Source organism: Homo sapiens, chromosome 4, assembly GCF_000001405.40.
Source record: "Homo sapiens chromosome 4, GRCh38.p14 Primary Assembly".
NCBI classification, from domain to species: domain Eukaryota; kingdom Metazoa; phylum Chordata; class Mammalia; order Primates; family Hominidae; genus Homo; species Homo sapiens.
Genome location: NC_000004.12, coordinates 27,353,708 through 27,425,796, shown reverse-complemented (window position 1 = coordinate 27,425,796; position 72,089 = coordinate 27,353,708). Strand labels below are relative to the sequence as shown.

Below are 72,089 nucleotides of genomic sequence, written 5' to 3'. Positions count from 1 at the left end.
CATTGCCTTTGTAAATTATTTCACTGAATACCAGAGAAGAATCATATTCTCCTGGTAGCCAGGTTGAAGCAGAGTATTAATGTATATTTGTAGTTGATGGTAAATGATATGACACACAGACATAACTTTCCTTTTACACAAATACAAAGCCCCTGACTATATTCCAGAGTATTCAAGGATCTGAGGGCATAATATGGACTCCCAACTAAATCAACAGCATCAGCAGCTTAACTAAACCCCCAAAGCATCATCATACATGTTAGAATAATCATTATTGGCCCACTGTGAGATTTCAATGTGCCCAGTTCTGGTTGAGATCAGTTTCAACTAGAAAAGCCTCTCCTCGGGCAGATACAGATTATCATTCTGAGATATGATTTTTAAAAAGCACTACTGAGTAAAGCAAGAGCCCTTGATAAGTTTCTTATTTAGAACTCTAATGAAAGCTTGGATCTTTATGGAGTCAAGCAACAGCTTTGTGGAATTGTACATCTCAATCCAAAAAGTAAGGGAAACAATGGAGTTTTACTCAATCTTGAGCATAAGCTGGTATTAGAAATAATATCAAAAATATCTGTGAGACATAGAGTTCAGTGTTTACTTGAACCAATGCTGAGAATTCCAGAAACATACACCAGGGTGCATTGGCAGGACTCAGATGTGGCAGGAAATTATTATTATTATTTTTTTTGGTTTGGATGTTGTCTTTTAATACAAAGATTTTTCCAGAACCATCACACTGAAGAGCATCTTTTCAAATTAATATAAATCTACTAGATTAAAAAAATTAGACTTCCATTCCCAGTCATAGGAGATAAACTGATAATGCATTTTCTATCCTTCCACTGTTGTCATCAAACTTAATAAATACAAGAAAATTTAAAAGAAACATTTTTAGACACTGAAGAAGAAGGAACACAGAAATGTGATTTCTTAGAGATGGGAAGTGAGGGAGGTAAGCCCTACAATTACCCTGGCTTTCTGCCTGAAGATACTTTCAGTGCTGTAGAATAAGGAGGAACAATCCAAACAGAGCATAGAGACCTCACACAGATGAAGAAACAAGGACAGGCACTTGGACAGATTGAGTTAACTCGATTTGCAGAAGAGTGGCAAAGAGGAGGAAACTATGAAGAGAAAGAGTTCCCAGTAATCTAAAGTATCCATCAAGTCTATTTCTAAATACAAAGCTACACATATGTGCATAGGGAAAGACTAAATGAGGCTGGAAAAAAAAATGACTGAGGTGCTAATAATTAAATGGTTCTCAGGGTTCACAGCGGGCTAGAAAATGTTTACATTCTATCTAGTAAAAATGGATAGATGTTGTTAGACTCTGACATATTTAGTAGAGCCTTCAGAATGGTTACACCTCAGTAGTAAGGCTAAATTAACCCTAGAATAAACAGTATGCTAGATAAATCCTAATAATTTAAAATAAACTCAAAAAACTCAACCTAATCCACTCACATGTAACTTAGCTACTTACGGAACAAAATCCAACATTCAGAGACACAAAGACATTAACAAATTGAACACAGTAATATATATACTCTATAAATATTTTACATATTATTTACTTAGTAAAATATCATGATCAAGAGAGATTTATCAAGAATGGAAGATTTATGTATGTGGAAACTAATGCAGTTTATCATATTGGCAATAAAGAGAGAAAACAGAATAAATTATTTCAATAGATACAAAGTAAGCATTTGATAAAAATAACTCCAATGTATGATAAACACTGTCAGCATTTTGAGAACAAACAAAAAAAATTAACTAATAAAGAGCATCTATGGAAAAACTACAACTACCATAATTCTCATTAGGGAAATAAACACTTTCCCCCCAAAATAAGAAAAAATGATTAGTGTCCTCTCATAACTTCTAGTCTACATGGTACTGGAGGTCTTAATGCAGTAAGGCAAAAAATTTTTAAAGGCACATAGATGATAAAGAACAAGCAAAACTTGTGTTTATTCTCAAATAGAAAGCCCTAAATGACTCCTAGAACAAGTAAGTAAATTGAACAATGGTTGCAGTTTACAAGGTCAGTATAAAAAACTTTTATTTCTATATACTAGCAACAAACTACTGAAAAATGAAAATTTAAAATACCATTTACAATATAATATATATAGAGAGAGAGAAAGAGAAAATATATAATTATAGTAATTTAAAAACAGCATGTAGACATATCATTTTCAAGCTGTGAAATACCAAATCATTTAAAAATTTTTAAATAAGCAAAGGTAATAGAAGTACATCACTTTCAAAGGAGCAAGAATGAGATTGGCATTTATCCACTGATGTTACAAAAGCCAGCCAAGAAGTTAATGACATTTTCAAGGTTTCGAAAGAGAAATAGTGTTCATATTTGAATCATATATTCTACTAAAATTCTATAAAAATATAGAATTATATATAGAAAAATATAGAAAATATATTCTATAAAAATACCCATATAGAGAATCATATATTCTATAAAAATATCCATCGCAAATTAAGTTCAACTAAAACATTTTCAAATAGAGCCTCAGAGAAGTGCTCACCTACATAACTGAACTAAATGAAATAAAGAATATTTATTCTTTAAATAAGGTGGTTAATCATTGGGAATAAAAAGAGGGTCATCTTCAAAGTGTATGACAGCACTGGGATCCTGGGGGACTTTGAAAGCCCACCAAAAAATTTCTTCGAATTCCCAAATGGTTTCAAGGATAGAACAGGAATGTATTGTTTCATTGCATCTGGAAGAAGAAAAATGGATGGACATCAGCTGTTCTTTGGTGACCACACAGCCTTAACAATTACATCGGCAGTCTTTATAAACAGTTTAACTAACATAAGACTCATGGTAGATGAGAAAGTTGGGAGCTGCTATGGGAATGCCACAGATGTCACCCTAAATAGGAAGACAATACTGTACCTTATGAGGAAAGGGTTTTGTGTGCTTTCTATAACAAATGGGGCTTCTCTGGAACCTGCTATTTACACACACTTTCCTTTAGGTGCTCCTTCTACTCATTCATTTCAAATTTGAAGCCCGGCACATCCCTAAGTCCTACAGTCTTAGCTTTGTGCTTGACTACTTGCCTTTACAGACTGGTTATACCAATGGCCTTTGGTGAGAGGATATTAAAGTTAGCAATTGTTGACATTTGTCCTTCCCGTATTGAAAGTGGTCATTTTTAAGTCTCATAATTTGTTATGTTCAACGTATTTTTAAAAAAATTCTTTCACATTGGGATTAAATGCATTAAAGGAATGGAAATTATTCTTCTGCATTAATCTCATTGACAAATATTTATTAGATACTCCCTCTGAGCTGGGAATTATAAGAAAAATAAAATAGGAGAACAACTTCTTGTATGCTCTTCCTATTATGGGGTTAAAATGTATATTCTCTTTAATACTAGAAAATAAGAACCAAGTGAGTGGTGTAGATGAGTGGTTACTAAATGCACACGATAATCAGAATGATCTGGGTAGTTTAAAATTTCAAAAGCCTGGATCCAATCCTCAAAGATTGCAATCAGTACAATCAGTAGGACTGAGCTGAGTCTTAGGCACTGGGGTGTGGGCATGGTTTTTTAAATATAATTTTTGAATACATTATTTATACATCAATGTAACAGTTAAAAATTGTAAAAGGGTAATCAGGTGAAAATGTTTCTCTGAATAGGAACACTTTTACACTGTTGGTGAGAGTATAAATTAGTTCAACCATTGTGGAAGACAGTCTGGCAATTCCTCAAAGATCTAGAACCAGAAATACCATTTCACCCAGCAATCCCATTACTGGGTATATACCCAAAGGATTATTAATCATTCTACTATAAAGACACATGCACACATATATTTATTGCAGCACTATTTACAATAGCAAAGACTTGGAACCAACCCAAATGTCCATCAATGATAGACTGGATAAAGAAAATATGGCACATATACACCATGGAACACTGCAGTCATTAAAAAGAACGAGTTCATGTCCTTTGCAGGGACATGGACAAAGCTGGAAACCATCATCCTCAGCAAACTAACACAGGAACAGAAAACCAAACACCACATGTTCTCACTCATAAGTGGGAGCTGAACAATGAGAACACAGGGACACAGGGAGGGGACCATCACACACTGGGGTCTCCAGGGGGGTGAGGAGCAAGGGGAGGGAGAGCATTAGGACTAATACCTAATGCATGCAGGGCTTAAAACCTAGATGACGGGTTGATAAATGCAACAAACCACCATGGCACAGGGATACCTGTGTAACAAACCTGCACGTTCAGCACGTGTATCCCAGAACTTAAAGTAAAATAAAATTAAAATTAAAATTAAAAAAGAGTTTCTCTGAGCCTGTTTCTTTGTTTGCCTTGTGAGAGACAAACCACTCTTACAAATTTCTCAATTCCTCTCTACACACACACACACATCCCTCTTTAAAAAGTTAATATTGCATACACAGTTGTTTTTTTTTTTACCTTGACTCTTAATAGAACCTGACATTGTTTTATATCTTCAGGGGAAAAATAAAACATCTGGACAAAATGTGTCAATATTAAGACCATTGCTTTGGCCGAGCACAGTGGCTTATGCCTGTAGTCCCAGTACTTTGTGGGACCGAGGTGAGAGGATCTCTTAAGACCAGGAGTTCAAGAGCAGCCCAGGCAAAATAGTGAAATCCCATCTCTACAAAAGTATAAATACAAAAATAAAAATAAAATTAGCTGTGTGTGGTGGCACACTCCTGTAATTGCAACTACTCAGGAAGCTGAGGTGGGAGGATCACTTGAGCCAAGGAAGTCGAAGCTGTAGTGAGCTGCAATCATGCCACTGCACTCCAGCCTGGTTGACAGCAAGACCCTATAAAAAAAAAAAAATCATTTTACATATGCCGGAATTATTGCCCCTAAATACCATATATACCAAGGTATGTCTGTTTGTAATTTTCACTGTAAACTAGTTATATACGTTTGAAGAGGAGTTTTTAAAAGAACAAAACTGTCATTACCAAAATGCATATGACCAGTCTGCCATGAACATGACAGTGGAAAAAGTACAGAGTGGACCTCTTTTAAAATGTGAAGTTATTTTCTCCATGTTTATTTCTTCTTATTATTCTCATAAAGGCTTTTTTATAATTATTGCTTGCAGCCAAAGCCGAGAAGTTACAAAATATGTTTACATCAAAAGAGAAGGAAACATGTAATATTTGAGAAATATAAAATGAGGCATAGTAACATTTAGCCTGAAAAATTGGAAGACCCTGGACTGTCCTACACTAAAGACAGTGGTCAATGAAAACTGAACTTAATACCTTGCTACTTGGTACAATCTAGTTTTCTTAGTCTTTTAAGTCTTGAAATAAAAGTCCATTATATCTGAGAGGCAAATAATTATGATATTGATATTACCTTAGGCTTTAGGTCCAATTCTTTAAGCCTAGTTAAACTTAACCAAGTAAGTTTGACCATCAGCATCTCAACTGTCAGAAAAGATTGTATAAATATATTTGTTTTCATAAGACAAGCATATATATGGCAAGCAGGATAATTCACTTTTCTGCCACAGATTTAATTTTCCTTTCTATAAATTTGGAAAGATGAACTATATCAGAGGTTAGAAAACTATGGTCCGCGTCCCAAAGCCAGCTAGTCACCTGTATTCATTTGGAAAGTTTTCTTAGAACACAGGCACATTCATTTATTTACGTATTGCATATGGCTATTGTGTGCCTCAATGTGAAAGTTGAATAGTGGCCACTAAGACCATATGACCACAAAGCCAAAAGTATTTACAGGAGTTTGGCAACCCCTGAACCAGATAATAGTTATTAAAGCTTTATATTAGTAGAGCACCTGCTATATCCCATATACAATGCTAACAACTTTATATGATATATTTCATTTATATTTGTAAAAATATATAAAATGGGTACTGAACTTTAGAGTGGTTCCTAAACTCATCTTTGGATAGCTGATCCAAACTCAGGTATGATGACTTTAAATTGCACATTCTGAAACATTGAGGCTCCATCTGGCTCTAAAGACTTGATGTCTAATTTATGGAATGTTTATAGTACATAAGACAAGATACAAAGGACTTAAGAAGCTAGAGCCATGAGTAAAATGCAGATTTGTTCAATAGGTTATCTGAGGACAGATATGATGTATTTCTTTTTGCTTCCCTAGTAACTATCACAGAACTGTCATATAGTTGTCAACTGCTAAAAATTGTATGAATGCATCAAGTCTGTGGGCTTAAAGGATGTTAATATTGTATGAGATGAGAAAAGACAATGCATAACCATGATAGAAGTCAGATATAGAGTACTCCCATAAACAACATAGGAAAAGTAAAATGTGCTATTCAGGAGGGAGCAATCCAAGTTGAAGTTATTCATAATGCCTTTAAATAAGGACATACATAGTAGTGGATTGAAGCTTAGACCTCGTTGCAGAAGCTATCTTCCAGCATGCAGCCTGAAATTCCTGTTTATTCTCCAAAGCATATAACAATGTCATAAATCTGGAAAGAGCTGGGAGTACAAATTCCAACTACTATCTAATTTACCTGTACACTTTCTCCAACAGGTAGATCCCCTGGATGGGGGTTTACTTTCTAATTGGATAATATCTTGATTATCTTTATAATATCACCTCATTCAAAACACTTGCTGGAATCATTCCTAATACCCTGTGACAAATCTCTAGGAAATCTCAGGAAGGTGAGTTCCAAATCCTAAACAACAAAGGGATTGAGTGATACTATATGGTTATCAATGTATTAGAGTGAAAGAGCCCCAAAACAACCAACAAAATCCACAAAACCCGGGAATGCTGGGGTTGGTTAAATATTTTCTTTTATGTATTATGTAGGATTGGTGAGTATGAGCAATATCAGCAGACTCTGGGGTAGAGTAATGGTCTCTGACTATCTAGAACCTGGTTCTGCAATGATAAGTTTGAATATTGCCACCTAGAGTGTAAAAGCCCGATGGAATAGGTGGTTCAGGGTATGAGAACTGGATTTTCTATATACATATGAAAGTTTACTATATTTAAGAATTGGCTAACTCTGGGAGGGGAAGTTTCTCCTCAGTCAGTAAGCCCCTGGGTGCCAGAGTTTCAAGAATATAGAAAATTAGAAAATGTAATTAACACATATGTTTCACTGAGTTATAAGTTAAAGTAAAATAAGAGTCTTAAGTGTACATTATAATAAATTATTTATATTTGTATACACCCATTGAATCACCTCCTAGATCAACATTAAAACTTTGCCAGTTCTACACACCTATCACTTTGAAACTACTCATGAATGGAAGGTGTATTAGTCTGTTTTCACACTGCTGATAAAGACATACCTGAGACTGTGCAATTTATGAAAGAAAGAGGTTTATTGGACTTACAGTTCCACATGGCTGGGGAAGCCTCACAATCATGGTGGACGGCAAGGAGGAACAAGTCACGTCTTACATGGATGGCAGCAGGCCAAGAGAGATCTTGTGCAGGGAAACTCCTGCACAAGTGATCTCATGAGACTCATTCACTAACATGAGAACAGCACAGAAAAGACCCACCCCCATAATTCAATCACCTCCCACCAGGTTCCACCCATAACACTTGGGAATTGTGGGAGTTACAATTCAAGATGAGATTTGGGTGGGGACACAGACATATTATATCACTCCACCCCTGACACCTCCCAAATCTCATGTCTTCACATTTCAAAACCAATCATGCCTTCCCAACAGTCCCCCAGAGTCTGAACTCATTTCAACATAAACTCAAAAGTCCACAGTCCAACATCTCACCTGAGACAAGGCAAGTCCTTTCTGCCTATAAGCCTGTAAAATCAAAAGCAAGTTAGTTACTTCCTAGATACAATGGGGGTACAAGCATTGGGTAAATACAACACTTCTAAATGGGAGAAATTAACCAAAATAAAGGGGCTACAAGGCCCCATGCAAGTCCAAAATCCAGCAAGGCAGTTAAATCTTAAAATTCCAAAATGATCTCCTTTGACTACATGTCTCATATCCAGGTCACACTGATGCAAGAGGTAGGTTCTCATGGTCTTGGATAGCTCTATCTCTGTGGCCTTGCAGGGTACAGCCTCCTTCCCAGCTGCTTTCACAGGCTGATGTTGAGTGTCCATGGCTTTTCCAGGTGTGCTGTGCAAGTTATCAGTAGATCTACCATTCTGGAGTCTGGAGGACAGTGGCCCTTTTATCACAGCTCCACTAGGCAGTGCCCCAGTAGGGGCTCTGTGTGGGGGCTCTGACCCCACATTTCCCTTCTGCACTGCCTTAAAAGAGGTTCTCCATGAAAGCCCTGACCCTGCAGCAAACCTTTGCATAGACATACAGGAGTTTGCATACATCCTCTGAAATCTAGGCGGAGGTTCCCAAACCCTAATTTTTTATTTCTGTGCAATGGCAGGCTCAACACCATGTGGAAGCTGTCAAGGCTTGAGGCTTGCACCCTCTGAAGCTTTAGCTTGAGATCTACATTGGCCCCTTTCAGCCATGGCTGAAGTGGCTAGAACAGAGGGCACCAACTGCCTAGGCTGCACACAGCACAGGGACCCTGGGCCTGGCCCACAAAATCACATTTTCCTCCTAGGCCTCTAGGCCTGTGATGGGAGGGGCTGCTACGAAGATCTTTGACATGCCCTGGAGACATTTTCCCCATTGTCTTGGGGATTAACATTTGACCCCTCCTCATTACTTATCCAAATGCCTGCAGCTGGCTTGAATTTCTCCTCAGAAAATGAGATTTTCTTTTCTATTGCATTGTCAGGCTGCAAATTTTCCTAACTTCTAAGCTGTTTCCTTTTTAAAACTGAATGCCTTTAACAGCACCCAAGTCACCTTTTGAATGCTTTGCTGCTTAGAAATTTCTTCTGCTAGGAGAATGTCATGAATCCGGGAGGCGGACTTGCAGCCAGCCGAGATTGTGCCACTGCACTCCAGCCTGGGTGACAGAGCAAGACTCCATCTCAAAAAGAAAGAAAGAAAGAAAGAAAGAAAGAAAGAAAGAAAGAAAGAAAGAAAGAAAGAAAGAAAGAAAGAAATTTCTTCTGCTAGATATCCTAAATCATCTCTCTCAAGTTCAAAGTTCCACAAATCTCTAAAGAAGGGGCAAAATGCCACCAGTCTCTTTGCTAAAACATAATAAGAGTCACCTTTGCTGTAGTTCCCCACAAGTTCCTCATCATCATCTGAGACCACTTCAGCCTGGACTTTATTGTCCATATCCCTATCAGCATTTTGGGCAAATCCATTCAACAAGTCTCTAGGAAGTTTCTAACTTTCCTACCTTTTCCTATCTTCTTCTGAGCCCTGCAAACTGTTCCAACCTCTGCCTGTTGCCCAGTTCCAAAGTCGCTTCCACATTTTCAGGTATCTTTTCAGCAGCACCCTACTCTACCAGTACCAATTTACTATATTAGTCCATTTTCATGCTGCTGATAAAGACATACCCAAGACCGGGCAATTTACAAAAGAAAGAGGTTTAATGGACTTACAGTTCCATGTGGCTGGAGAAGCCTCACAATCATGGTGGAAGGCAAGGAGGAGCAAGGCATGTCTTACATGGATGCCAGCAGGCAAAGAGAGAGCTTTTGCAAGAAAACTCTCATTTTTAAAACCACCAGATCGCATAAGACTCATTCACTATCACAAGAACAGTGCAGGAAAGACCTGCCCCCATAATTCAATCACCTCCCACCAAGTCCCTCCCATGACACTTGGGAATTGTGGGAGTTACAATTCAAGATGAGGTTTGGGTGGGGACACAGCCAAACTGTATCAGAAGGCATTTGTCCTCATCTACAACAGTGGCCCTTTAGCCACTCAAAAACTGCCTACCCTTCAATTCTGATGTAGTATCCTCATTCCAACTCAATCCAGCTCTTTTCCACTCATGGGCCTATGCTTTGACCAAGAGGTTATAGAAAACTCAGGTAGAAGCCACTTACTTTCCTTTATCCAGTCTCCAAAATTTATTTTTATGTCAAATAGCCTACAGGGGACCAAAGGCTAATGATGATTAAGCAGCCTTCAGTCATGGAAGGAGGAACTATGAGAAGGGGCCAGCTGCCTAGTGATGACATTCTGGGATCATCAAAGCCTATTTTCTGGAAGGCAGGATAGGCCATGCTTTTCAATTATGATGCATGTGGTGTGAGGATAGGGGGAAAAAACACACAAACAAAAGAATCATAAATAATTTGTCTCAGAAGACAGAACACCAAGTAACAAAGATACAAAGATGATTTCCCACATGGTCATAAATTGAAGAAGAATATGGAAAGCTTCCACCCTTAGTCTCCTGAGGCAGTGAAGAACTTGGCTTTCATAAAATAAAACATAACCAGTTACCATAGATACACTGAGGTGAAAAATATTTCTCGTATTCAAAAAAGTTCCAGACTAGTTTTAAATCTTAGAATGCACCTGAAACATTCTGGAAATTGTCTTTCTTTCTAATTGAGCATTCCCAAACCCACTTGACATCCCAGTGGCTTTAGTGTCCTTACAACAAAATGACATTCACCATCTTCTGCATTTAATTTTAAGAACTGAGGCCACCTGCATCTGCACAGCTTATCGGGATTGAGATCTGGAGCCACTGTGTCAACATGACTTTCCTATTTGTTCCAAGAAATTCTTGGCCAGGAAGATAAAGCTGTAAACCAATAAATAACTTCACTACTGGCTCCAGGAATTTCCTAAAAGCCAATAGATTTGAACAAACAGTTTGCTCATCTGGTAAAGAGCTCTGCTCTAGGAACAATGGGTTGTTCACTTGGTCAAACAGCTAATTTATCAAACTACTGTTTACTAATCCAAAATTCCCTCAAGCGTCATGCCTTGCTGTGTCCATCAAACCAAAAATATTACTTCATGAACTTTACCCAATTCAAGTTAAATGTGTGCATGGAAAGACCTGTCTTAAAGCACTCTGTCCCAGAGCCCAAACTCTAGCAAATTTCTACCCCTGACCTCTGCTTTCTGAAACACTGTTAAGACCCTGTCAAGGTGATGTCCTCCCTTACTGCAGTAGGTTCAATAAATTTTGCTATTTGACCGCATGTTCTCACTCATAGGTGGGAATTGAACAATGAGAACACTTGGACACAGGAAGGGGAACGTCACACACAGGGGCCTGTCGTGGGGTGGAGGGAGCGGGGGAGGGAAAGGATTAGGGGATATACCTAATGTAAATGACGAGTTAATGGGTGCAGCACACCAACATGGCACATGTATACATATGTAATAAACCTGCATGTTGTGCCCATATACCCTAGAACTTAAAGTATAATAAAAAAATAAATAAATAAAAATAAATTTTGCTGTTTGAATAGCAAGTTATTTTAGCTGTCTTTTGAGGAGTTGATAGTCAATCCTTCCTGTCTATATCAGACTGTGAACTTCAATTTCCCCACTATCCCAATAACTAAATAGATAAATGCCAGTAACCATGGTGAGAATACAGAAGGGCAGGCTACTGAGAAAATGTATAGAAAACTTACTATACCTTTAGGCATTTCAAACTAGCTTGTCCAAAACAAATAAGACCACAGTGTTATCTATAATGAAAAAAAGAGATGTTGTCATGTATATGTATAGTCATGAATCATCAAATACCTTGTTTTAATTTTTAAAAAATTTGAAACAAGATCTCACTCTGTTGCCCATACTGGAGTGCAGTGATGTGATCGTGGCTCACTGCAGCCTTGAACTCTCAGGCTCAACTGATCCTCTCACTTCAGCCTCACAAGTAGCTGGAGCTACAGACTACAGGTGTGTGCCACTTCACCTGGTTATTTTAATTTTTTAATTTTTGTAAAGACAGGGTCTCACTGTGTTGCCCAGGCTGGGCTCGAACTCCTGGCCTTAAAAGATACTCCTGCCTAGGCCTCTCAAAATGCTGGGATTGCAGGCATCAGCCACCACTTCCGGGCCAAATATCTTTAAAATACTATAGTCAGATTGTCTGAGTCACAGACCAGATTTTTCTACTAAGAAGTAATAATATCTGAAGAGACAGAGAAAAGAGATATTTCAAGTACAACTTTGTAACACACATTTTGTTGTTCCAAATAGCTCCTCAACCCTCATTCCTATCCCCATCAATTCCTTTCCTTCTTCTCTTGGTAAATGATTTATTTGACCCAAAGGGTCCAATAATGCTGTTTGTGTTATTTTGGAATGTTGAAATTCCCATGCAGGCTCAGTTTTATCAGCCTGAAAATTTTCTTCCTTCCTTCCTTTCTTCCCTTCTTCCTTTCTTTGTTTGATTTGCCCCTTCTGTTGCTTGCAATATATAAATAGTTCTAATTATGCTACGTTATTCTATATTATTCTGTGTTAATTATTACATGGAAATGTCTAAAATATACAGCATTATAAATAGTACATTAAAACTATTTGAAAACGTTTGAAAAATTTTCTGCTCATTTATATTTATGCCACTTGGCCTCACCATCCACTATCACCTACCAGCCTGGTAGTCACATGCTCTGTGTCTTTTTAAGAGTTTTTATTTATTATTGACTGATTAATTACTTATTTATATCTAACCCAAACTATAGAATTAACTATTTTTTTAAATTGTGGTTATCCAAAAGAATAACTCATAAAACATCTAAGTGTTACAATTTTTGTTTGCTTGTTGTGTTTTAAAATGTAGTTTTTATTATTATTCAGGTATGGTGAGGCCAACAGATAATGAGATAATTGCCATTGAAAATATAGTTTATTACAATGTCCCATGGGGCGGAGGACATGCTATTGTCACTCAGAGCCATACAGGGATGCACAGGACTGGTCAAGAGGCAGGATGAGTGAGGGGAAAGAATGGCAGGAGCCCCTGTAGTGGTATCCACAGGAAAGGCAAGGCAGGGCTCAGCAGGCTTAGGATTGGCTAGTTTGAGCAATAACAGAAAACCCCAGGGTATAGTAACTGTCTCTAATTGTCTAATACCTGGCCCTAGAATGATAAGGATAGAATTATATTGCCACCTAGAGTAGAAAAGCCAGATGGAAGAGGTGGTTCAGAGTATGGGAACTGGATTTTTCATTTACATATGAAAGCTTACTATGTTTAAGAATTAGCTAGCTCTGGGAGGAAAAGTCTCTCCCCAGTCAGTGAGGCCTCAGGAGCATCAAGAATACAGAAAATTAGAAAATGTAATTAACACATAATACATGTGTTTTGTTGAGTTATAAGTTGCATAAAGTAAAATAAAGGAGTCTTATGTGTACAGCATAATAAATTATTTATATTTGTATACACCCACGGAATCACCTCCCAGATCAATGTTCAATCACGGCCGTAACTTTAGAAGCTCTCACTGGCTCCTTTTCCAGTTAATACCTGCCCCTCCCAGCAAGGTCAACATTATTGTGACTAGATTTGCCTGATCTTAAACTTCATAATGGAATTACACATTGTGAATGTACTCATTTCTCTTTGGTGTATATCTAGGAATAAAATTGCTAAATCATAGAGTTGGTGAATCTGTAATTTTGGTGGATACTGCTGAACATTTTTCAAAGTAGTTAAAACATTGAACTATCTCACCAACAATGTACAAGAATTTCCATTATTCTACATTCTTGCCAACATTTCTAATTGACAGTCTTAATTACGCTGGTAGTGGGGTACTTGTGTCTAATCATGGTTTTAATTTCCATTTCCCTGCTGAGCAATGATGTTGAACACCTTTACATGTGTTTGCTGTAAGTACACTCTGTTGCTACATACATCTTCTCAAGACTTTTCCTATTGTTAAATAGAATTCTCTGTACTTCTCTTATGTGATTTGTAGAAATGTTCAAATCTATTCTGGATGTGAGACCTCTGTTGGATAAATATTTTGAAAATACTTTCTCCCATACTGTGGTTTGCCTTTTGCCTTTCTTAATGAGGTCTTTTGATAAACAGACCAATTTATCATTTTTTATTGTATTGTTCATGTTTTGTGAATACTGTTTAGACATTTTCATCAACCTTTCAAACGTTATGAAAATATTCTCCTAAAAGCTTTATTGTTTTACTTTTTAGCTATAGGTCTATATTGCACATTGAATTAATTTTTGTGAATGATGTGAGATAAAATTATCCATATCACCAAAACTTTCTTGATTACGTTTGCCATGCAGATGAACAATCCCTTCTTGAACTGATGTATTGAGAGTAAAAAGGTTGTAAACCTCTTGATATCATCATAGCTTAGCTGCAATGATTAGTGGAAGCCAGGTTTTAGAATTTTATAATCACAATTGATATGTGCAATTCAGGACAAACACAACAAATACACTCAAAAAAATGAAGCCAACACAATCTTGACTTTTTTAGGATTCACATAAGCTGGGACATCTAAACTACAAAGCATAAGCTTTGCTCTTCCTTAAAAGTTATTTTTGGAGTTCCTTAACATAGATGTCTACATTAGGTAAAATTTTATTTTATTTTGTTTTACAGTTTTTGATTATAAAGTGTTATGCAAACCCCAAAATCGATCAACTTTCCTTGACATAGTCAACAATGATGTATCTCATTCATTTAAGCTATTTAGGCCAAAATAGTCACACGAAGGTTTCCACTAAATGTAATGAGATAAACTTTGGAAAATCTATCTAAATTGCATTTTAGCATTTAATAAAACTACGAAGGAAAGACTACACTAATGAAAGAAGGGAACACAAAGCTTTTTTCATTACAGAACTTAAGACTTACCCAGTCACTTGAACTGGAAGGTGATTCCCATGTTAAGTTCTGTCTGAAACCCACAGGTAGATTGTGACTCTGAATTCTGTGATAAACCAGAATCTTTGACTAGCACTAAATGTGGTAGGTGAGAAAAATACAACAGCCTCAAAGGAAACTCCACAGTGTAGCTGTTTTCTCATTATCCTTCATTTTTCCATAAATATATATATATATTGATTGCTAATTTTTATTCTAGAACTGTAATTTTGAACAGCAAAGTCATGGTCCTAGTTTTCTTGAAGCTTCTGTTGTAATATGGTAAGTAGGTCAAAACAAAGACCAGAGGAAAAACAATTGCTAGTTATAATTACAAGAATGAAAGAGAGAAAATGCTGACAGTGAAAATAGAACCCAGGTAGACCTTTAAATGATGGTCAAGGAGAGCCTCAGCAAGGAAATATACAGTGTCCAGGGAAAAATTAAGTAGCCCTGAAAAACATCCATGTCATCTCGCATGCAAATTATTCACTGAGAAAAGCTAGAGAGCAAATGGACACGAGGAAGGGGTATTGATTAACTTGCTTATTCATCTGACTTTGAAAACGGAGGGGCGAAGAAGAGATACTGACAGATTCCTAAAACACCATGAGGAAAGGACCAAGGTGACCTCAATCAGTGGTTCTCAGCAGGAGATCCATGAAAGCCAGAATCATCAAGTCCTCTAAGCCCACTTGTGCCTACTAACATTAATGTACAAAATATAATTCATTCTTAGTGGGCAACAGAGTCCCAGCCCATAGCCTGAAAAAAAAAAAAAAAATCTCAGGATCCAGAGAGAAAGTTTGGCCTTGTAGACTTTGATCTGGTTGACCTGGAGTCATGGGACATAAAGTATTCCAACTTTATTCTCTCCAGCTGAAGTTTATTCTAGCCTTTGCCACTGATGTGGTTTATTATTTTTAATGGTGTTCCATGCAAGAACACAACATATTCCTCAAACAGACAGAGCCTTGGTTTACTCCACAAAATAATTCCTCTTCTTCCAGTGATTCTGAAACATTCTCAGCTAATATAAAAAGCATTTCAATATTTGTCATTCCGCATTGTTATCTAAACAGTTTCTATTTACAGTGTATAGGCATCTTCCTCTGGCACAGAAAACATCACTTTTTTTCTTTCTGTTTTATTAGGTCCAAGGTAGAAAAAGAAACAATTCTAAGAATTTTTTTCTAATCTCCTTCAGTTCTTTTTCTGTGAATACTTTGAGCTTCTCTCACAATTAAATAGAAAAAAACAGCACAGACATTTTCTCTGAAGGCTCTGGATTCATTTCACCAAGTATACTCTGAACTTGAAAAGTTTCAGAATGTTGACATTTATAAATTAGGATTTCTGGCAACCAGATCTTGTGCCCCTGTAATAAAAACACTACTAAATTTTTATAGAAACTGTTTGGCAAGATGACATCTTGTTGTCCAATCTGTAGCTGTAACAGACAGGAAGAATGCTAGATGATTTTTCCTGTTTCCTTCCTCAAAGGCTAAAATTAGAAGAAACACCATTAGATAGATACTGTTCTTTTAGAAATAATATGCTCATCAAAGACTTGAAATTATTCCTAGAGAATGAAAAATAAGTGTCTCAGAGAATGCAAGAGGAAACACGGTGAAATATGTTTATAAAACTTAAGCCAGAATGTTGAAGCTTCTCCAGTTGGAGGATGGATGGATGGTTAGAAAGATAGACAGACAGATAAAAAAAATAGATGATAGATAGATAGGCAGATCTTTATATCTATAGATATCTATAAATCTCTATATCAATAGATAGATACATAGGTAGAGTTATGGCCATAACTGTGTTCTTCCCCAAAATTCATATACTGAAGTTCTAACCCCTAGTAACACAAACATATGACTGTATTTGGAGATAGGGCCTTTAAAGTGGTAACTGAGGTTAGATGAGGTCATTGAAGTGAACCCTAACCCAATGGCTGGTTTCTTTGTAAGAAGAAAGATTAGAAAACAGACTAGCACGGACAAAAAACTATGTAAAGACATGGGAGAAGACAGCTATCTACAAGCAAAGGGAAGAGGCCTCAGAGGAAAACGACCTTGCTGATACTTTGATCTCAGACTTCTAGCCTCCAAAGCTGTGAGAAAATAAATTTATCTGATGTAAGCCACCACTATTTTTCATGGCAGCCCTAGCAAACTTATATGTGTATGTGTTTGTGTGCACTGTATGTGTCCAACACAAATGCAACCTACACAATATCTACAAATACCATCTTTTTTGATGGTGGTGTTAGATGTGCAAAGCTCATGGGAGATGACAATTATGCTGATGACAATCTCTGTTACCTACAGCATATCTGGCTGCTACTATTAAATTCTGAATACATACATTTTTAAATGATCCTTTCGTAATGCTTCAGTTACTATTATTTTGCAACAAACTACTCTCACACTTAATGTCATAAACAACCATTTTGTTCATGAATTCTGCAGGTCAGGAATTCAGATAGGTGCTATGGTTTGAGTATTTGTCTCTTCCAAAACTCATGTTGAAACTTAATCCCCAATATGGTTGTCTTGAGAGGTGGAGCCTTCAATAGGTGTTTGACTCATGCCAGCTCTGCCCTCATGAATGGATTAATCCATTATTCGACTAATGGGTTATCATGGGAGTGGGACTTGTGGCTTTGTAAGAAAAGGAAGAGAGACCTCAGCTACATCCTCAGCCTCCTTGCCATGTGATACCCTGCATCACCTCAAGACTCTACCAGCAAGGAGGCTCTCAACAGAAACACTCCCTTGACCTTAGATTTCCCAGGCTCCATAACTATAAGAAATAATTTCTTTTTCTTTACAAAATACCCAGTTCTAATTATTATGTTATAAGCAAAAGAAAACAGATGAAGATAACAGGGAACAACAGCAATGGTTTGTCTCTGTTCTCCTAGCCTCAGCTAGGATAAGTAAAATAGACAGAGATGACTCCAAGAGGTGGGAACTAGAATAGCTGAGACTGAAAGATCCACTTCCAAGATGAGTCCACCAAAATATCAGGCATCTCACTGAGATGGACATGAAGGCTGGTCTCAGCTGTGAATGTTAACAGGTGCTAATACATGCAACCTTTTCATGTGGTATAGACTAATCACAGCATGACACATGGTTTCCACAAGACAGCCACCTAAGAGGGAATGTTCCAAGAGAATCTGACAGAAGCTGCAATGCCCTTTCCTCAGAAGCCACAATAACTCCAAGTTTTAATCAGCACCTATTGAGGGAAGAGTGTCAAAGAATTTTGTAGCATATTTCAAAACCACATTCTGCCTTCTGCCCGCAAAGTATTAGCATTCTTTCCACATGAAAAATACACTCACTCTCTCAATAGTGCTTAAAAGGATCATCCCATTATAGTATCAGTCTTAGACTCAAAGTCAGAATGTTGTCACTCAACCAAGATTTATATAATATTCACCATGCATGATTCCTCTTAATCAAAAATTGGTGAACTAAAGAGACCAGCTATCTACCACTGTATTAGTCCATTCACTCACTGCTATAAAGAACTACCTGAGACTGGGTAATTTGTAAAGAAAAGAGGTATAATTGGCTGACAGTTCCACAGGCTGTACAGGAAGCATGGCTGGGGAGGCCTCAGGAAACTTAAAATCATGATGGAAGGCAAAGGGGAAGCAGGACGTCTTCACATGTGCAGAGCAGAGGAAGAGAGTGGGCAGGGGCTGAGGGGGAGATAGGAGGTGCCACACACTTTGAAACAACCAGATCTCATGAGAACTCTATCTTGAGACAGTACTAGGGGAATGGTGCGAAATCATTAGAAACCACTCCCATGATCCAATCACCTGCCATCAGGCCCCTCCTCCAACATCAGGATTACAATTTGACATGAGATTTTGGGTGGGGACAGAGAGCCAAACCATATTAACCACCCAACCATCCACTGCACATGGTGGTATGTGCATAGGATAAACATTATAGACATTCTTAGTATAAAAGATTAATGGAAGGCACATAGCTATCCCTGGATCATAATAATTCAAAAATTCAGGAGGTACATATTGCCAGTTTCTAGGTTATATTTCTCTCCTAGTTTATGAAAATTGTTCTACACTGATTTTAGCTCCAACCTCTAGACTCTGGATTCTTCATTTTAGGCACCCTTCCTTTTCCATAAAAATTACACTATGTTTGCTGAGTGCTTTTTTTAGTCTCCTCCCTGTCCACTGAAATATGGGATCCAAGAGGCTATTATTTTGTTTTGTCTCTCTCACTATCAGTCCAAGCTGATGATGTTTCTACCTATATAGTCATTTTAAAAACTTTGTCAGTGTCTTATATTCTTCAACTTATAATTCATTCAATTGCATAGAACTCACACCCTCAAATCTCGCCATTAGATATTCTTTACCTGGGGTCTGGTGTGAAACAAAGGTTGCTGTGAAACAATGCCCTTAAAACTCCTGGAAGTCCTACTGTTAAACAGAGAGGGTCTTTGAGGAGTATGCATAAAAATAGCTTTTTGGCTGAGAAGAACCATGAAGCACTATCTTTAAACATTTCTGCAGTCCTAACAAAAGGTTTTATAGTCCCACATTTGACTTCTTCTTTATCCTAAGACCGTATTTTCCTGGAAGTATCCTGGACTCTTTTTATCTTTCCTTGGAGAGATAGAGGGTGATAAAGAGTTTTACTTTCAAACACAAAGTTTTGAATCTTTTATAGTTCCTCTAAATACTACTTGAAAACTGAATGATTCATTTATCTTTTTTACCTAATTTCTCTCTATCCTGTCTTATGATATGTAGGTAAAGGAAACCAGCAACCACAATTTTACATTTTTCTCTGGAAATATCTTTAGCCAAAACATCACTTCATTAGGTATATTTTCTAGTTTTTGAATTTCCACTAATGTCAATATTAAAAATTTTCCACTGCTACATAATGAGGGTCTCCTTCCCTCTGAGTTCCCATAACATTTTGCTCACTCTTTTTTAAGTCCACATCAACAGGGCTCTTGAGGCTTGCCAGATTGCCCACAAATTCCTCAAGACCTTCCAGCTTTCAACCACCATTAAATGTTAAAGTCACATGTTTTAGGTTTTGTTATGTAGCACCCCACTTCTGATACCAAATTTTGTTCCACTTGTTATTTTTGCCTTAATGACAATCTCAAAACGTAGTGGACTAAAATAACAATGATTTTATCATGCTTACAGATGCTGAGGGTCAATAATTCAGAAAGGGCAGGGTGGGGATGGCTTGCATCTTCTCCAAGGTGTTTGGGGCCTCCGCTGGAAAGATTTGAGCAGCCAGGGATGACTGAAATAGCTGGAAGCTCTGATAACTAGGACTGAAGGACCCCTTTTCCAGGATGACTTATTTACTCACATCTGGCCCCTGGACTGGAATGATTTGAAAGCTTAGATCAGCTCAGATTGCCAACTAGATCACCTAAACACAGCTCTCCCTGTGGCTTTGGCATCTTTTAGTATGGTAGGCAGGATCCAAAAGAGAGCATCCCAACAGAGAAGAGTGTTCCAAAGAAGCTGGGTAGAAGTTTCTTGGCCTTTTATAACCTCACCTCAGAAGTCACATAACATTATTGTCATGACATTTTATTCATTAAGGAATTACCAAGCCCACCCAAATTCTAGAGAACAAAACATATACCACCACTCAATGTAAGAGTGATAAAAAATTGGGGTACCTTGCTTTAAAACTGTCACATGGCTTCTGAAATGTCATGTCATGTAATCTATCTTACTAATATTTGTTTAATTTGATATTTCTGATATGGAGACTCTGTTGATTTTTAAAAATCTTCTCACTTTAGGAGAGTTTGCAAAAGTGGCTCAGATAACCTGTAATGATCACTACTCAGTTAAACCATACAACAATGTCTGCTTTGTAGATGAGAAAAATGCAATAAAAGGAAGCACATTGAAGTGGCTTATCAATAGTAGAATTATGAGTGTGATAATGGAAAGCAGAATTCTTAATTGGCCCTCTAAGCCAAAGAAAATCAGTTAGAACTTCAATGAGGCTACGGCCTTGGAGTGGCCTAGGAGTACCACCAGTAGGATGCTATGTAACTACAATGATTCCAACTTACATCTTATTCTAATTAGTGATTTATTCCCTTGACAATATAACTTTCTGTAACCAAGTATGGCATAAATTAGCTGTCAATGATTTGTGCTTTTCTTCTGTAGTGCCAGTCGTGGTGGGAAGGTAACTTGCAGCCAGCTAATATGCTTCCCAGCCCTCTGGTAGCTAATGGAGTCCTATGACTAATTCTGGCCAAAGGAGTGTGAATGAAGATGATGGGTGTCACTCCAGGACATGGTGTCAGGATTTTCCAGCATTTCTTCTTGGGCTGGTCAGATTCTCTGTAGCCAAGTGAAGGAAAAGCAATGAAGGGCTCAGTATTTAGTATTCAACGCTCATAAAATCACTTCATTATCTTACTTTGTTTTGGAATTCATAAAATATCTTTTCAAAGGACACCATTATAAAAGAGAAAAATGTATCGTCATACATCAGGCTGTGAAATAGCTGTTTCTTCCCTTCTAATAAGCTATGTCTTAAGTTACACAAAAGATGTTAAGAATAAGTAGAAACTGCTTCACATATGTAAGCCTTTTAGTCACAGCTTATTTACATTGATGCCATAAGAGATACTAAGTAGAAAACCTGTCATGTGAGAGCTACAGTACAAAGAATTCTAAGCTAACTACCCCCCATGACAGATGACTTTGTATAATCTCCTCGCCTTGACTGGGAGCAAAAACTGAATATAATGGGCTATTACTACCATGAATGTTACATCGTATGGCAAAACAAAGATTATCCTGGGTGGGCCTGACCTAATCAAGCAAGCACTTTAAAAGTACAGATTTTTCCAGCTGGTTGCAGAAGAAGTCAGATATTAAAAGCATGAGAAGAACTAAATGCATCACTGCTGGCTTGAAGATGAAGGGGGCAACATGTGGGCTGCACTTTAGTGATACAGCTTAAAGTGATTGCTGTATCACTTTAGCAAGGAAATAGAGACCTGAGTCATTCAGTCACAAAGAACTGGATACTCCCAATAATCTGAATGAATTTGGAAGTAGATTTCTTCCCAGAGACTCCAGATAAGAAATCAGCCTGGCCAAAACCTTAATTCCAGCCATGTGATATCCTGAGTAGAGAATCTAGCCATGCTGGACTCTTGACCTACAGAACAATGAGTTGTAAATGAGTATCATTTTATGCTGTTACATTTGTTGTAATTTGTTACAGAGAATAGAAAATGAATGGAATAGCGAAGTCCAAATTTTGAAGAAGGCTCCCAAAAAAGTTCACCAGTATTCATTCTCAATTTGTTGTTTTCAACACTTACATGAACAGTGGTGTTTACATTTTTTGTATTTCCACAGGTTTTGGGGGAACAGATGGTGTTTGGTTACATGAGTAAGTTCTTTACTGGTGATTTGTGAGATTTTGGTGCACTCATCATCTGAGCAGTATACACTGTACCCAATTTATAGTCTTTTATCCATAACCCCCCTCCCATCCTTTCTCCCAGGTCCCCAAAGTCCATTGTATTATTCTTATGCCTTTGTATCTTCATAGCTCAGTTCCCACTGATAAGTGAGAACATACGATGTTTGGTTTCCCATTCTTGAGTTACTTCACTTAGAATAATGGTCCCCAGTTCCATCCAGGTTGCTGTGAATGCTATTATTTCGCTCCTTTTTATGGCTGAATAGAATTCCATGGTGTGTGTATATGTACACACACACACAAACCATCATATATATATGCATTATAGATGTAATTGTGGTATATGTATGTATTACATATGTAATATATTGCATATATATGTATTATATATTTAATTGTGGTATGTATATATAGTATATACGTGTGTATATATACAATTGTGGTATGTATATATGTATATATATGTGTGTGTATATATACACATATATAATTGTATATATATACACACATATAATTGTGTGTATATATATGTGTATATATATATGTGTGTGTGTATATATATGTGTGTATATATATACACACACACATACCACAATGTCTTTGTTCACTCGTTGATCAATGGGCATTTGGGCTAGTTCCATATTTTTGTAATTGCAAATTGCACTGCTATAAACATGTGTGTGAAAGTATTATTTTCATATAATGACTTCTTTTCCTCTGGGTAGATACTCAGTAGTGGGATTGCTGGATCAAATGGAAGTTCTACTTTTAGTTTTCTAAGAAACCTCCACACTGTTTTCCATAGTGGTTGTACTAGTTTACATTCCCACCAGCTGTGTAAAAGTGTTCTCCTTTCACCACATCCCCATCAACAGTTTTTAAAAAATTTTTTAATAAAGCCATTCTTGCAGGAGTAAGCTGGTATCACATTGTGGTTTTGATTTGCATTTCCCTGATCATTAGTAATATTGAGCATTTTTTCTTATGTCTGTTGGCCATTTGTATATCTTCTTTTGAGAATTGTCTATTCATGTCCTTAGCCCATGTTTTGATGGGATTGTTTGTTTTTTTCTTGCTGCTTTGCTTGAGTTCCTTGTCAATTCTGAATATTAGCCCTATGTCGGATGTATAGATTGTAAAGATTTTCTCCTACTCTGTGGGTTGTCTGTTAACTCAGCTGATTGTTTCTTTTGTTGTGCAGAAAGTTTTTAGTTTAATTAAGTTCCACCTATTTATCATTGTTTTTGTTGCATTTGCTTTAGGGTTCTTTGTCATGAAGTCTTTGCCTAAGCCAATGTCTGGAAGGGTTTTTCTGATGTTATTTTCTAGATTTTTTTTATAATTTCAGGTCTTAGATTTAAGTCTTTGATCCATCTTTGGTTGATTTTTGTATAAATTGAGAGATGAGGATCCAGCTTCATTCTTCTACCTGTGGCTTGCCAATTATCTCAGCACCATTTGTTGAATAGGGTGTCCTTTCTCCACTTTGTGTTTTGTTTGCTTTGTCAAAGATCAGCTGGCTGTAAGTATTTGGCTTTATTTCTGGGTTCTTTATTCTGTTTCATTGTTCTATGTGCCTATTTTTATACCAGTACCATGCCGTTTTGGTGACTATGGCCTTATAGTATAATTTGAAGTCAGGTAATATGATGCCTCCAGATTGGTTCTTCTTGCTTAGTCTTGCTTTAGCTATGTGGGCTCTTTTGTGGTTCCATATGAATTTTAGGATTGTCTTTTTGGTTCTGTGAAGAATGATGGTGGTATTTTGATGGAAATTGCATTGAATTTGTAGATTGCTTTTGGCTGTATGGTCATTTTTACAATATTGATTCTACCTATCCACGAGCATGGGAAATGTTTCCATTTGTTTTTGTCATCTACAATTTCTTTCAGCAGTGTTTTGTCGTTTTTCTTGTAGAAGTTTTTCACCTCCTTGGTTAGGTATATTTCTAAGTATTTTATTTTTTTCTAGCTATTGTAAGAGGGGTTGAGTTCTTGATTTGATTTCTAGCTATTGTAAAAGGGGTTGAGTTCTTGATTTGATTCTCAGCTTGCTTGCTGTTGGTGTATAGCGGAGCTACTATTTGTGTACATTAATTTTGTATCCTGAAACTTTGCTGAATTCATTTGTCAGTTCTAAGAGGTTTTTTGGAGGTCTCTTCAAGGTTTTCTTTTCTTTTTCTTTCTTTTCTTTTTTTTTTTTTTTTTGATGGAGTCTCACTCTGTCACCCAGGCTGGAGTGCAATAGCATGATCTCGGCTCACTGCAACCTCCGCCTAACAAGTTCAAGCAATTCTCCTGCCTCAGCCTCCCAAGTAGCTGGGATTACAGGTGCCCACCACCACACCTGGCTAATTTTTGTATTTTTAGTAGAAATGGGGTTTCACCATATTGGCCAGGCTGGTCTCGAACTCCTGAGCTCAGGTGATCTGCCTGCCTCAGCCTCCCAAAGTGCTGGGATTATAGGCATGAGCTACTATGCCCAGCCAGGGTTTTCTAAGTATACAATTATATCATCAGCAAACAGTGACAGTTTGACTTACTCTTTACTGATTTGAATGCCCTTTATTTCTTTCTCTTGTCTGATTGCTCTGGCTAGGATTTCCAGTACTATGTTAAATAGAAGTGGTGAGAGTGGGCATCCTTGTCTTGTTCCAGTTCTCAGAGGAAATGCTTTCGACTTTCCCCTGTTCAGTATTATGTTGGCTGTGGATTTGTCATAGATGGCTTTTATTACATTAAGGTATGTTTCTTCTATGCCGATTTTGCTGAGAGTTTTAATCATAAAGGGATAATGGATTTTGTCAAATGCTTTTTCTATGTCTATTGAGATGATAATGATAATCATGTGATTTTTGTTACTAATTCTGTTTATGCGGTGTATTCACATTTATTGACTCATGGATGTTAAACCATCCCTGCATCCCTGGTATGAAACCCACTTGAACACGGTGGGTGGTCTTTTTGATATGCTGTTGGAATTGGTTAGCTGGTATTTTGTTAAGGATTTTTTCATCTATATTCACCAGGGATATTGATCTGTAATTTTCCTTTTTGTTGTTATGTTCTTTCCCAAATTTTGGTATTAGGGTCATACTGGCCTCATAAAATGATTTAGGGAGTATTCCCTCTTTATCTTGTGGAATAGTGTTAATAGGATTAGTACCAATTCTTCTTTGAATGTCTGATAGAATTCAGCTGTGGATCCATCTGGTCTTGGACCAATATTTTTGTTGGCAATTTTTATTACCATTTCAATCTTGCTGCTTGTACTTCTGCAAGAGATACAGGCTGTCAATTCTGCCTGACATCCTGCAGTACAGAAACCCTCTGTTTTACCCTTTGTAGAGAATCCATTTCAGACTTCTGCTGAGGTGGTGAAGATCATTTTCCCAGATGCTTGAATTGTGGAAGGGATCTAGGGATATAATTGCTTCCCAAACAGCTATTAACCAAACGACTCCTTTTAGCACCTCCCCGCTTCCTCCAGGCGTTACTTGTTTTTCAGTCTTTGAAACAGTGTATTGTATAAATCAGCTGTTTCTCAGTATTATTTGCCTCTTAGGGACTGGATTACTTAGGGCTCCCATATTATCTTCCATTCAATCCTCTTCTTCCTGGCTTCCAAAATATTGTTGCTGTTTTATCCTCTCCTATTCTCTTTTTATGTGTTTAATCTACTAACTTAACCCATAAAAATTCTATATTACCTTACATATTTTATAATAGTATTTATTCTGCAATTAAAATTCTAATATCTGAAGTTCTTGAGTACCTAAATCATCACTTATTTTTCTCTGATAACTCTTCCTTATATTGGATTGATCTTCTAGAGCATGTTTAGTGACCCTTGATTTTAAGCATTTTGCTTGATCTTAGTCTGAAAGAGTCGTGGGAGCCTAGAAGAAGGAGCAGGGCATCCTCCAGATAGAATTTGCTTTCACTTTTGCCAGTAGCTCGAAGGAACAATTGGGCCACTTCATCCACTGTGGAGAAGGTCCCCAGTAATATCACTCTCTCATATAAAAGCCCCTATGTAGGTCCCTTCTTCACTGAAGGCTTACCTGTATTAGGAATAGAATAGTATAGAAATAACAGTCTGTGACCCTCAAAACTAGGTCATAAAACATATCGGCCCCTCTTGGATCTCTGATTCTGAGAAAAGTCACCACTATATCTTGAGACCACCCAAGCAGACTTGTGAAACACCCACTTATGGAAAGGCCCACATGAAAAGGAACTAATTTGCCAGCACCAACTTGCCACCTCTGTGAATGAGCCACTTTGGAAGCAAGTCCTCCAGCCTTAGTTAAACTTTCAGATGATTCTAGCCTCCAGCCTTCATTTCTTCCTGCTGAGGCCCCAGACATCATGGAGCAGAAGTGAGTCATCCTCTCTGTGCTTTGTTTGAATTTCTGACCTGCAAAAACTGTGAGACAATAAATTATTATTGTTCTTTTAAGCCATTATCTTGTAGCGTGACTGTTTTGCAAAAATAGACCATTAATAGACCGTAGATCTACAGTAAAAGTTCATGCTCAACTCTAGGGAGCCATGGTTCCCTCCTATCCCTCATCACTACCTCACCACTCAGGATCCTGGCCATTGCAGCACTGTTCCTGACGTCTTCCCTCAGGACCATCTTCTCCTCCCAGCTGCCTAAATGCAGGACTGCCAGCTGAGGCCCAGCTCAATTTATTGGAGGATAGGAGTGAGGAACATTCATAGTAATATTTCTTCCCTTTCATGGAATCAGCGATGCATTGAAAAGTTTGTCCTTTCCAGAATCTGGATGTTCTGTAGTGGGAGGATCTCTCACAACACCAAGTGTTCCGCGGTACTGGAAATATTATTATAACGTATCCCCCCAAAATGTTTCTGAGTGATAGTTTTATGCATGTACATATATTAAAAATATTTTGTTTCTACTCCAAGACACCAGAATCTATGCCAAGTATTTTGACTAACCATACAACTTGTATCTTGTTCAATGGCTATTTTTCAAAATATGCTGTAAAAATATTTTTTCTTTTCAGAATAAATTTAGACATATGAATGAATGTGAAAGTATGGACTTTAGTAGTGAATAGAACTGAGTTTGAAATCTATTTTAATCACTTACAAGCTCTGCCTGAGCACGTTACAACACATTTCCGATGTTTATTAATTATTCCATGTATGGAAATAAGTGATAATAATATTGCCTTCCCTATAGTAACTATGTGAAAATTTAATATATATAAAACTCTAGGCAGAAAGTAAATGGCTGGAAATAATTATTTTTATCTTTTTCACAAAAAAATGCTTTGAGGTCAAAATTGTTTTGTTTTTCTCTAGACTACATAAAAATGACATCACTACCAAGTTCAGTTTAGTCATTCCTTTATCCTTTCATTCCTTTGCTGTAGAGTAAGACAGTGATTAAAGCATGGCTTTGGAATCAGACTAACCATAGATGTTTCCTGGCTCCAATATTTACAGACTATGTGACAAGTTACGTACTGCCACTGAGTCAGATTCTTTACCCAAGTGTTTTTATGTGCAAGTAAATTAAAACCATCTCCTTAAACAGGACATTGCAATTTTTCAACAGTTTGTAGCTTCTATTGACAACTGAGAAAAATACAGTTCTGCTCTTGTTGAAGATAAATAAACATATTTGTCCTCTAAAGGACCCTGCCCTCTAAGAATACCATACTTAAGCATATATAAGGCAAGCTGACTAATGTGATTAGTATTAAAATGCATGTTGGGAAGGAAAGGACAGTAAATTTGGAAACAGAGTAACTAAAAAGCGCACTGACTGGGAAGTTAGGAAATCTCAGCTTTTGTCTTGTTTCTGTCACTTACTTAGATTCTCCATCCTGAGTGAGTCATTTTACTGCTGTGGGCTTCAGTTTCTTCGTTTGTAAAATGGGCATCATAATACTGCCACATTTACCCCACCAAAAATTGTGAAAATCAAATGAGATAGTGAATGTGAAGATGCCTTTAAAATTATAAAGCATGGTAAAATATAAAGATTTTTTAAAACTATAGTTAATAAATTTTTTATGCTAAGACATGTACATTTTCTTCAGAATGGGTTGTTGCTTTTAGCAAGAGCATTTTCACACTAGAAGGAGGATACTAATTAGCTACCTGTGAAAGTGAAAGGGTAGCCTTTCTATTTTATTATAGATACCCTGCAACTTAAACCTACGCAGGTGAATTTGTGTTGAATTGTTACCAGCATAATATTCTCTGATTTTCTGCTTGCTGATTACAGATTGTAGCTAGTCAATTAAGATAAATGTATAACTGTTTCTTGTTCAGAAATATTTTACATTCATTTAAGGCACGGTGTGGCGTAATTTTTATTTTTGTGGGTATAGCTATTAAACTTGGATTATTCCTTGTGCAACATAGAGCGCATGATTCTTTCCTTAAATATATAGAAAGAGGCATATTAAGCTATAGCAAAATATAATAATATGACCACCTGGCACCATTTTCAAATTCTTATTTTCCATTAATGTGGGACTAAACACAAAGTATTTTCTCATATAAAATTTACTTAATATGTTGTCTTTTTGATAGTATCTTTATAAGCCCTAAATTCTCCAATTTTGGACAAATATTAGTATTCATGAAGATATAGTATAAAAATAATGAAAGATGTTTTTAGGCCTGGCATGGTGGCTCACTCCTGTAATCCCAACACTTTGGGAGGCTGGGGCAGGCAGGTCACTTAGGTCAGGAGTTCGAGACCAGCCTGACCAACATGGTAAAACTCCATCTCTACTAAAAATACAAAAAAATTACGTGGTGGTGGGCACTTGTAATCCCAGCTACTTCGGAGGCTGAGGCAGGAGAATCGCTTGAACCCGGGAGGCAGAAGTTGCAATGAGCCAAGATTGCACCACTGCACTCGAGCTTGGGTGACAGCATGAGACTCCGTCCCCCGCAAAAAAGGATAATGTTTTTGATGGACTATTATCTGCCAGACACTGTGTTGACTGGTCTACATTTATTAATTCACTGGATCCTCAGAGTAAATCTACAAGGCACGTACTATTATTATCCTAATTTTACAGATCAGGAAACAGTCGAGTGTGTATCTGTCAGGGCTCATCATAGGAAACAAAAATTACTCCGCATTTCAAGCAGACATTGTAAATAGCATCTTATTAAGTTACTCACAGTTTAAAAAAGAAATCATAATGGGCTTTTAAAAAGATAATGGCAATATTACATATTTGAAGCATGTGAAATACATCGAACAGTGATGCAAAGGATTTTATAGTCTTAAATACTTATAATAGAAATTTTTTAAAGGCATGAGATTAATGAGCTACATATTCCTAGAAGCTAGGTGGTCCATTCTAAACCAAAAATAAACCCAAATAAAATATACAGAAAATTGGGCATAGTGGCTTGTGCTTGTAATCCCAGCATCTGAAGAGGCTGAGGCAGGAGAATTACTTGTGACCAGGAGTTCAAGACCAGCCTGGGCAACACAGCAAGAGCCCCCATCTCTAAAACTGAAAATAAAAATAAAAAGAAATATTTTTTAAAAAATAGAAAGAAATAATGAATAAAATAACAGAAATTGGTAATTTTTAAAGACAAAGAAAATGTTGATTTTCAATATTAGTCTTGCGTCATCATCTAAAAATACTCTAATTTCTTAAGAAACTATTTCAAAGGTTCTGCAAGTCCGATAAGGAATGCCTTGGGCATATGGTCATAACTAAAGGTTTTACATTGTGCAGCCTTTGGAAATACCAGACTAGACTATAGTCTAAAAGATCCTTACGGATTCTGTTGGAAAATTTATCCCAGAATCCAGAGAGAAAGACTGGCTTGTAGTTTCAACATACAAGAATGAATATATTGGATATTGACAGGTGTGTAGAAGTCAGAGACATAAGAAGTGTGCATGCGTGAGTGAGTTTATGCTTGTGTGTGAGTGTGTGTACATAAATCCATAAAAAGAATTGGAATCAGTTTCTAGCTAATGATTGGAATGGGTAAAAACTGGCATGGGAGCTGATAAAGGAAAATTTTACATTTTCATCTTCTTATATTTGACTTTTTAATGAAAATGTATTTATATTTCATTGTTAAAGACAATTATAAAGAGAAAACAATTTAAAACAAACAAAAAAGCTGATTCATTTAATGAAAATTATAACAAAATGATTTTCAGCTTTATGGAGGTATACAACAAAATAAACCAACCTCTGCTAATCTGTTTGAGAGTAGAGGCAATGCTATGAATGAAAGGGGGAATATACACAGATAACTTGAAGCATAAAAAGATGAGAAAATAGTATCGACGAATTTAAGCCATTCCTAGAAAAAAATCTAATTTGCTAAGGAGAAATTGAAATCTTTAATAGTTCTGTAACTACTAATGAAACTGAAGCAGTGGTCAAATAATTTTTCTGAAAACATAACACCACACCCTGATTTTTTAAATGGTCAGTTTTTTGTTTTTTGTTTTTTCCTTTGAGTATATACCCAGTAATGAGATTGCTGGGTCGAATGGTGGTTCTACTTTTAGTTCTTTGAGAAATCTTCACTGCTTTCCATGGTGGCTGAACTAATTTAGATTCCCACCAGCAGTGCGTAAGCATTCCCTTGGCTCCACAGCCTCACCAACATCTGCTATTTTTTGACTTCTTTATAATAACCACTCTGGCTAATATAAGGTGGTATCTTGTTGTGGTTTTGATTTGAATTTCTCCGATGACTAATAATTTTGAGTATTTTTTCATATGTTTGTTGGCTGCTTGTATTTTTTTCTTTTGAGAAATGTTCAAGTCCTTTGCCCACTTTTAAATGAGATTTTTTTCATTATTGTTGAATTGTTTAATTTCCTTATAGATTCTGGATATTAGACCTTTGTCAGATGCAAAGCTTATGAATATTTTCTCCCATTCTGTAAGTTGTCTGTTTACTCTGTTGATAGTTTCTTTTGCTGTGCAGAAGCTTTTTGGTTTAATTAGGTCCCATTTGTCAACTTTTTTGTTTTTGTTGCAATTGCTTCTGAGGACTTGTAAATTCTTTGCCTGTCAAAAAGACAAACGCACTTGTATACTCATCACAGCACTATTCACAATAGCGAAGACATGGAATCAACCCAGGTGTCCATCAATTGTAGATGGAATAAAGAAAATGTGGTACATATACACCATAGAGTACTACACAGGCATGAAAAAGAACAAAATTATGTCCTTTACAGCAATATGAATGTAGCTGGAGGCTATTATTCTAAACACATTAATGCAGAAACGGAAAACCAAATACTACATGTTCTCATTTATAAGTGGGAGCTAAACATTGTGTACACATGGACATAAAGAAAATAATGATAGACACTGGGGAATACCAGAGGGATGAGGGCAGGTGGGAGAGGGGCAAGGGTTGAAAAACTACTTATTGGGTTCTATGCTCACCATCTGGGTGATGGGATCAGTTGTACCCCAAACCTCAGCATTAAGAAATGTGCCCATGTTTCAAATCTGCTTATGTACCCCCTGAATCTAAAGTGAAAGTTGATTTTTTTTTAAAGGCAAGTTCTACCAAACTTTTAATAAATTTCTGTGCCTATCCTCATAGGCAAGAAAAAGAAAAAAACAAAAAGAAGTTCTCAGTTCAAACTATGAGCCCAACATAATGCTGATACCAAAATCAGACAAATAGTTTTAGGTCTACTTCACTTATAAATATAAAAGCAAAATTTCTAAAATATAAAAAAGGAATAAAATTAAATCCAATAGTACATTAAAACCTATATTGCATATTTAATACATTATAATTAAATTGAGTTTATTCCAGGAGTATAAGAATAGTTTACATTATAAAATCCATTAATGTAATTTTCCATAATAACAGACTAAAAGAGAAAATTATGTAATCATCTCATTAAATGAAGAAATTTGATAAAATGAAAAATTCATTCATGATAATAAGCTCTAAGTTAGCTAGAAATTAAAAGGAACATCCTTGACCTGATAAAGAGTACCTATAAAAAAATACAGTATTCTAAAGCATTAGCTTTAAAATAAAGAGCAAGACAACGGAGCACACTTATCACAACTTCTAATCGACAGTATTGCTGGAATGATTAAATGAACAAAAGAAGTAGTCACAAGAATTAGTAAGGATGACATCAAACTATCATTGTTTAGAGATATTATCATTCAGACACACCCCCTGAAAAATGTTCAGAAAAATTATTAGAAATAATGTCAGCACTCAGCGAGATGGATGACTATAAGCTTAACATGCAAAAGTCAAATACATTTCTATTCCCCAGCAGCACAAGACTAAAAAACACAATTAAAGAGATAACTATATAAATGTATCAAATAAATATCAAGTGAACAAGAACAAATCCAAAAAAAGATGCTCAATATCTCTACAGAAAAAATTATAAAACCCTATGAAGAGTTTTTAAAGATGACCCAAATAAAAAGAAATATAAACTGTGTTTGTAGACAAGAAGATATAATATTATAAAATGCCAATTCTCCAAGATTCGTCTATAAAGACAATGAAATTTCAAATAACTGAACAATTTTTTAATGGAACTTTATAAAGGTTGTTCTGATTTGTATGACAAATAAAGGACCAAGTATAGACAAGACATCTCTGAAGAAGCACAAAGAGGAAAGATTCTTCCTTTACACATCAAGATTGATTATAAAACTATAGTAATTAAGACATCGTAGTAGACAAATAGACCATATATGGATGGATTTATGATATAATGGATATATTGTGTAAGATCAGTGAGAAAATCATAGATTGTTCAATAAGTAAAGTAGGATAAAAATGATTATCAATATGAAAAAATAAAAAATAAAATCAGATCCCTACCTCATGCAATTATGCAAAATCTATTCCATGTGAATTAAGGACATAAATAACAGAGGTAAACATTTTACATTCTTAGTAGAAAATACAGTACTATGTTTTAGTCCTTGAGATATGGAAAGATTTTTTATAATGTTTCCTATAAAAAATTAAAAACTGATAAATGAGGCTACATAAAAATTAATAAATTTTGTTCATCAAAAAATAAAGATAGTGAAAACAGGGTTTACATACTTGCATAATACATTACAACATACAGCAATAAACCAAAGATCAATACCAAGGCCAGGTACAGTGGGTTCACACTTGTAATCCCAGCACTTTGGGAAGCCAAAGTGAGAAGATCACTTGAGTCCAGGAGTTCAAGACCAGCCAGGGCAACATAGCAAGACACCATCTTTACAAAAAAATTAAAAAATTATCAAGGCATGGTGGCACGCACCTATAGTCCCAGTTGCTTGGGAGGCAGAGGTGGGATGATCACTTGAGCCTAGGAAGTTGAGGTTGCAGTGAGCCATGATCACACCACTGCTATCTAGCCCAGGTGACCAAAAAGTCGATATCAAGAAGATACAACACACTATAAATTAATATCAAGATCAAATAAAATTACAGAAAATGGACAAAAGGAATATGGAATCCTTCACAGACTAGGAAACAGTATACAGCCAATAAACATATTAAAGAGCTGTTCATTATATGACATATGAAACTTAAGACCATAATGAGATACCGTTTTATATCACTTCAATTCATTAAATTCAAGATAGCTGAAGATTCCAATTGTCAGAGAGGATCCATAGGAGCTTAACATTTTTCTGATAGTAATATAAATAAGCACAATCTATTTGAAAAAGGGTTTAACTTTATAGTCTAATATTGAATAGTTGCATATTTCATGGCTCAGCAATTCAACTCCTATTATATACACAAAGGAATCCAGGAGTATGACAGAAGACAAGATTATACATAGCAGTACTATCCACAATAGCAAAAACCTGGAAACAATACAATTGCCCATAGATTGGAGACTGGATGACTGGATAAACAAAATGTGCCATATTCACATTCACATGATATAATATTACATTGCAGTGAAAATGAATTAACTACATTGTCAAGCAAGAAATAAAATTAATCTTTGTCATGTAATACTAAGTAAAATTCTAAGTCTCCAACTATTATATGGAGCAGTATATTTTAATTTAAAAGCTAATAATAATTAAGATAGACATAATTTTTGATACATGATTATAGATGTAATAAAAGGGGAAGCAAAAGAATGAACACAAGCCTTAGAATGAGGGTATTCAGCAGGAGGAAAAGATAAAGGGGGTGAACTACATAGTTGGATGTAGATTATTTTCAAGGTCTTAGCTTGTTTCACATGGCTGGTTCACACATGCTTTTGAAATTATTAAAGTTAACTGACTAAAGGTATAAATAAATGTGAGCATTAATTGACCAAAGAAACGACTGCATCAAAAAATAAAGGAAGAAAAGACAGAAATGTGCAGGCATTTGGTCCTAAATTCCCAGTAGAACTCCTCATTCATAATACCCTGTGAACAGCCAGGATGGCAACAGCGGAGCAAATGACAATCACAAATCATTAATCATGATTTAGATCTGCTCAGGAGTGACTTCAATTTCTAGGGAAGTTTTGCCAAAAAGTTCTCTCTTGGTGTGGCAGCCCCCCAGTTGCCAAATCCACTTCAAAGGAGCCCAGTTTATGACAATTTAAATAATTTATACCCAGAAAATAAAGCAAAACATGAAAATGTTAAGATATCTTAAATCATGGTTAAGGTTGCATAAGCATAATAAAATAATTTAAGAAATAATTATGGGACACCATGGGGGTGAATGAAGTTTACCTAATGAATTATGATGCTCAGATCCTTTCTTAGTTGTCTCTCACTGAGCCTCAAGTTTAGAAAGTTAAATAAAGGCAAGTTTAAGCTAAGATCTCAGTAAAGGTCTCTTCTTTGGCAAATGGGATGGCTCTTGGATAGAGGTCTGACATTAAACAAAAAGTAAAATTGCATTTTCCAATACTTAATTTCTTTTCTCGCTTAGACAGAGAAAATGTCCCTGTTTATTTTATCAAGTTCATCCACATCTAAGAATGTGTTACAAAATGACAACAAAGCTGTCACTGAGGAAATAATTCCAGTCAATTGACTTCAGATGATTAAACCTACTGTGTTATCTCCTCCAAGGGAGTGAAATGGTAACGCAGTGGGAGCCTAAGCAACAGTTTTAGACGGAGGACGATTATTTCAATGGAGAAGTAAACCTGCTTAGAAGGGTCAGCAAGCAATTTGGAGCCTGCCTTTATCACAGTATACCCATGAAAGATAAGTTTGAATGGTCTTTCAAATTAGCAAACAGCACATAACATTTAAGTATGCACCTGGTGGAGAGAGAGAATGTGGTTAGTTCCCTTTCAATGCTGAGACATTTCATCCTGTGCATGGGACACAAATTGTGTGGCTTTAAGCCACACAAAGTGTATGGATAAGAAAAGGAATATTCTAAATTGCTCTCAGGAAGGATAAAAGCATCACAGTTTGACATGGAAGCATGATGCCTATGGCTATAAATTGATGTTATTGACAATGAAGAATTGAGAAGAATAAATAAGATGCTTTAAGCCAAGAGCAGTCATCCAAATGCATTCTTAAGGTGACTGCACTCGTTTCCTAGGGTTGCCATAACAAATTGCCAGAAACTGGGTAGCTTGAAACGGCGGACACTGATTCTCTCACAGTTGTGGAGGCCAGAAGTTCAAAATCAAGGAGTCAGCGCAGTTGGTTCCTACCAGAAGCTCTGGGAAAAAATCTGTCCCATGTTTCTCTCCTAGCTTCTGAAGGTTGCTGGCAATCTTTGGCACCCCTTGGCTTGTAGATTCATTACTCTATTTTCTGTTTCCATCTTCGAATGGAGTTCTCTCCTGTGTCTCATCACGCAGCGTATGTCTTTCTCTGTGTCTCTTCTCTTCTTATAAAGACATCAGTCCTATTGGGTCAGGGTCCACCCTAATTGAGTGTGACCTCATTTTAATTACATTTGCAAGGGCCTTGTTTTTCAAATAAGATCACACTCACTGGTACTGGGGGTTAGGACTTTAACATATCTTTTAGGGGACACAATTCAACACACAAAACCGGTCAGTGGCAGTTTGAGGAGAAAGAAGCATCATTATTGTAAAAAAAAAAAAGTAAAATTTCTTCCTTGCCCTTCTCCTCTGGGATAGAACCATCTAGATAAATATCTCAGGGATTAAAAAGCCTCCAGTTGAAAAGACCAGTAATAAACTCATTTGCCTACAGAGGCTGAAAAGGAAACATTGGTGAGTGAGATGGACTGCTTAGTGTAAGCTGATCTACTTATTTTCTTCACTTAAAAAAAAAACTTATATTGAAATTTTCGTCCCCACTTTTAAAAAATCATTACCCTTTTCATTATGCATCTCTTCCACATAATTTTTATAATTCTCATTAAGGTTTATTTCACCTAGGCATCTTACTTTGAATTTTTGACTAATACACTGTTAAGAATGGAGAAATACTCTTAACTGCACAAAGAAATATGCTTTCTCTCATTTTCCTTAAAACACACACTTAGTCTAAAATCTAACACTTATTTTTCAAATTTTGATAGAGAGATAAGTAGAGAAATGTTTCTCTGATATAAGACAAAAAATTATACAAGCATAATGATATGTAGTGGCTAACATACAACCTCAGTTACGGGGAGACAATGGGGAGGAGTGGAGACTGTGGTCCTGTCCAAACAGGGAAGAAGCTACTCAGCCCCAACCTTTTAGTGTTGCTCAGTTCCCGTGTAAGCATGTAGGGAAGTCCTACACAAAGCATGTCCAGGGAAGACAGTTCTGATTTTTCCAGAAAAAAACAGAAATCCAGATTTTTATAATAAATATCCATATTTATTTTAATGTCGCTTTATGCAAACCAAGTACAACTCATCTGTAGATTGAACTCAGATATAGGCAACCTATGAGACCACAGGATAATTATTTTGATGAGCTTTCTCATTAGAAAGACTTACTTCCCTTCTGCTTCTCTCCATCTTAATGGTACTTACTCCTTCTCCCCTTTCCCTTTGTCTTCTCCTGTCCTCCTAGAATTGAAAGCCAAACCCAGGTGATTAACTGAGAAAATGAAATCTTGATTATCATTGCTTAATTGATAAAAGAAAAATAAATCTATGAGTAGGAGAATCTCAAATCTGAAAAATTGCTAGCTCTCAGTTGCTCCCTGACAAAATATCTCATCGTGTACAGTTTGATGGTGTTCTCTATCTGCACTCGTGTTTATTGGATGTTATAATTTTCCATCACATTATATACAGTGTAGTCATACTTTCTGCTAATATACAGATTTCGGTAACCATGTATCATTCTTTTTAGCTATCTAGTAAGAAAATCTCTTTCTTTTGTCTTCTGGCACCCCAAATTCAGAAGGTGAAGGAAAGGGATTCTTTTACTGAGAAGGTAAAAGAAGGGCAAATGTGTACCCATAGAATTTGAAAATGCTAAATTCTCACTTTCTCAGTTTCCTTTGAAACCAGGATATAAGCATGTGCCCTGAGCTTCACCTTCAAATGCAACATCCCAGACTCCTAGAAATACAAAGAAGCAAGGCCTATGCAGAATCCTTTCTGGTGAAGGTGCCAGGAGTGACCATCTTGTAGAGATCCATCTTGCAGAGACAGCTGGGGCAACAATGGTTCTGTCTGTAATGCCTAGTGTGCAATATCTGAGAACTGGCAGTGCCAGCTTGGATGTTTATGCCCGAGAGCAGCACTCAGCAGCAGTGCCCAGCAGGTCTTTTTGTTCCAGGGCATAACTCAACCATTGTGCCTGTCTGTAGAGCCTACAAGCTTAATTCTCCACCTGTCCAGAAGATTGTGGGAGCTACTCTGTATATTAGTAAATTATTTTTCTGTTTTTAAACCAGACTTGGTTTCTGTTGCTTGAAACCATGTTCCTTGATTTATATAAAAATCAAATATGTCAATAGTTACAGTATTTTTCAAGTGATGCTCAAGTGTATTTACTACCTCATGAACAAGTATAAGAGCCACTTCTCCAAGAGATGCAAATGTAGCACAACGGTTACTATTAATATTATGGACTCTGGTTCAAATCACAGCTCTGCTACTTCCCAGTTATGTGACCTTATGCAAGTGCTTTGACTTTAATCTCTCTGTGCCTCAGTTCCCTTGTCTGCAAAAAAAGGACAAGAATAACTTGCACCTATCTCATGGGATTATTGTGAGTACTAATTAAGTGTTTAGGACATAATGAGTACTCCATAAATGTTGCCTGTTGCCATTATTTTTCCTTGGAGCTATATTGGAAGGATAAGACAACACAATTAGACAGGACTTACTTGGCATAGCCACTCCATTTGGATGGGTTGTAAAGAAATAGATAGATCCAGAAAGGAATTCCAAGAGCCTGTAGCTGGAGCACTTGGGGTCCCAATTTCCTATGAAAACAATTATCTGCCACTACCGTTGGATTCCCCCAAAGTTCTAAAACCCAAGAGAGAAATTGCAAGTAAACTCTATCCCTTGAATGCTTCCTTTTGAATCCTGAAAAAAAAAAATTCCTAGGAAATCTCACCATTTCCATTTCTACAGTTATTCCTAAACCTGCATTCCTCACAAGGCTCTTGGGATATATCAGTGAATAAAACTGAAAAAGATTCTTCCTTTCATACAGCTAATATGACCAACAAAAATATATTAAAAATTCATCACAAAATAATTAATAATAAAATATAAACTAATTATATATAGTATGTTGCAATGTAGTGTTCGAGGAAGTCATAGAGCCAGGTAAAGAGAATCTGGGGTGCCCAAGGCAGGAAGTCACAGCAGGTTATACTAAGTAGGCCTTTTAGAAAGGTGATATTGGAATGGAGTTAAAAAGGAAGTTAGAGGCCGGGCACGGTGGCTCATGCCTGTAATCCCAGCACTTTAGGAGGCCAAGGAGGGTGGATCACAAGGTCAAGAGATCGAAACCATCCTGGCCAACATGGTGAAACCGCATCTCTACTAAAAATACAAAAATTAGCTGGGTGTGGTGGCACATGCCTGCAGTCCCAGCTACTCAGGAGGCTGAGAAGGAGAATTGCTTGAACCCGGGAAGTGGAAGTTGCAGTGAGCCAAGATCGCACCACTGCACTCCAGCCTGGTGACAGAGTGAGACTCCATCAAAAAAAAAAAAAAAAAAAAAAGAGGTTAGAGAGTTAGGGATGGTTATCTGTAGGAGGAGCATTCTGGGCAGAAGGACTAACCATTGCAAAGGCCTTAAAGCAGGTGCATGCCTAGAATTTTGGAAGAACAGCAAGGAGGGTAGCATAGCTGAAGCAGAGTGAATAGGGGAAATTCATCAGATGAGATAACAGAGATAGCCAGGAGTTATTTTGTGTAGGGCCTCTCTACCTAACTCTCTGGAAAGCTCCATTACCTTGCTAGAACCAGTGTCTTCTACCTGTGGCTATAATGTTTCATATTATGTCCTGTTGGCCAGATTAGACATTTTCTCATCCTTTGAAACTTGTCCTCCTAATGCCCAGCTGAGAGAGTAACTAGCCGTGGCTCCAGGGCATGACCTCTCTTCATCTGCCCAGTCATTAGCTAGACTGGGCCAGTCCATAGTGTTAACACATGAATAACACTAAAAGAACAGAGAAATCTCATGTTCAGAACACTAGAAATCTACATTTTCCAAACATGCATGATTATGAAAAGAACTGTGTAAAATGAAGATTCCTAGACTCACCGCAGAACTGCTAAATCAGAATCTCTCAGGGAGAAAACCATATACCTCTCCTTTTTCTTTTTAAACAAGTTCCTCAAGTTATACTAATGATGAACTAAGTTTAGGAAATACTAATTTGAACCTAAACCCTCATTACAAAAGAGGGAATACAAAGCCCATAGGAGTTAAGTAATTTCTAAAGCATTTCTCTTCCTCTAATTGAGAAAGAATGTTTTCTTATTGCTTTCTTCTTTTAACTTTCCTCATTTCCCTTCCAATATATAGAAGTTACATGTTTTTGATCAATCTCTGAGGGGACTGCTAACACCTCCTAATCATGTCTCCTAGGAGAAGTGATTTTGGGAACCTGAAACAGTCTCGGGAACTGTTCTCTGCTTTCTTCATGAAAAGCTCACCTTGAAACAGTGGCAGCCACTCTACTCTAGGAAAATTATTTCTTCTTAATTGGGACCATCTAGAGAGGGTTGGAACCATAGAGACTCTCTTTGCCAAGTTTAAGAAAAAAAGGGCGTCCCTTTGTCCTTATTATTTTCAAGATGATACATGTGATCTAACGGCCCCTGCACACCATGAGCCTCTCGTTGACATCAATCGGCATTATGCATGGGAAAGGGCAGCAGGAAAGGGCTCATTATCTTCAGCCCAAGCAGAGAGAAACACAATAATAATCATTCTCTGCTGTTCTTGAAGCTTTTAACTGGTGTTGGAAACATAAGTAACCTTAGTGCTTTGGGTTACAGTGAGTAACACCTTTTTCAATTGGCAGATAGAATTCAATTCTTTCTCTGCTTGAGAGACCACAGGGATGGGGAAGAGGGGGCCATTGAATGATAGAAACTATTCTTATCTGTAAGGCTAGAATGGCTGAGTTGTCTTAGAGAAGAGCAGTGACTCCCTAGTAATACCTTCCAATACACCCAAACTTTTCAGTAAATGAGGACTTTATGTAGCCATGAAAGTCAAAAGCACCTATGTCAAGGACAAAGGTTGACCAGAGAAAATGCAGTACTCACTCCAAGAACATTATTAAATCACATCATTTTGTTTATCAAGGGTCTTTTTACTCCTTTTCCTATCAAAGATATGGTTGTAGAATTGACGCAGCTTAACATCAAGATCTCATGAATCCACTTAGCTCTCAATTATCTGCTCCAATAAGAGGACCCTGACACAGATCATTTAAATTAGCAGAGAAAGCACACACCTGGAGCAAAGCCTTGGCTAGGCTTCCTTTTGAAAGGCAATATTATCACCACTTTGAGTCTCTTTTTTCCTGTTTCCATTCTGCACCAACAAAAGAAGAAAGTCACTCATCGGGTTTCTTTTGTTGAATTAAAAACTATAGAAGAAAAATGTTATCTTCTTCTAATAATAATGGTTTCCACCTCTTTACCTGTGTCCTCTCTCAAGCTGCCTACTCACAGCTCTTCTCATTTTATTCTGCTCTGCCTCACTTGTTTTCCCAAAGGAAACATCCTTTTAAAATCACCTGGGAATCATCCTTTCAAAAAGGTCCTTTTTTTAATGACATTGTGGTGAGAACACTTAACATGAGATCTACCTCTTGACAATTTTTTTTTTTTTTGAGACGGAGTCTCGCTCTGTCGCCCAGGCTGGAGTGCAGTGGTGCGATCTCGGCTCACTGCAAGCTCTGCCTCCCGGGTTCACGCCATTCTCCTGCCTCAGCCTCCCGAGTAGGTGGGACTACAGGCGCCTGCCACCACGCCCGGCTAATTTTTTTTTTTTTTTTTTTTTGTATTTTTAATAGAGACAGGGTTTCACCGTGTTAGTCAGGATGGTCTCAATCTCCCGAATTCGTGATCTGCCCACCTCGGCCTCCCAAAGTGCTGGGATTACAAGCATGAGCCACCACGCCCAGCCGACAAAATTTTAAGTGTGCAATACAGTATCGTTAACTACAGACACCACGTTGTGCAGCAGATCTCTAGAACTTAAACACTTTACATAACTAAAACTATACACCCTTTCAACAGCAATTTCCCATTTCATCCTACCACCAACCCCTCATAGCCACCATTCCACTGTGTTTCCATTAGCTTGACTATTTCAGGTACTTCATAAAAAATGGAATCGTGCAGTGCCTGCTCTTCTGTGACTAGCTTATTTCACTTAATGTCCTCAAGGTTCATCCATGTTGTCACATATAGCAGGATTTTCCTCTCTTTTAAGACTAAATAATATTTCAACATATGTGTATACCACATTTTTGTTATCTATTCATCATGCAATGAACATTTAGATTGTTTCCAGATTTTGGCTGTTGTAAATAACACAGCAGTGAACATAGGTGAGATCTTCATTTCAATTCATTTGGATAAATACCCAGAAGTGGGATTGCTAGATCATGTAGTAATTCGATTTTTAATTTTTTGAGGAACCTCCATACTGTTGCCCATAGCAGCTGCACCTTTTATATTCCCGCCAAGTGTATGAGGGATGCAAATATTCCACATTCTTGCCAATATTTGTCTTTTGTGTTTTCTTTTTATATTTTTTGGTTTGTGAAACTAATAGCCATCTTAACAGGTGTGAGGTGGTGTCTCATTGTGGTTTTGATTTATATTTCCCTAGCAGTTAGTAGTGTTGAGCATCTTTCATATTTGTATATCTTATTTAAACAAATGTCTATTCAAGCCTTTTACTGATTTTTAACAGTTGTTTGAGAACTTGAGTTCAGGAGTAGAATTTATTATGGACATGGACAAAACACCGTTCCAGTCACCCAAACATTTAGGTACTCCTTTCAAACCAAACTGGACCAGATCAGGCACTTCATCAAGCAAGACAACAGATGCTGGCGAGGGTGTGGAGAAAATGGTATGATTTTACACTGTTGGTGGGAATGTAAATTAGTTCAACCATTGTGGAAGACTGTGTGGCGATTCCTCAAAGATCTAGAAGTCAAAATACCATTTGATGCAGCAATCCCATTGCTTTCAATTCTGTCTTTCAATTCTAAGCCTTGAATACATACCCAAAGGAATGTAAATCATTCTATTGCAAAGATACACCCATATGTATGTTCATTGCAGCACTACTCACAATAGCAAAGACATGGAATAAACCCAAATGCACATCAATGATACACTAGATAAAGAAAATATGGTGCATATACACCATGGAATACTATGCAGCCATAAAAAGAAATGAGATCATGTCATTTGCAGGGACATGGATGGAGTTGGAAGCTATTACCCTGAGAAAACTAATGCAGGAACAGAAAATCAAACACCACATGTTCTCACTTATAAGTGGGAGCTGAATAATGAGAACACATGGATGCATGGGGGGAAACAACACACACTGGGGCCTGTCAGGTGGGGCAGGCAGAGGGAGAGCATCAGGAAGAATAGCTAATGCATGCTGGGCTTAATACCTGGGTCGTGGGTTGATCTATCCAGCAAACCACCATGTCACGCATTTACCAACGTAGTAATCCTGCACATCCTGCACATGTACCCCAGAACTTAAAATAAATGTTGATGAACAAAAAAAAAAAAAAGAAAAAGAAAATGGAGAGCACGAAAATCTCAATTTGCCTAAGTAATTCAGTGAGAACAGATCTTCAATTTTGTCTTTCAATTCTAAACCTTGATATCTATTCTGCTCCCTTGCTGCTAGTAAGAAAGCTTGTTTTTTATTTTGTTTTGATTTGTTTTTAGCTTCTGAAATATATTTTGGTCACACCCTTTTCACATTTTGTGAAAGAGGAAGGGAGGTCTTTCTGATCCTCGATGATCTGGGGCTATTTCCAGAAGGCTGATTCACCACCATTCCTGCCAGTCTCTCTGTTGGAAGTCCAAGCCACTCAGCTAACACACCCACTCCATGTGCTCACCCCTGCTGTGAATATGCATTTCCACCCTCCTGATTCAACATTGCACACCTGTGTATGAAGAGGAAGCTGAAAGCAAGTATCTTGCCTTCTCACGCAGGTGGTAAAGTGAGAGAATAAAAGCGAAGAGTGAGTAAGAGTATTCTTTCATTGCTTCAGGCTGTGCTTCAAACCCGTTATTGTGTTCAGACCATCTCTCTTTTTACCAAACCACAATTTGACAGGGCATCAAAAACCATGTAATAAATATTTTTATTTTACAATTGGTAAAACAGTCTTCGGGGGAGGAGCCAAGATGGCCGAATAGGAACAGCTCCGGTCTACAGCTCCCAGCGTGAGCGACGCAGAAGACGGGTGATTTCTGCATTTCCATCTGAGGTACCGGGTTCATCTCACTAGGGAGTGCCAGACAGTGGGCGCAGGCCAGTGTGTGCGCGCACCGTGCGCGAGCCGAAGCAGGGCGAGGCATTGCCTCACCTGGGAAGCGCAAGGGGTCAGGGAGTTCCCTTTCCGAGTCAAAGAAAGGGGTGACGGACGCACCTGGAAAATCGGGTCACTCCCACCCGAATATTGCGCTTTTCAGACCGGCTTAAAAAACGGCGCACCACGAGACTATATCCCACACCTGGCTCAGAGGGTCCTACGCCCACGGAATCTCGCTGATTTCTAGCACAGCAGTCTGAGATCAAACTGCAAGGCGGCAACGAGGCTGGGGGAGGGGCGCCCGCCATTGCCCAGGCTTGCTTAGGTAGACAAAGCAGCCGGGAAGCTTGAACTGGGTGGAGCCCACCATAGCTCAAGGAGGCCTGCCTGCCTCTGTAGGCTCCACCTCTGGGGGCAGGGCACAGACAAACAAAAAGACAGCAGTAACCTCTGCAGACTTAAGTGTCCCTGTCTGACAGCTTTGAAGAGAGCAGTGGTTCTCCCAGCACGCAGCTGGAGATCTGAGAACGGGCAGACTGCCTCCTCAAGTGGGTCCCTGACCCCTGACCCCCGAGCAGCCTAACTGGGAGGCACCCCCCAGCAGGGGCACACTGACACCTCACACGGCAGTGTATTCCAACAGACCTGCAGCTGAGGGTCCTGTCTGTTAGAAGGAAAACTAACAACCAGAAAGGACATCTACACCGAAAACCCATCTGTACATCACCATCATCAAAGACCAAAAGTAGATAAAACCACAAAGATGGGGAAAAAACAGAACAGAAAAACTGGAAACTCTAAAACGCAGAGCACCTCTCCTCCTCCAAAGGAACGCAGTTCCTCACCAGCAACGGAACAAAGCTGGATGGAGAATGATTTTGACGAGCTGAGAGAAGAAGGCTTCAGACGATCAAATTACTCTGAGCTACGGGAGGACATTCAAACCAAAGGCAAAGAAGTTGAAAACTTTGAAAAAAATTTAGAAGAATGTATAACTAGAATAACCAATACAGAGAAGTGCTTAAAGGAGCTGATGGAGCTGAAAACCAAGGCTCGAGAACTATGTGAAGAATGCAGAAGCCTCAGGAGCCGATGCGATCAACTGGAAGAAAGGGTATCAGCAATGGAAGATGAAATGAATGAAATGAAGCGAGAAGGGAAGTTTAGAGAAAAAAGAATAAAAAGAAATGAGCAAAGCCTCCAAGAAATATGGGACTATGTGAAAAGACCAAATCTACGTCTGATTGGTGTACCTGAAAGTGATGTGGAGAATGGAACCAAGTTGGAAAACACTCTGCAGGATATTATCCAGGAGAACTTCCCCAATCTAGCAAGGCAGGCCAACGTTCAGATTCAGGAAATACAGAGAACGCCACAAAGATACTCCTCGAGAAGAGCAACTCCAAGACACATAATTGTCAGATTCACCAAAGTTGAAATGAAGGAAAAAATGTTAAGGGCAGCCAGAGAGAAAGGTCGGGTTACCCTCAAAGGAAAGCCCTTCAGACTAACAGCGGATCTCTCGGCAGAAACCCTACAAGCCAGAAGAGAGTGGGGGCCAATATTCAACATTCTTAAAGAAAAGAATTTTCAACCCAGAATTTCATATCCAGCCAAACTAAGCTTCATAAGTGAAGGAGAAATAAAATACTTTATAGACAAGCAAATGCTGAGAGATTTTGTCACCACCAGGCCTGCCCTAAAAGAGCTCCTGAAGGAAGTGCTAAACATGGAAAGGAACAACTGGTACCAGCCGCTGCAAAATCATGCCAAAATGTAAAGACCATCGAGACTAGGAAGAAACTGCATCAACTAACGAGCAAAATCACCAGCTAACATCATAATGACAGGATCAAATTCACACATAACAATATTAACTTTAAATATAAATGGACTAAATTCTTCAATTAAAAGACACAGACTGGCAAGTTGGATAAAGAGTCAAGACCCATCAGTGTGCTGTATTCAGGAAACCCATCTCACGTGCAGAGACACACATAGGCTCAAAATAAAAGGATGGAGGAAGATCTACCAAGCCAATGGAAAACAAAAAAAGGCAGGGGTTGCAATCCTAGTCTCTGATAAAACAGACTTTAAACCAACAAAGATCAAAAGAGACAAAGAAGGCCATTACATAATGGTAAAGGGATCAATTCAACAAGAGGAGCTAACTATCCTAAATATTTATGCACCCAATACAGGAGCACCCAGATTCATAAAGCAAGTCCTGAGTGACCTACAAAGAGACTTAGACTCCCACACATTAATAATGGGAGACTTTAACACCCCACTGTCAACATCAGACAGATCAACGAGACAGAAAGTCAACAAGGATACCCAGGAATTGAACTCAGCTCTGCACCAAGCAGACCTAATAGACATCTACAGAACTCTCCACCCCAAATCAACAGAATATACATTTTTTTCAGCACCACACCACACCTATTCCAAAATTGACCACATAGTTGGAAGTAAAGCTCTCCTCAGCAAATGTAAAAGAACAGAGATTATAACAAACTATCTCTCAGACCACAGTGCAATCAAACTAGAACTCAGGATTAAGAATCTCACTCAAAGCCGCTCAACTACATGGAAACTGAACAACTTGCTCCTGAATGACTACTGGGTACATAACGAAATGAAGGCAGAAATAAAGATGTTCTTTGAAACCAATGAGAACAAAGACACCACATACCAGAATCTCTGGGACGCATTCAAAGCAGTGTGTAGAGGGAAATTTATAGCACTAAATGCCTACAAGAACAAGCAGGAAAGATCCAAAATTGACAACCTAACATCACAATTAAAAGAACTAGAAAAGCAAGAGCAAACACATTCAAAAGCTAGCAGAAGGCAAGAAATAACTAAAATCAGAGCAGAACTGAAGGAAATAGAGACACAAAAAACCCTTCAAAAAATCAATGAATCCAGGAGCTGGTTTTTTGAAAGGATCAACAAAATTGATAGACCGCTAGCAAGACTAATAAAGAAAAAAAGAGAGAAGAATCAAATAGATACAATAAAAAATGATAAAGGGGATATCACCACTGATCCCACAGAAATACAAACTACCATCAGAGAATACTACAAACACCTCTATGCAAATAAACTAGAAAATCTAGAAGAAATGGATACATTCCTCGACACATACACTCTCCCAAGACTAAACCAGGAAGAAGTTGAATCTCTGAATAGACCAATAACAGGCTCTGAAATTGTGGCAATAATCAATAGTTTACCAACCAAAAAGAGTCCAGGACCAGATGGATTCACAGCCGAATTCTACCAGAGGTACAAGGAGGAACTGGTACCATTCCTTCTGAAACTATTCCAATCAATAGAAAAAGAGGGAATCCTCCCTAACTCATTTTATGAGGCCAGCATCATTCTGATACCAAAGCCGGGCAGAGACACAACCAAAAAAGAGAATTTTAGACCAATATCCTTGATGAACATTGATGCAAAAATCCTCAATAAAATACTGGCAAACCGAATCCAGCAGCACATCAAAAAGCTTATCCACCATGATCAAGTGGGCTTCATCCCTGGGATGCAAGGCTGGTTCAATATACGCAAATCAATAAATGTAATCCAGCATATAAACAGAGCCAAAGACCAAAACCACATGATTATCTCAATAGATGCAGAAAAGGCCTTTGACAAAATTCAACAACCTTCATGCTAAAAACTCTCAATAAATTAGGTATTGATGGGACGTATCTCAAAATAATAAGAGCTATCTATGACAAACCCACAGCCAATATCATACTGAATGGGCAAAAACTGGAAGCATTCCCTTTGAAAACTGGCACAAGACAGGGATGCCCTCTCTCACCGCTCCTATTCAACATAGTGTTGGAAGTTCTGGCCAGGGCAATCAGGCAGGAGAAGGAAATAAAGGGTATTCAATTAGGAAAAGAGGAAGTCAAATTGTCCCTGTTTGCAGACGACATGATTGTTTATCTAGAAAACCCCATCGTCTCAGCCCAAAATCTCCTTAAGCTGATAAGCAACTTCAGCAAAGTCTCAGGATACAAAATCAATGTACAAAAATCACAAGCATTCTTATACACCAACAACAGACAAACAGAGAGCCAAATCATGAGTGAACTCCCATTCACAATTGCTTCAAAGAGAATAAAATACCTAGGAATCCAACTTACAAGGGATGTGAAGGACCTCTTCAAGGAGAACTACAAACCACTGCTCAAGGAAATAAAAGAGGACACAAACAAATGGAAGAACATTCCATGCTCATGGGTAGGAAGAATCAATATCGTGAAAATGGCCATACTGCCCAAGGTAATTTACAGATTCAATGCCATCCCCATCAAGCTACCAATGACTTTCTTCACAGAATTGGAAAAAACTACTTTAAAGTTCATATGGAACCAAAAAAGAGCCCGCATCGCCAAGTCAATCCTAAGCCAAAAGAACAAAGCTGGAGGCATCACACTACCTGACTTCAAACTATACTACAAGGCTACAGTAACCAAAACAGCATGGTACTGGTACCAAAACAGAGATATAGATCAATGGAACAGAACAGAGCCCTCAGAAATAATGCCGCATATCTACAACTATCTGATCTTTCACAAACCTGAGAAAAACAAGCAATGGGGAAAGGATTCCCTATTTAATAAATGGTGCTGGGAAAACTGGCTAGCCATATGTAGAAAGCTGAAACTGGATCCCTTCCTTACACCTTATACAAAAATCAATTCAAGATGGATTAAAGATTTAAACGTTAGACCTAAAACCATAAAAACCCTAGAAGAAAACCTAGGCATTACCATTCAGGACATAGGCGTGGGCAAGGACTTCATGTCCAAAACACCAAAAGCAATGGCAACAAAAGCCAAAATTGACAAATGGGATCTAATTAAACTAAAGAGCTTCTGCACAGCAAAAGAAACTACCATCAGAGTGAACAGGCAACCTACAACATGGGAGAAAATTTTCACAACCTACTCATCTGACAAAGGGCTAATATCCAGAATCTACAATGAACTCAAACAAATTTACAAGAAAAAAACAAACAACCCCATCAAAAAGTGGGCGAAGGACATGAACAGACACTTCTCAAAAGAAGACATTTATGCAGCCAAAAAACACATGAAAAAATGCTCATCATCACTGGCAATCAGAGAAATGCAAATAAAAACCACTATGAGATATCATCTCACACCAGTTAGAATGGCAATCATTAAAAAGTCAGGAAACAACAGGTGCTGGAGAGGATGTGGAGAAATAGGAAGACTTTTACACTGTTGGTGGGACTGTAAACTAGTTCAACCATGGTGGAAGTCAGTGTGGCGATTCCTCAGGGATCTAGAACTAGAAATACCATTTGACCCAGCCATCCCATTACTGGGTATATACCCAAATGACTATAAATCATGCTGCTATAAAGACACATGCACATGTATGTTTATTGCGGCATTATTCACAATAGCAAAGACTTGGAACCAACCCAAATGTCCAACAATGATAGACTGGATTAAGAAAATGTGGCACATGTACACCATGGAATACTATGCAGCCATAAAAAGTGATGAGTTCATGTCCTTTGTAGGGACGTGGATGAAATTGGAAACCATCATTCTCAGTAAACTATCGCAAGAACAAAAAACCAAACACCGCATATTCTCACTCATAGGTGGGAATTGAACAATGAGATCACATGGACACAGGAAGGGGAATATCACACTCTGGGGACTGTGGTGGGGTCAGGGGAGGGGGGAGGGATAGCATTGGGAGATATACCTAATGCTAGATGACACGTTAGTGGGTGCAGCGCACCAGCATGGCACATGTATACATATGTAACTAACCTGCACAATGTGCACATGTACCCTAAAACTTAAAGTATAACTAAAAAAAAAAAAACATTAAAAAAAAAAAACAAAAAAACAGTCTTCAAACAATAGCATGTACCTTTAAACTCACATCTATAACCAACTGTTCACTGAGGCAGGATTGGAACCCAAGAATTAAACATTTGCTCTTCCACACCTTTAAAATGTCATCTTTGAGCCTAAATTACATGTATAGAATGCTCTTCTTTCATTTCAACTTAAATATCCTAAATACTAATCCATCTGGGAGTATTCTCCTGCCAGACCTGCTTCTTATTTCACAGTCATGAAACTGATTTGAAGTGTCTCCGTGTTCTAAAGGAGGTTGCCCAGATGTCTCTATGACAGTGGGTCTTGCAAAGAGAGAAATGTTCTATGTTCAGGGCCACATTGTTGCATGATGGAAAACCAACTCTTTCCTTGACTCACACTGGCTTAATGGACCCTGGTATTACTTGCCCCTCAAATTTTGGCAGCCATGGTTTTTCATGTTTCAAGAATCCAGCTCTCTAAACCCAGCTGACTACATCCTTAGAATAATGACAGTGCAGGAAAGGCATAGTTCCATGATTTCAGCAGCCGCCAACATGTCTTTCCTGCCAGAGAAGTAGTGCAGAAATTCAATTCTGTAGCCATCTATCGAACACCTTCTATCTTCAAACCTCAGGCATTTGGAAGAAAGTACAGTTCAATGTATTGTCTTGCCTATGGTTCATAAAAGTGATGACCCAATTTTTATACACACATCAGAAAATTAGTGGATATAAGTGTTTAGTAAACTGTATATTACAAACAAATACTCTTTAATTGATTTTTACAAAAAAAATTTAGCTCCTCAAGGGATAAATTATTTGTATTCATTCACTTATTTGTGCATTTATTCAAAAATACATATTAAACATCAGATATTTTCCAGGCACTCTCCCAGACAGTCGGAATACAAAAGTGAGTGACTTTGTATCCTTATACTCCATGAGTTTGCACATAAATAGTGAGACAGGGAAAAGAAAGTAAGGATAATAGAGTACAAACAACGTTATGGTAGAAGTCTTTGTTGGGACTATGAGAGATCGTTGGTATAGAGATGTCAGCAAAAACAAGGGAGAAGTCAGTTCATAGAGCTCTTAACATGAAAGACACTCATAAAGCAATTGAAGGAGAGACAATGTTCCAGACTGAAGGGGAAATGTAAATCAAGTCACTGAGACATGACAAAACCCAGATCAATAATGTGGGAGAAGGAAGATAGAATAGGCTATAGGAAATAGTGCTGCAATAAACATGGGAGTGCAGATATCTCTTTAACATACTGATTTCATTTCCTTTGGATATACGCCCAGTAGTGGGATTGTTGGATCATATGGTAATTCTATTTTTAATTTTTTAAGGAACCTCTATATTGTCCACAGTGGCTATACTAATTTACATTCCCACCATTTTGTTCTCACACTGCTATAAGGAGCTACTTGAGACTGGGTCATTTATGAAGAAAAGAGGTTTAATTGACTCATAGATCCACAGGCTTAACAGGAAGCATGATTGGGAGGCCTCAGGAAACTTAGAATCATGGTGGAAGGCAAAGGGGAAGCAAGCACAGCTTATCATGGCAGAATATGAGAGATAGAGAGCAAAGAGGGAAGTGTCACACACTTTTAAACCATCAGATCTCATGAGAACTCACTGACTATCACTATAACAGCAAGGAAGAAATTTGACCCTATGATCCAATCACCTCCCACCAGGCCTCTTCTCCAATTTGACATGAGATTTGGGTGGGGACAAACCCATATCCCCCATCCACAGTGTATAAGTGTTCCCCTCTCTCCACATCCTTGCCAACATTTGTTATATTTTGTTTTTTATGTGTCAGAATAAAACTTAAAATAATAAAAAAGAAAGAATAGGGAAAAGACAAATCAGAGCATCTTTAGGCATTGATAAAGATTTTATAATTTATCCTGTGGGCAACAGAAGCCACTGAAAGTTTTCTGGCAGAAGAAGGACTTGATTAGACTCAGAGTGATTTGGGGAGATGTAACAAAGCAAACACATCCAGCTGATGCCTGAAGTTGTTTACTAGAAGCTACAGACTTTGACGTACTCAGTAGACATCTGATATGAAAGCAGGAAGGAGCTATAGTCTCCAGAATCTGATAGCAAGTTAGAATTTGGACTCTGTGAAGGGCAGAATAACAGTTCCCCCAAATATTTCTATGCTCTAATGCCCTAAACCTGTAAGTATGTCGCTTTCCTGGCAAAAAAGACTTCGAAGATGTGAATATGGTGATGGAGCTTAAAAAATGAGGAGAGTAAACTGGATTTTCCAGATGGGTCCAGTATAATCACATACATTTTCCCAGTTTCCCAGGTATGTTCAAATGGAAATGAGACGGAAGAAGAAGGAGATATTTTAATTGTTTGCAAGAGATGTGAGGAAGGGGCCCATGAGCCACAGAATATAGTTGGCCTCGAGAAGCTAGGAATGGCTTTCAGCTTATGCCCAGCTAGGAAGCAAGGATCTCAGTTCTACAATCACAAGGAACAAAAACCAAGTGTGTACGAAAACAGGTCCTCTTCTAGAGGCTTCAGAAAGGAACACAGCCCTGTTCTCACAGTTTGTTGTTCTAGAGAACCAAAAAAATGAATTTATGTTGTTTCAGCCACTATGTTTGTGGTAATTTGTCAACAATAGAAAACTAATACAGATTTGAAGGCAAGACAGGTGTCTAGGTGGGAAGTGGGAGACAAAAGAAGAAGAATCAGGGAAATTGAAAAGTATCAAAGAGGTAAAGAAGAATAAGGAGAAGCCATAGGTCCAAGGGAGAAAAATCTCGAGGAAAGAAATGATCCAAATAGACAACAGCAAAAAGTCAAGTAATACAGGACTGGCAGCTTTGCCAAAGCCGATCTTCAAATCTGCGAGCAGAATCTTTAAAGAATTAAACCAGAAGGTGAAAGCAATACTGGCCTTCAACCCCTGAAGCCTAGGTGCTTTGGACTGGTGTCCTATAAACTTAAGTTCATCATTTACTAGAGATGACTGGACCCTACCTCATTTAAGTCAAGAGAGGAACTGTCTACAGAACAAGTTAACAGCATGTGACATGGTCCCTATCTCACTTCTGATTTAATGATTTCATGTTTTGTGAACTTGTGCCTTAGTAGGTAAAACTTGTTATATTTCAAAGCACACAAAGCACTACTTGCAAGGCTAAAAATGAGTAGTGACTTTCTTTATTTCTTGGGATTTCAACAGCAGCTAATGTGGTTATCAAAGAGCCCAAAACTTCTGGTTGATCACTCCACTTCTTATGAATACATACAAAATTTTGAGTGACTACTTACATTTTGATTTAAATGTAGCTGCTTTAGACCTACTTTCTTCACAAATACACTTGAGGGAACCGGAATATTATATCCCAACTAGTATATCTCAAATATACTTGTGGGAACATGCTTCACAAATATACTCATGGGAACATATCTTAATCATCTTTGTAGTCCCAGCAGCTAATCAACAGTGGGAACATAGCATATCAGAAATATTCTTTTCCTTACTATACTAGTGAATAGGTGAGATTTGTAATACATTGGTGAATTCACCATAATATCCAAAACATAATTTGCTGCATGACTTTCAAAGACTCCCATCACCATGCACAATATTCCTAATATGTAAACTTAATTCTTTCAAAACTTGTAAAAGAAAAACCACCTAACATTAGCATAGGGATGATATTCAAAGTACTGCATGCTCCTGCATACCTCATGGAGCTTTGTTCCAGAAAGTAATTGTTCCCAGAAAGTACCTTATCCTGACAAGGCTGGTTTGGCAAACAATTATGATGTATGTCCTTGACTGTATTCAAGTTCACAGAAAGTACATATTTTCTTTGCTGAAATAGCAGAGCATTGTCTTGCCCCAAGCATCCCTGGGAATACTTGGGTGTTATTTGAAAATCACTTTGAGATTCTCTAGGCAGCTTTTTGAAAGATTTCCCCAAGTAGGTCTTTAATTGTTTTCTTTGTCCACATTATTCCAAGCCTGCTTCTTTATATTAGGCCCCAGCTAAAGTCTCCAGGGCTCCCCCGCAACCCACCCTAATAAAGCACAACGACTTCACCTCCTGGAGTTTCTAGACTGCTAAGGGACTCAGAAACCACTTAATCTGACTCTGTCAGTGAGAAGATGAGAAAACAGAGACTAAGAAAGCAAGGTGAATTGTTCTGGGGATAAGTCTGGGTAGTGGCAGAGCCAGACTTTAATGCGTAGCTTCTGATTCGGAGGTTCTGATTTCAATGTTCCTTCCAAAACTCATGTTGAAGTGTAATTGCCATTGTGATGGTATTAGGAGATGGGATCTTTACGGGGTGATTAAGTTATGACAGCTCTGCCCTCATGAATGGATCAATGCCATTATCACAGGAATGGGCTCCTGATAAAAAGACAAGTTTGGTCCCCATTCCCTCTCTGTCTTGCGCATGCTCACCCTCTCTCATTATGTGATGCCTTCCACGATGTTATGAAGCAGCAAGAAGACTTTCACGAGACGCAGCCCATGATCTTGGACTTTTCAGCCTCCAGAACCATAAGCCAAATAAATCTATTTTCTTTATATATGACCCAATCTGTGGCACTTTATTACAAAAGCAGAAAACAGATTAATTGAGATTTTTTTGGCTCTTGCTCAGAATATAAGGATGAGATTTGTAAATTATGAAATCAGACACAATACCTCTGGGAATCAATTCATGATTTCCTTCAGTGGAAGTTGTGACTTTGAAAAAAATTCTAAATTAATTATTTCTATTTTCTCACTTTCAGCCACACTCAAAACATACTGTCAGATAGTTATTCTATTATTCATGTATTCATTCATTATTTTATTATTTATTTATTCATCTATTTATTATTTCAACAAGCATTTGTATAGTATTTTACATTCTCCAAATGTTTCTAAGCACTAAAACTACAGAGATGAGAATAAAAATGTAAAGAAACTTTTTTTTTGAAGTGGAAGGAGGTCACCAAGAAGTTAAGTTTTATTGCCTTCATGTGTTATGTTTTTAAATAGTGATGTTGACATCTCTTTTCTAGCAAATTTAGAGGCCTATGTGAATATAAAAGAGGAAGACATTTTAAAATAGGAAAGTTCAAACAGGAATCCTCCTAAATAATCATTTTTATTTCTTCAGCAAATTGATTTCCAAATAGTTTAATTTAATGAATGTCTGGTAAACCTCTTCTAATAATAAGAATTTCCTTGGACACTGACAAAATTAAGGGTAGGAAATAGATATTTTACATTGATAAGAAGATGCATTCTCTTCTATTAATATATTTCATGCAAGGTGTTTGGTCCCCTCCTTGTAATAGTCAACTGCTAAAATATAAGAAAGAGAGAGAAGGTTGGGGAGGGAGGGAGGCAGTGAGAAAAGGGAAGGGGAGGGGTGGGGAAGGGATGGGAGGCGAGGAAGGAAGAAATAGAAAATAGATATAATTGTTTCAAGAATTTCTGGCCAGAGATCCAGCTAGATGTCTTTTCCTTTGCCATGCTCCAGTTAATTAATTGGTTCTGTTAAAAATGTAAAACATGAAAACGTCCTATGGTGTCCATGAAGGTGCACCCCTCAGAGCTCCCTTCAGGGGGAACCCACTACAAAGGAGCATGCTCAGCTGACAGCCTCCAGCCACCCTACCTGTGGATGTAGGGCAGCATTCACACCTAGACCATGTTCTCCTGGGGGTACTCCCTACCAGTGACTGAGCACAGCAGGGACACTGGAGCTTGACCTTTCCTGCCCAATGTGGGCTCCTCCAATAGGTACTCTCTGCTCTGGGAATTCCCATCAGCCTGACTTGGACTCTGAGAGCAGCAATCTGAGGCTCCTTCTCTTGGACCATCATGCCTCCCTCTCTTTCTCCCTGGGGTCATGCCTGCACTATGGCTGGGAGGCTTCCTCTGCCTCTTCTTGCTCGCCTCCCCCTCTTTATTCAAAACTCCTGGAAACAAACATCAGTTAAATAAGCTTCTACACAAAGATAATATTAATAATGATCAATATAATCTTTATTCATTTTTGAGAACTCTCTTGGTAAGTTCTCTTTTTTATTTCAAAATTCTGAGCAAAATGAACTTGCCCACACCCCACCCATCTTACAAGGCAAAAGAACAGAGAAAAATCACCCACAGCCAAACTTTATAGGCATGATATAACTGCTTTCCAAGAGAGGAGATGTCTGAGTTATGGACAGCAATTGGATCCAATTACAACTTTTCTTATATCTTGGGGGTCCTGAATGCTGACTTCTTCTGTTTTCTAATAGAAATATTGTAAAAGAGCAAGCAAGACTAATGTGTGTAAACAAAGAACAAAAGATTAAAGATAGGAGCTTTAATAACCTGTTCATTCTTCTCCTTTGTCCCTTGTCATAATTACATAAACCATCTTTTGTGATGAAGTGTCCAGGGGCTTGCAGGAAACACTTGTGATGATCTAGGAACACTGCTATGGACTACATTATTTTCCTCCAAAAAATCATATGTTGAAGCCCTAACTTCTCTTGTGAAAGCACCTTGATCTTGAACTTCCCAAACTCCACAACTATAAGAAATAGATTTCCGTTGTCTAAGCCACCCAGTCTATAACATTTTGCTATGTAAGCCTGAGCTGACTAATTCAGACACTAAGAACAGTTGTCAAATCCATCTCTTTCCCAGTGAAGTAAGCATTGTTATAGGGCAGATGGCCAAATGTCTCCTAATACAGTGGCATACAAAGATGTCTTCTGAGAAAAAAAAATTAATTCTTTGCCTGTGGTTAACTTCTCATAAGACAACTTACTGCTGTTATATATTGGTTGAACTACATAACCCAGAACCATTTTTTCTTAGATTAATTCAGAAACACCTACAACTTTTGTCAGAGCCCAAAAGTCTCTCAAAGGAAAAATGTTACCAAAAGGAATTAAGTTTTCACAATCAATGCCAAGTTTAGTCCAAGAAAAAGTGGGGGTGAAGGGAGGAACTCACTGTGGGCCTCACCACATAAGAGACAAGGGACAGAACCACGTAAGAGACAAGGGACAGATATACAGGATAAAAGGATACCTTTTCAAATACCTTTTCACTAATACCTTTTCACTAATTTCCTGTTTATTTTCTTTCTAATGAAAATGTTGGAAAATAGTACCAAGGCATTCAAAAATGTTTAGAAGCCCCTTATCCTTCCTGACAGGCATTTTCTCTTACAATTAGTTAAATTAGCAATTTTGTCACTAATAAAGCAAGGTCCCACTTTGTTTTTGGCAGTAAGTTTAATAGGGGTTTCTTAGAAATTAAGATATGGGAAGGGTGAATCATAGTTGCAAAGTAAACTGTTAGAAAGTCATGCAAAATACACTAACTGAAGACTCATGGTCAGAATCTGCCACATGAACTCAAGTAAGCATGGACACTAGGATTGTTTTTTTTTTTCCAAACTGTGCTCCTCAGAGTCCCCAGGCTTACTGGGAGGACTTTTGGAGGGGGATGGAGACACTACTGGTACCTAATGTTTCATTCTCCACCCCTTTCTGTTTCTTTGAAATGTTTTAACACCAAACGTGGTAGGCGGTTGTTACGGTTTGGTTGTGCCCCCTCTAAAATCTCATCTTGAATTGTAGCTCATATAATCCCCCACATGTTGTGGGAGGGACTCGGTGGGAGAGACTTGAATCATGGGGGTGGTTTCCCCCATAGTGTTCTTGTGGTAGTGAATAAGTATCACAAGATCTGCTGGTTTTATAAGGAGAAACCCCTTTTGCTTGGTTCTCATTCTGTCTTGGCTGCCGCCATGTAAGACATGCCTTTCACCTTCTACCATGATTGTGAGGCCTCCCAGCCACGTGGAACTCTGAGTCCATTAAACCACTTTTTCTTTATAATTTACCCATTATTGGGCACGTCTTTATCAGTAGCATGAAAATGGAGTAATACAGCAGTTTAATCTCCCCAAAGATGTCCATGTCCTAATCCCCAGAACCTGTAAATAGGTCACCTTACTTGGCAAAGGGACTTTGCTGATGTAATTAAATAAAGAATTTTGAGAGGTGGGGGTTATCCCGAATAATTTAATCACAAAGATCCTTATAAGGGAGAGAGGGAGGCAGGGAAGTCAGAGTCCATGAAGGAGATGTAATGGCAGAAGCAGAGGTTAGGCTGCTCAAAGGGGCCCTGAGTCAAGGACTACAGGCAGCTTCTAGGAGCTGGAAAGGCAAGGAAACAGATCTTCCCTAGAGCTCCCAGAAGGAATGCAACCCTGGTGACGCCTTGATTTTAGTCCAGTGAAACTCACATCAGACTTCTGATCTCCACAACTGTAAGATAATGAGTAGGTGTTGCTTTAAGTCATAAAGTCTGTGGTAATTTGTTGCAGCAAGCATAAGAAACAAATGCACTAATGGACTAAAACAAGTGTTTCACAACTTTCACATTCATAAGCTTTATCTGGAGTGTTTATCAGGTATCAGTTTTAAGCCTCCACCCCCCGAAAACTCTAATGTTGGTTGTCTGTGGGGAAACCTAAGAATCTGCATTTTTAATGAATGTATCTCCCCAACTCCATGATTCTGGTTCCAGTGTTTTACCATGACTGAAACCAGGATCACCATCAACAATCTTATGATAGCCAGGTGCAGTGGCTCACACCTATAATCCCAACACTTCGGGAAGACGAGGCAGGAGGGTCACTTGAGCCTAGGAGTCCAAGACCAGCCTGGGCAACATAGCACGACTCCTGTCTCTACAAAAATAAAAAATGTTAGCTGGGTGTGGTGACGTGTGCCTGTAGTATCAGCTACTTGGGAGGCTGAGGCAGGAGGATGGCTTGGACCTAAGAGTTCAAGGCTGCAGTGAGCCATGATTGCACCACTGCACTCCAGCCTGGGTAACACAGCAAGACCTTGTCTCAAGAAAAAATCTTATGTTCCTAAGTTTCTTTGGCAACAATATCCTCTAACTTGGCAGTGCACTTATGTCTACTAAGGAAAAACCACAAGGACTTTCCTTTTGTTCTTTCATCTCTATGACAAATTACCACAAACTTAGTAATTTAAAGCAACACATACATATCTTACAGGAAATCACAATGCTAGTTGGAATGACGTTTTGCAACAAGTGCCTCCTGGAAATTTCAGCTAACATCCCCAAGAAGGATGGATCAGTCACTGAATTTGCATCATGTTACACAGCAAGCTTCCAGTGTATCTTGTAACTCTGTTCATTGTGTCAGTGCATTTCAATGGAAAAGTTAATACTTGCTTCATCAAACGAATATTAAATGTAAGGGAATATAAGTCCTGGTCTTTCCATTGGAAGACCTAGATCAAACACTCTTCTCAGTCCCTGCCTGGATGTAATGTTCTGGGAGAGAAGTTTCTCCTCTCTGCACCTGTTTCCCATACAAACAGGATTTCAGTCAACAGTCCTTTAAGTTTCTTTGGCAATAAGATCCTCTAACTTGGCAGTCCACTAAGTCTACTAAGAAATAAACAAAAAACACTAGGACTTTCCTTTTCTCTTTCATCTCTAATCAATTTTATTTGTTTGCTAAGGACATTTATGATTATTAAGGTATTTCTTTTCCACTTTCAGGTCTCTGTTTTGCCAGGAAAATTATATCCTTCCAGAGATACACGTACACCCAGAATATGCATAGTTTCAACAACTGTTTCTTTAAAGCCACACCCTCTCCCCAAAGCCAATTGAAATAAAAGCCTGATGGCGAGGAGCGCAGCATACTGATAGGCTGGCAAGACGTTGAGTGCTAATGGTTGGCACACCCAGACTTCATTGTCTTCATCCCAAAGGCCAGCCTGACCAATATGGAGAAACCCTGCCGTCTCTACCAAAAATACAAAAACTTAGCTGGGCGTGGTGGCAGGTGCCTGTAGTCCCAGCTACTCAGAAGGCTGAGACAGGAGAATTGCTTGAACCCAGGAGGTGGAGGTTGCAGTGAGCCGAGATCCCGCCACTGCACTCCAGCCTGGGCGACAGAGCGAGATTCCGTCTCAAAAAAAAAAAAAAAAAAAAAAAAAAAAAAGGCACTGGGCAGGCATACAATGCACCACAGCAGGCTCTGAAAATGCTGCCAGAGAGTGAGCTTTTCAAAGCTAGATTTCTGATCAGACCCTACACTGTGGATTTATGCAACAGCATCCATGCCTCTGTGGGGTTTTTTTGTTTTGTTGTTGTTGTTGTTGTTTGCTTGTTTGTTTTTTCAGACAGAGTCTCCCTCTGTTGCCCAGGCTGGAATGCAGTGGCGGGATCTCAGCTCACTGCCCCCTCCACCTCCTGGATTCAAGCAATTCTCCTGTCTCAGCCTTCTGAGTAGCTGGGACTACAGGCACCTGCCACCACGCCCAGCTAATTTTTTGTATTTTTAGTAGAGAGGGCAGGGTTTCACCATATTGGTCAGGCTGGCCTTTGGGATGAAGACAATGAAGGTGGGGGGTGCCACCCGTTAGCACTCAACGTCTTGCCAGCCTATCAGTATGCTGGGCTCCTCGCCATCAGGCTTTTATTTCAATTGGCTTTGGGGAGAGGGTGTGGCTTTAAAGAAACAGTTGTTGAAACTATGCATATTCTGGGTGTACCTGTATCTCTGGAAGGATATAATTTTTCTGGCAAAACAGAGACCTGAAAGTGGAAAAGAAATACCTTAATAATCATAAATGTCCTTAGCAAACAAATAAAATTGATTAGAGATGAAAGAGAAAAGGAAAGTCCTAGTGTTTTTTGTTTATTTCTTAGTAGACTTAGTGGACTGCCAAGTTAGAGGATCTTATTGCCAAAGATATTTAAAGGACTGTTGACTTAATTCCTGTTTGTATGGGAAACAGGTGCAGAGAGGAGAAACTTCTGTCCCAGAACATTACATCCAGGCAGGGACTGAGAAGAGTGTTTGATCTAGGTCTTCCAATGGAAAGACCAGAACTTACTGAGGATTACAGGCATGAGCCACCGCGCCCGGCCGCCTGTGTTTTTTACCTGCCGTCTTTCCACTTCAGCCATGACATATGTAGCTCTTGCCTCCCCACCTGCCAAACACACCATTTTTAATTATTCTGTGACTCCTGGGCCATGCTGTTAATCAGCTCACTCCTTTGTTTCCCCTCCTTCTTTCTCTGACTGGCCATATCCTTATCAGTTCTTCGGTTTGGCATCACTTCTAGGACAAGACAAGTGACAAACTTTCTCTGCTCTGAGTTGCTCAAACCAGACCTGGAGCACTCAGATTAGTTTGTGGGGCATGTGAGAAGCTTGTTATTGTATCTCATGAAGGAAACTATGATGTAGGGTTAAGAACATGCACTTTGGAATCAGAAAAGACATCCGTTCAGATTTGGCTCTACCAACTACTACATATGAAAACTTAACAAAGACCCTCAACTTGCCTTTACTCTGGTTTCCTTATCTATAACATGAGGGTGACATTACTTAACTCAGATTACTATGGATATTAAAGATGATGCTTGTAATACACCTAGTACATATGAAATGGCTAATATGGTCATTTTTATCATTCATATTCTTCTCAGCCAACTACATGTTCAGAGCTGAGGTACGCAGAATGGCTAGACTCAAAATCACCTCATATAAAGACTTGTATCATCACAAATATTTGGCATGAAGAAAGAAACAGGCAGAGGACAGGATTGTTTTCTTCAAATATATCCAAAAACAAGAAAGAAAAATTGCACATGTTTTTGTCTATCTACTGAAAACAGAACAAGTCAACAAAGAATTTCTTCTCAGAATAACAAATAATTTTCTGGCCACTAGTACTGTATGAAAATGGAATGAACTCTCTTAAGAGGTAGTGAGTACCCCATGGCTGAAGGAATTCAAGGGAAGCCTAGCCAACCACTGGCGGGGCATGGGGGAGAGGGTAGAATTGTACAAGAGATCCGAGCATGGGATAAACCATTGGATTTTTATGACATTTAAAATGCCTTCCAAGTTGAAATTTTATTGTTCTGTGATTATTACCAGCTACAAAAGCAGATGCATGAGGAGATTTTTAAAAGGTGAAAGGGAAACCAATCAATTTGGCTCCCTGCTAGCAATTCTTGAAAGAGATAGATGGGCTAAAGAGGTTTACCACATTAGTAAAACTAAGGATTGGGCATGCAATGTTCTGCGTCTTCCCTTTCACCATGGCTCTTAAATGAGCTTTTCTTCGCTACAGTCCTGTAATGCCAAACTCATTATGTAAAACCTGAGTGGATGGATACATTGTGAGAGATGCTTTAAAATGTAAACTCAATGGCAAAACCCATTACATCAAATGATGTTTACTTAATTAGCTAAAGGTTTAAAGGAGTTAAAACAGGTAAACCATCCCTCTCCAGCTGAGAGATCATAAAAAGCGATGCAAAGGATGATAACAAGTATCCAAGGATTTATAAAATGTCAGGAGCCGTGAGCTAATGAGTATTAAGAAAGTGTACACACAAATGTTTTTGAAGTCTTAATAAAGGTTAGCAAATTGCTCTCTCACTAGACTGCTCTCTCTCGCTCGCTCGCTCTCTTTCTCTCCCTCTTTCTCAAAATGGTTCAAGACTATCTCATGGAAACAGGAAATTAGCAGTCTCATAATTGAAAAGAAAATGCATCAGACACTTTAGAAAACATTATTTAGGAGGGAAATTCAATGAAAGCATTTAAAACAAACCTGATTTTTACATGCACATGTGCAAATACACACAAATTAAAGACTAAGACTCCCAGAGCTAGATGTTGGTCTCAGGCCCTGACATCAATGCTGGGAACGACTTTCACTATGTAATTCTAATCACTTAAAGAAAAAATAGCAACCCGTAGTTTGCAAAGGACTTTTACAACTATCTTACTTCATCTTCACTGCAACCTCTGTTCAGTTAGCTGGGAAAATGTGAGGATAAATTGTATTCTTTCTTTCATATCTCAGGATCTGTGACCAACACACATTTTTAAAATACATGCAACTGGGCACAGTGGCTCATGCCTGTAGTCCCAGCAGCTTTGGGAGGCCAAGGCAGGTGGATCTCCCGAGGTCAGGAGTTTGAGGCCAGCCTGGCCAACATTGTGAAACCCTCATCTCTACTAAAAATACAAGAAATTAGCTGGGCCTAGTGGCAGACGCCTGTAATCCCAGCTACTCAGGAGGCTGAGGCACAAGAATTGCTTGAATCCAGGAGGCAGAAGTTGCAGTGAGCCAAGATGGTGTCATTGCACTCCAGCCTGGGAAACAAAGTGAGTGAGACTCTGTCTCAAAAACAAAAACTAAAAATAAAATAGCATGCACCACTAAGGACAAACTCAAAGTGTAAAATCAAAAAATGTTGATAGTTTTTATTTCAGATAATGATTGCACTGAAGTGTTTTCTAACCACATTTACAATATTCATTAAAAGACATGAGACAGGCCATGAATCCAGAAATTCTAACAATAGCCATTCAAGGACTTTTCTATCACCTAAGCATGCGTGTACTTCTGAAGGAAACATTTCATTCTTTGCAGGTTCCATTTAAGCTAATGAGAGTGACTCCAGTGTTATGCATTGGTGATAAGTTGTACATTTAGTTTTTAAAAGCCTTTAAAAAGAACGTGTATGTAATCAACATGAAATAAAAATCTATCCATTATCCCCTGATTCTATCAGCAAATGGTACTATGAATAGCACCTAATAAAAGAAACTGAACAAAGCCCTCTGACCAAGAAATAGTTGAGCTGGGCCCCAAATCACCTAAATTCTATTTAGAAGATTAGATTGAAACCAATTTAATCCTTAACAGAGGAACTAACATTAGACCTTAGCAGAGATAATAAGATAGGGTGATAAATGGTATTAAAGGTGACCATAAGCCTTATAGGACTGGAAAAGTCTAAGAACCATTCAATGGGCTGCTTTTCCAAGTAAATCACTAATGGTCACGAACCAGCTCAGCCACAGGTAGGTTTGGTTTGACTCAGGACTGAACCTGTGGAACTGAAGAGCGCAATTAATGGAACTTGGGAAGGATTAAAACTACCCAAATTTCCAGACCAATCACCAGCTGCGTGTTCATGGGATGAGTGTGTTCATGGGATGACCTGAAACCAATTACCCACTGCATGTTCATGGGATGAGCTGTGTTTTTCTCAAAGATACTTCCCCTTTCAAATTAGAATTTGGCGTGGTACAGCATTAAACTTTTCCTACTATTACTGGCAATAATACTAATATCTAACACTGACTAAGCACGTGTCATGTGCAGGAATCAAAATTCAGTACGCCAGGAAAAGGAAAGAGTTTAAGATTTAAGCCGCTGTCTTGGGTTATAAAAAAACAAAAATGGCAAGGCGTGAACAGCAAAAAAAAAGACAATGTCCACTTTTTTAGGATTTAAAAAAAAAATAGTAGTGACTCCTGGGTCTGGAGGAGATGTAAGAAACAGCTGTTCATCAAGGGCAGCTGAAGGCATGGGAGAGCCAGAGGCGCACAGGAAGCAGCCTGCCTGCTCACAGTTACAATGCTCCAGAATGCTTTTTGTTTGTGTGAAGGAATTTACAACCCGGTGATTCACACTGCAAAGCTTATACTTAGCTCTTTGCAATGTGTGCCAGCTCCTGGTGTTTTCCCATTCGCTCACTCAGATGTCAAGAGAAAGACAGAATAAAGGTCCAATAATAAGAACTTGAAGACAAACCACTATATTTGGATATAGATATAACCCTCTGTCTATAAACATAGTGTCCGTGAGGCGCAAAGCTGCTTAATCTTTCTCTCTTTGTAGGCTCCCAAATTCCATCTCGTTTTGCATCCGCTGTGCTTTGTACAAATGCCAATCCCCTCCAATTCAGCCCTGATGTCAAGTGACTAAGGGAAATACTCCCACTTCAACTCTCTCTCTTTCAGCCTTTTTGCTTCAAGTCTCCTTCAAACAAAGACTTTGCCTCTGATTCCTGGCCTGAGACCACTTTCTTAGATGTCACATAGCCTGGTGTGGCCAAGCAGTTATTTTATTTTTTTTAAAAAAGGTCAATGCCTAGATTGCCCCATGATGTAAATTAGAGAGTTGCAGCCTCATCGAGGTCGCCCAGTGATGCTTCCCAGTGAGAAAAGAACTACGGATTTCCATCTGTGTGTTTCATACCATTGGTGGCTATTGTTTAAATAAACATTACTTTGTATAGCTTCTTTTAAAAAATTCAATACATGTTGGTGCCTGGTTAAAAAGAAAGAAAATTGCAGTATTAAAAGACTAGTATTTTCAGAGTCTTGTGATGTAAATTACTAATTTAAAACCCAAAATATTGTTAAAGTGTCTTTATTTAATAGCAGGTGATTGCAAGCTGTAATTTGCAAGCTGTAGATGCAGATGGTAATGTTTTTCCTCCCTTTTCAGCAGTGCAGTACAGTATTTACTGCAGATCTATGCAGACACGGAACAGCCAACTGTGGAAGAAAACACTCTGGAGCAAGATCAACCCCAAAGTTTGTAAGACAAAGATGAGTTTTGAGACCTGCTCATCATATCTCAGCCAAGGCAAGGTCCTCTCTTCCTGGGTGTGGAGGGTGCTTGTTCATTAAAAGAAGCTGAAGGTGCAGCCTGTGAGTTTGTCTAGTGCCTGCAAATGTTAAAACATGTGCATGAAAGACCGGTATTTAATTTAGGCTTGACTTATTCATTCTGTGGCTGCAGATAACCTAAGGAAGAGAGATAATGTGGCTATAGGATTGGAAGATAAAATGCAGGGCACCTAGTTAAATGTGAAGTTCAGATTTTAAAAAATGAATACTTTGTTGGTATAAGTATGTTCCATGAAACTTGGGATAGACTTACACTAACAAATTACATGGCACATAATTGTATCAACAAAGTATTTGTTATTTATCTCAACTTCAAATTTCACTGAGAATTCTGTATTTTTATTTGCTACACCTCACAATCCTATGTAGGGAGAAAGGGTGATAAATAAATAACAACGTCATCTGCAGGCGAAGGTGATGGGAACTGGCATTTACTGAACACTGGCAAGGGACTCACCTTCTGCTTTCCCAGGTAATTAAGGCAATTACTTACCAGGTAGTTTTTTTTTTGTTTTGTTTTGTTTTTGTTTTTTTTTTTTGGCCAACCACATTTCAACGAGGACATAATTGTGGCTCAGAGAACTTTAGTAACTGTCCCAAGATCATACAGTTTACAAGAAGCCTGGATTTGGTGACCAAGGTTGCTATGACTTTAAAGACTGAGTTATTTCCAGAAAATGATCCTGCTATCTCACCTCTGTTAATTCTCTCCTACGACACTTAGGGAATTGGGAAGAAATACAGCACCCATTTCTAGCTCCAGTGGCTTCCCAACTCCCCAACCCCCAATAAATGCAAAGCCACAAACAAGCCCATCTGTCTTCCCAGTTATCTCCTTCCTCCCATCCTTACCCCAGTGGGCAAATAAAAACACTATTTGCCTGTTGAAGAGGAATCACAACTCTTTCTTAATTCATGTTATCCAAGTAAAGTCTTCGTAATTATTATATTCTCTTTTATCTTATTGTGGTCTTTTACAAAAAGACCTGGGAGGCTGGCCTTCTTTGGGCATTTACACTACTTTTGCAGGATTCCAGGAAGTGATAACACAAGACCCAAACAGGAACAAGGGGAAAGGGACTGTTGACTGTGTCCTCAGATATCATACCTCCTTTTGCACTTTTGCCGAGTCCTGAATGCCTTGGCGGTCCATCCCCTCCCCCATGACTCAGTAGGAAGTCCTGATTGACCTCCAGGGTTTTTCAACAGGTGTCATATTGACATTTGGACAAAATTATTTTATATCATAAAGGACTGGCCTGAACATTGGAGAACACTTCTTATTCCTATGTCCTCATCTGAAATACTCCAGACTGTCATTTAGTCACTTTGTAAACCAAGAACATCCCTGCACATTTCCAAACACCTCTGTTGGTGGAGAGGCACCTCCCCACGGGGCAGTCTGTTGTCCTTGCTGTTCACTGGTAGAGTTGGCAATATTCCTCAATTCTGGCCAATGAGACATGAGAGTAGGTCTGTTGGGGATTTCTGGGAAACATTTTCCCACACTATAAAAGAGGTGCAAGGAAGAAATGGTCTCTTTAACACGGATGGATGTGGTCAAGTCTGCATGTGATGTCTAGTGCTGCAGAAGCTATTTTTCACCCATGGAAACAAAAACTGAGAATGAAAAGATGCAGAGTACAAAAAAGGAAAAACACTGGCCCCCAGATAGTGTCACTGATCTGCTGAATTAGCAAACCCTGGAGCCACCCCACCTCGAGGTTCCTGTTAGAGTGGAATAAAACTGCCTTACTGTTGAAGCATCCTAAGTTGGGAGTGCTCAACCCACTAGCAACTTAGAGCACCCAAGCTTGCATGTGGTTACAAGAACATTGAACTTCTGAAAGGAGGATAAGGAAAGAACAATGAAGAGATTAGGGGAGTGTGAGGTGCTAGAGACATTGCTGGAGACATCTTTGGCATATTATGGTGCAATGGCAAAGAGGAGAGAGTAAAGTCAGGAAAATGGAATTTAAACCCTAACTTTATCACAAATTTGCTCTGTGATCTTTGATAAGGCACATTATCTTAGCCTTAAGTTTCTGACTGAAAAACAATCTGGATTAGATCTACAAACCTTGCCACTTCAAAGCCTGTGGGCCACACCAGACCTACTCTGTTTCTCACTGGTGTGTGGGCCCAGTAGCCACATATACCATCACATCCCATAATGTTACAGCCAGGCCTCTTCACTCATCTTACCCGCTCATTTCCCGGGCCATGTGAGCTCTGGGCCCCATTTAAACCCACTCCCTCCTATGAGACCCTGATACTGTGTTATGGCTCTGATATAAATGTCATTTGAGCCAACAATCAGCCTCAAGATCTCTGCTGTGTCTTTTTGCCTGCACCAAATGAATTTTATTCTAATTAAAATATCTAAGACTGATTGTGAGGCACCCACATTTAAATTACCTACATTCACTTTCAAGGAGCATTTACTATATCTTTTAAATAAAGAATGAATAAATGCTAACCTCGCACATTGCATTTCATCCTGTTCAACTTCTTATTAATGTTTATTTGCAGAAAAATAAAAATTACTTGCCCTCATTTACTGAAGGGTATTATATAAACCACTTAAATATAGTATTCTCTAGTGCCATCTAGGGGATTTCAGACCAAGAGAAAGAAATGGTTCAGCTGAAAGAGAAAAACAAACACTGAGAAATCAGCTATGACTCGCAAAGTAATTTCTTATACAAATCTGATTTTGGGTAATCTTTCATTTTCGTTTGGATAGCTGAGCAAGGTCACACATGGTACTGCACCTGAGGAACGCCTAAATGAGTAAAATGCGTGACCTCGTGCCCATGCTTTGTAGCCTAATATCTCACAAACATAACCTTGAGAGACAAAAGTTTCCCCACTGAAATCAATGCTTCTTTCTAAAGCCAAATCATGCAGAATTTGGTGATATTTTTAAAATCCGTTTTCTAGCTACCCAGTACCTAGATATTAATCATCAATGTGTAAGAATTCCAGCCAGTGCTCCTTGAAGCTAAAGAAAAAAACCCAGAGTGATTGACATTTTGCAAAGACTGTGTTCCTCCATCCTTAGCCCCTCACACAATGCCCAGCAAATAGAAGTCTCTCCTAAATGTTATTTAATGATATGGTATTGCTTGATTATGGAGCCGCCCACTTGTTTCTAATAACTGTATGTGACTCAATTGCAGTAGTCTGTGTTAACTTAAATAAGCACTTTTCTGGGAAGGTGTACATGCCCTCTTGTGTGATGGCCCTGTGCCAGATAGGCATTTTTCTCACACGTTATTGCAATCCTCCTTCCCCCAAAGCCAAAAAACATTTAATTCCCATTTTACAGATGACAAAACTGAGGCAAGTAAGTAGTATTACCTTCTCCAAGGTAGTACAATAAAAAAATGCATAAACAGGATTTTGAATCCATACTATGCTCTAGCCTCAACCAGTGTTCTTCCCCCACCAATGTGGAATTTCAAATGTAGCATTTAAACATGACTACTAAATGTCTTACAAACTGTTTCAATCAAAGGCAAAATGCACATCAGGCTGACACCACATGAAATTCCTGATACTCAACCATTTTCGACCTATAAAAAGAGCTAATGTGTGATCCAACAGAATATACTCCCAAATTCAAAGCTACTTTCCTTTCAAGCTGGTAAAAAGAAGAAGCTTTTGTTATGGTTATGTACCATTTCATTTAGCTTGAGTTTTTCATGATCTCTTCTCTAGTGCAAGCTCCAATTAATTAAACTGGGTTACCTCCAAGGATGCAACTTCCTCATGTATACTTATGTGATTGTCAAGGCCAAGACTCCTAAATATCACCTCCAGGTTGTATTAATTTTTATTTATCCCACAAGTATTTTGTGACAGTAGGTACTGGCAAGGCAGCTGCAACACCATTTGTTCATAGTCACTTTGTTTAATGTCTGGCTCTAATAAATGTTATTTCTCAGTTAGCTCATTTGGCTAGATTAGGTCTCCATGCCAGAGTGAAAAGAGGAAGATGATGGGATGGTCAGGAATAAGTGATGGGTGGAGAGATGTTTTAGAATGCACCTAATAATATCTTATTAGCTTACAGAAGTAAAAAGCACTGTCTGTTTAACATCTGTTCTCAGGCAACCCTAATGTAAACTTCAATGGACCCTGCAAAGGCCACGTACCTCAAAGTAAAGATGATCAAGGCTTATTGATTCCTGATCTAATAAAGCTAACGATTTCTGCTTACTATTCAGTCGAAAGCTAGTTGGTTTACAACAGGGATTTTATAGTCTACTTTTACTTTATCCCCAAATATTTTCTCTTAGTTTTTGACTTTCTAAATCAATAGGGACAAAAATAATTAATGTATAAGTATATACAGCCCCTTCCTTTTTCCTAACCCTCACGACTCCCCTCCCCCCGCAACACACACACACCCATAAAGCCCACAAAGGAAGCATTTTGCAGGGTAATCAAAGAGAAACGGGATGGGGAAAGAAAAGTGGAGTCCACAGAAATGGGTGTAGAGAAGCATTTCACAGAAAACTAAAAGACAAAAAGGAAAACAAAAATTGGGACAAATGAGTAGATACTGGCAAGCAGCTAGGAGAATGAAAGGAATAAAATGGCACTCGTTTGACGTTATTGAATAAATTCAAATAAAACTATAACATTCTTATTACTCCAGGACGTTGGACTATAGTCCTTTGACTATGACTCTGCAGTGAGACTGCGCTAGGGAGAGTCCCAGGATTTATTCATATTATGCTAATATGGTATATAATGAGAAAGACATCAACTGTGTCATATGGAATTAGCGGATACATTCCTGCCCCATCTCCTCTAGTGTTCTGGGAATTATTGCATAATTTGGTCTCTGATTTTTATTGCCCATTCTGCACAGCATCCTGACAGTCCAAGTCTCCACTGATTCAATATGCCCCTTGCCCTCAATAACTCCTCACTCCAAAAATAGCCTCACAGTATCAATTCTTAGTTCCTCTAAACAAGAGGAAGTTTGTAGGTACCAAATGGACAGACCCCAATAACAATTAGGATTATATTTTTAGTGGGATTCTACCCAACAGAAGGTACCCATTAACAATGCCTCAACACGTCTGCAAATCACCAAGATGTTCGCTAAACCAAATATCCCAGAGATCCCTCCTCAAAGATGATGAAACCCAGACATCACGCAGTTGAAGCCTCAGTGATTTTCCTGACAGCCTTATTCTTACACTAAAAATCTTCTCTTGGTAATAACAGTAGCAACTGCCTTACAGATTTCTTTTTTTCATATTTTTTTTTCTTTCTGTTGACTTGGCTGAAGAGACAGACACTAATGATAATTCGAAGACCTCATTTAATCCTCTGTAACACCTTTTATCACTTGATTATCATAATCTGTATCACTATTTTTGAAAATCAACTAACGTCACCAAGCCCCAATTTTACCAGTATACAACAACAAAAAAGAGGATATTACAACATTCCTTTTTCCAATATGGTTTTCTGTATTCTGTTGGATGCTTTGAAAGGCATATTACTCTTGACTAAACTTTCAGCATTTAAGTACTGTGTTTAGTTTATAGTATTAAATATTCTTGATATAATAAGTTCAGTATTGACAACTTGGATGTGTTGAAAAGTACACTGGCATTGGAATTGAAATACCTGGGTTAGTTAAGCTTCTACATTGTCTACAGCTACTAGTTTCTTAACTAGTATGAAGTAAGCTTAAATAAATAACAATTTATCTGATCTTCATTATCTCATCTATAAATTGAATATAAGAAAATTATGTTAACAAAGGTAGGAGAGTGATTGACACAAATACATTCAAACCTCAGTGGCTAAACACAATGGAAGGTCACTTCTTGATGTAACAGTTAAGTGTGGACATTTAGCTTGCTCTACTTCAATATGTCCCTTGCCTTCAATGACTCCTCACCTCCAAAATCTCCTCACAGTGTAAATTCTACATTCCTCCAAATAAGATAAAGTTTGTAGGTCTCAAATGGACAGATGCCAATAACAATTAGGATTATATTTCTAGTAGGATTCAAATCTGCAAGATTGAAAGAGCTGATCCCTGAGTCACTGCGTGGAGGACTGCAGTGACTCGGGGATCAGGCTCTTTTAATCTTGTGTATTGGTCAGCCCCTTTACTGTTTGTTAAGGGCCAGATAGCGAATATTTTAGGCTTTATAGGCCATATGTCACAACTACTCAATTATGCTGTTGTGGTGCAAAGGCAGCCATTGACAATAGTAAACAAATCAGTGTGGCTAGTTTCAATAAATCTTTATATACAAAAACAGGTGGCAAGCCAGATTTTACCAACTGGCGCTAGTTTTTAGAACCCCCTCCCCTCCACTGTGGGTTATTGAAGTCATCTTATGGATTCTTTGCAACCAGCTGGTTGATGGGGGAA

The 72,089-nt window shown here is 38.2% G+C and overlaps 1 pseudogene, besides 3 other annotated features; it reads left to right on the top strand.

Moving 5' to 3' along the window:
- MRPL51P1 (mitochondrial ribosomal protein L51 pseudogene 1) lies at positions 2,602-2,864 on the top strand (annotated as a pseudogene).
- Positions 43,352-44,551: an enhancer, noted in NCBI's record as "P300/CBP strongly-dependent group 1 enhancer chr4:27382868-27384067 (GRCh37/hg19 assembly coordinates)". NCBI's record gives its function as "activates an origin of replication core promoter dependent on BRD2, BRD4, P300/CBP, MED14 and CDK7 cofactors, with strong dependence on P300/CBP, by STARR-seq in HCT116 cells {active_cell/tissue: HCT116}" and the evidence as "EXISTENCE:reporter gene assay evidence [ECO:0000049][PMID:35650434]".
- Positions 43,352-44,890: a biological region, named in NCBI's record as "P300/CBP strongly-dependent group 1 enhancer GRCh37_chr4:27382868-27384067".
- Positions 44,319-44,890: an enhancer, noted in NCBI's record as "NANOG-H3K27ac-H3K4me1 hESC enhancer chr4:27382529-27383100 (GRCh37/hg19 assembly coordinates)". NCBI's record gives its function as "activates a minimal SCP1, AML or CMV promoter by ChIP-STARR-seq in primed H9 embryonic stem cells {active_cell/tissue: H9 hESC(primed)}" and the evidence as "EXISTENCE:reporter gene assay evidence [ECO:0000049][PMID:30033119]".